The 68,277-nt window shown below is 56.9% G+C and overlaps 2 protein-coding genes and 1 long non-coding RNA gene across 9 annotated transcripts; 1 reads left to right on the top strand and 2 right to left on the bottom strand.

The window, feature by feature from the left end:
• The first annotated feature begins 10,747 nt into the window (after positions 1-10,747).
• Positions 10,748-47,893, top strand: TMPRSS6 (transmembrane serine protease 6). Of its 2 annotated transcripts, XM_027107540.1 has the most exons (18): positions 10,748-10,812; positions 16,069-16,265; positions 21,348-21,481; positions 22,706-22,773; positions 23,318-23,502; positions 23,766-23,807; positions 26,781-26,985; positions 29,816-29,952; positions 31,287-31,399; positions 31,702-31,811; positions 40,097-40,242; positions 40,615-40,713; positions 41,678-41,791; positions 43,075-43,191; positions 43,519-43,687; positions 45,047-45,318; positions 46,998-47,134; positions 47,627-47,893. In XM_027107540.1, exons 2-18 carry the CDS (start codon positions 16,070-16,072, stop codon positions 47,783-47,785), a joined length of 2,403 nt encoding a protein of 800 aa, XP_026963341.1. In that variant the 5' UTR covers positions 10,748-10,812; position 16,069; the 3' UTR covers positions 47,786-47,893. The 2 variants fall into 2 exon arrangements, with proteins under 2 accessions (XP_026963341.1, XP_026963340.1); XM_027107539.1 differs by lacking the exon at positions 47,627-47,893 and having other exon boundaries at positions 46,998-47,466.
• On the bottom strand, positions 46,179-47,089 carry LOC113620992 (uncharacterized). Its single transcript, XR_003432996.1, has 2 exons — positions 46,973-47,089; positions 46,179-46,633 (listed from the first exon to the last, which is right to left on the bottom strand). It is a non-coding gene; the product is annotated as an uncharacterized LOC113620992 (long non-coding RNA).
• A 2,101-nt stretch (positions 47,894-49,994) lies between the features above and the next one.
• On the bottom strand, positions 49,995-61,831 carry KCTD17 (potassium channel tetramerization domain containing 17). 6 transcript variants are annotated; one of them, XM_027107547.1, is made up of 9 exons: positions 61,627-61,831; positions 60,331-60,439; positions 57,924-58,015; positions 56,856-56,951; positions 54,978-55,103; positions 53,528-53,618; positions 53,267-53,341; positions 52,834-52,924; positions 49,995-51,922 (listed from the first exon to the last, which is right to left on the bottom strand). In XM_027107547.1, the coding sequence occupies exons 1-9, from the start codon at positions 61,819-61,821 to the stop codon at positions 51,853-51,855; spliced, it is 945 nt and encodes a 314-aa protein (XP_026963348.1). In that variant the 5' UTR covers positions 61,822-61,831; the 3' UTR covers positions 49,995-51,852. The 6 variants fall into 6 exon arrangements, with proteins under 6 accessions (XP_026963348.1, XP_026963345.1, XP_026963346.1 ...); XM_027107544.1 differs by lacking the exon at positions 49,995-51,922 and having other exon boundaries at positions 52,777-53,341; positions 53,528-53,660; XM_027107545.1 differs by lacking the exon at positions 49,995-51,922 and having other exon boundaries at positions 52,777-53,341.
• Between the last annotated feature and the right edge of the window lie 6,446 nt (positions 61,832-68,277).

Raw genomic sequence — 68,277 nt, 5'->3', positions numbered from 1 at the left:
ACAAAATTTTGTGCAGGGCTGTAGTAAGGGGCAGCCAGAGTTCAGCTTGTATTGGAAATAACTGTTTGAGGATGGTTCTTGGAAGAGAGAGAAATTGTTCTTACAGATCAGCAGCCACCGTTTGGCAGTTTGGATTTTATCAACAGGCAGTGGGGGAGGGACAGCTATGGGGACGAGGACCTGTGAGGGCCACAGTAGAATGTTCTCCATCCTTCAGTGTCTCTTCAAGAGGGGCGTTTGAGCACTTAGCAGGCATCAGGCTCTGCTCTAAATGCATTGTATTATCAACTCACTTGATCCTTACAACAATGCCACAAGGGAGGGACTCTTCTTACCCATTTTACAGATGAGAAGACCAAGGCACAGAGTGGGTAATGACTTGCCCGAGGCCACACAGATGGAACCCAGTGGAGCAAGGATTTGAACCCAGGCAGTCCTTAGCACTCACACGGGCAAGCTCTTCACTGCTGTAAAGTGTGGTCGTTCAAGGATCTCATACAATCTCTCAGAGACCTGGCAAGGCAGGAATGACCAAAATTCTGGGTTCTGCGTCACAGATCCGGACAGGCAGCCCTGAGAGGATGGCGCCCTCTACCAGGCCACACAGTAAGTGTGGGTGGAGGGATGACTAGAAACTTGGGGTCTCACCCCTACATCTTGCTGTCTCATGGCCACTGTCTTTGGGGTCAGGGAAGGGGGGGGGGTTGGGTTGTTGATTAAACTTGAGCTCAGCACTAGCAGCCTGGGGTTGGCCCCTGAGACAGCCCCGGGACATCCCCTTGGCTGGCTCTGAGACATTTTCCACCACCGCAGGTATGACACACATCCCATCGCAGCGCCCGGGAGGGAGGGTGTCGGACAAAGCTGTGAGAAAGCAAGGCCGGAAGTGCTGAGTGGGGGGACTGTTGCTTGTGGGGATAAAAGGTACCCAGTCTACAATTCCAGGAAGTCAGGATGCAGAGGGGAGGGAGGAGCTGGCGGGAGATGCATCATCTTCCATTGCTCTGTGCACCTGGCTACACGCCAAGCCCTGGCCACAGAGAGGAGGCTGGGTGCTATCTGGTCTGCAAAGAGTCCCCAGCCCTGTGGGGGAGGGCATGACCACGGAGGACACAGATAAGTCAACTGACAGTCACAGCCTCCTGCTGTGGAAGGCGGTCAGTCAGAGCCTCTATTGAAAATGCCCGACCTGGGAAGGCTCTGGAGGCTCCTAACGCAGGCATGGTGGGTGAAACGTCGTATGGGGCTTTAGCAAGAGGGGCTCCGCCGCATTCGGCTAGTTTCAGATACACACACAGTAGTAGTCTCTGCTTATCCGAGAGGAGCACAGTCCAGACCCCTAATGGATGCCTGCAACCGAGGGTAGTACTGAATCCCATACGTACTATGTTTTTCTCCTATACCTACATATCTAGGGTAGATTTTAATTTATAAATGAGGCACAGTAAGAGAATATCTGAACTGCCAGTGTCACTAGTCTTGAGTTTTGGGGCCATGACTAAGTAATATAAGGGCTACTTGACCACAGCTCTGAGATACCACGACAGGCCATCTGATAACCAAGGTGGCTATGAAGTGACTAACAGGCAGGATATGCTGGACAAAGGAATAATTCACAGCCTGGGTGGGGCAGAGCACGATTTGAAATTTAGGAATTATTTATTTCTGGTATTTCATGTTTTCGGACTGAGGTTGACCGCAGGTAACTGAAACCTCAGATAAGGGGGGATTTCTGAAGTTGGCCGAGGTTGGCTCTTGGAAGAGGGAGGAATTGTTCTGAGATTCATTCATTCACTCGCTGTGCGTTTACTGAGAGCTTATTATGTGCTGGGCATGGTGCCAGTTGCCAGGGATGCAGCAGTGGAAGAAACACCGTCCAGCCTGCCCTGAGGCCCCTGCAGCCCCTTTGGGACAACTGGGGTCGTGGTTAAAGCACTAACTCTAGACCTAGTGGCCTGGATTAAATCCTGTTTCTGCCACCTACCAGCTGTGACCTTGGACAAGTGCCTAAACTTCTCTGTGCCTCAGTTTTCTCATCTGTAAAAAGGGAGGAGTACCAGGACTGTTGTGAGGATTAAAGAAGTGAGTGGCTATAAAGTACTTAGAAGAGATGAGCTGGCTTCAGGGCAGATGGGACAGGGACAGGGCTGTGACCAGGGGAAACCCAAGGGCCGCAGGTGTGAAGGCAGCTGGCTTGCTGGGCAGCCTCTCAGATGTTCTCTGCTGCCTTGGTGATGCTGTTTGGGGCGGGGCTGAGCTGGATGCCACTGCAGTGTCTATCTCCCCCCAAGCACCTGCGTAGGTCTCAGGGGATAATGGTTTAAAGTGTGACCCTCCCTATGGGTACTCAAATGCCCAAGGGGATGAATCTCTGACAGGGGGATTCCAGGAAGTGTGAGAAAGGCGGAAAGAAAGCTACTGTGTCTTCCGCCTGCCTCTCAAATCCATTCGCGTGAGCTGCCACCAGTCTAGACCAGGGCCAAGGGCACTCAGGCTGTCCCACTTGTTCCAACTCTGAGCCACTTGTCCCCTTTGAGGCTCAGTCTCTTCGTCTGTAAATTGGGGTGGAAGGTGTGGGCGAGGGGAAGCTGTCTTACCTTGAAGCTTCCTTCTGGCTGAACCAGTCTGTTCTGTGGCCTCCGGAAGGATTGGGATGGGGTCCCCACTCACTCGGCTAAGATGACCCAGAAAATCTGCCATTGCAATTTTCCTCCCCGATCCCCACCTAAATTTTAAATGCCTGGGGGAGTTACTAATTAGATAAACCTCATGTGACATGATTGGTAGCCCACTCTGCAGCAGGCAACCCATGCCTCATTCATTCTGATAAACTCATTGAGCTCCTCCTGTGTGCACGGCATTGTTCAAAGTAGACATTTGGATTGGAGGGAGTGGGATTGCTCGGGTCAGGGCTTGGTGTTGGTCAACCCCAGTGTTTGAGAGGGTGCCCCTGGCAAAGGGTCCAGTGACTCTTGTAAAAGTAGGTGCAGGAGAGCGCCCGATGCAACAGTCAGAGCAACCAGCCAGGAGCTAAGTCAGCGAGCGAAGTCTGTTGCTTGTCATTTATGCAAATATGAAACTAACAATGAAACCCATTACCGCTAGGATCCCAACTCAGATGCTGACGCTGATGTGAGAAGGAGAGAGGGGCAGACAATAGCAACAGTATAGAAGATGATGCCAGCAAAGTGCGGTGAACACTTAGTAGGTACAGGCACTGTTCTAAGATCCCCACGTAAGTTATCTCTTTCAATTTTCACGCCACTTATGGTTATTGTCTCATTTTATGTATGAGGAAGCAGAGGCACAAGAAGGTCCAATAACTTGTAACTCAAGGTCATGTGTCTTATAATAAGAGTCAGAGTCAGGACTTGAACCCAGGCTGCTGACCTCAGTACCTGTGTTTTTAACCCATACAGTGGAGACAGTTGAGAGTGGTGGGGTCTGTGTCATACTGAAATCGCTCAGGGCAGCCACCGCTGATGGCTGCCATGTTGGGAGGTCGACCAGATCTTCGAAACACTTAAGGGAAGCTGGAAATTCAGCTTTTTATGTGTAGTGTCCTGATTTTTAAATATCGGTAACTAACTTTAAAAGAAAATTTGCAACACAAGCAGGCTAAGCAAAATGTGTCTGCGTAGGAGGAAGAAAGGAAAGCCATCCTCTGGAATTCATTGCAAAAGGTCTCTTCCCCCTGACCTCGACTGCGCTGGGTGCCCCATCCTCCCGCCCCTGTGCTCTGAGCCGCTCTGTGAGCCTTTGCCGGCCCTGACCCTCAAAGTCCCATCCATCACGCATCCCAACACCTGCCACAGGATGTTCATTGAGTGAACGTGTAGAGTGTGAAGGGGTGAGGGGAGGGAGGCAAGAAGAAAGGTAGGGAGGGAGGGGCAGTTACATAGAGGTTCCAAGAACTTGGACTTGCATAGAAATCAGAAACCAACGTGGATGGCTAAAGGGACAGAGCCCACAGGCATTAGGACCTCACACAGCCCCACCAGCACGAACAGCTGCCCTGATGACACGGAGCGTCAGGAGAAGAGAGGCACCACCCAAGGCTGGAGCCAGTGCTGGGGCTGCCTCTGAAGGGCAGCAGGAAAGGGGCTCCTTGGAGAGCAAGGTCCGGACCCTCAAACTCAACTGCTTGTAGGGAGGAGCTCCGGCTGCAACAACATTTGAGGCAAAAAAAAAAAAAAAAAAAAAAATATATATATATATATATATATATATATATATATATATACACACACACACACACAGAAAAATATATACATAGAAATATATAGAGAATATATATATATTATATATATATAATTGGAATTCTGTGTGCCTTGGAACTTTTTGTTAATTCTCCACCTAAGGACATGCATGTTCAGTAATGATACAGCCCTTCGACTTTATTTTTAAACATTTAGTTTTGGACAGAATGCAGGAAGGAGCACAGGACTGGGAACCTGGTGATTTGGGTTCCAGCCCCACCCCTGCCGCAGCCTTGCCACATGACCTTGGGTAATTCCCCACACCCCCCTGCCTGGAACCCCTCCCGCAGGGACCCCACGGTGGAGGAGGCCAGGCTGAATGACACATGAAGAGTTTCCATTCTGGGTCCCCAGAGGCCTGGCTTGAGGCAGCGCCTCTCAAACCTCAAACCCCTGATCAGAAGCCACCTCCCTGACTGCCCGCTGGGAAAGCAGCGAGAGGGCAGGCCAGGGGCCTGTGAGTTCTCCCCCAGCAGACACAGGCCAGAGGCCAGGGCCCAGGAGGGCTGGGAGGGCCAGGAGGGGAGGGGTGGCAAGGAGGGAGGGACACACACCCAGAGGGGATGACGTCAGAGGGTTCTGAAGGCGGGGGGTCCTGGCTGTGTGACCAAGAGCAAATGACAATCGCTTTCTGAGCCCTACTTTCTCACCCGTAAAATGGGGTAAATGGGACCATTTTTCTTATTAGGGGACGAGGCCAGCCCTGTGTCTGGTTAGCAGTAGCACAAAGTCACAGAGTCTTAGCCTCTGTAAGGGTCCCGGAGGCCCTTAGGACCTTGACTCCTTCTGCAGGTGAGGGAACTCAGGCCACCGAGGCGGGGACTCCTGATCTCCCATTGGAATCGATGGCAGCCCGTCCTGATGGATTTTCCTTTCTCGAAGCACTAAGGAGCTGCCTCTGAAGGGCAGCTAAGTCTACCGAGGACCCTGTCCTCCGTCTGCTGCTGTGATGACAGAGTGTCTGCCGTGTGTCCCACTGTCTGCGTCCCCCGGGCTGGGCTGCATCCCTCAAGGGCAGACACCGAGACTTGCTTGGTTCCATGGCCTTGGGGTCCACACAGGCCGGCACCGCGTAGGTGCTTGACACCTGTTTAAAGAAGGAGGAAGCGAGTGGACAGAAGTGACAGAGTGTCCCTGGAGGGACCTGCCAGGGCGGCCTCTGAAGGCTTGGTGAAGGCAATGGGAAAGGTGGGTGCAGCTCATGGGGTTTCCTTTCCTCCCAGCCACATGGAGTCTCCAGAGGTCGCACCTGTGTCTGTGTAGGAGAAGGGCGAGGAGGGTAGGAGCTCAGGTGTAGAGAGAGAATAGGCTTCGGAAGTGACTTGAGGACTCAGGTGACTCGGACCTTTGGAACAGCAGCCCACAGCATTGTCACTAAGCAGCTGGCCCCCACCCTCTCATCCTGTCTGTAACAGGCTGAACTGTGTCCCCCAAAAGATATGTGGGAACCCCAAGCCCCAGTAGCTCTGGATGTGACCTTATTTGGATATAAGCCTCTTTGTGACTAGATGAGGTCACTAGCATGTGCCCTGATCCAATATGACCGGTGTTCTTGCAGGAAGAGAAGAGACACTGAGAAAGACACACAGGGAGAAACCCATGCAGTAAAGGTGGCGAGGTTGAAGTTACGTGGCCACAACCCAAAGCAACAGCAAGGAGGCCAGCAGCCACCACAGCCGGAAGAGGCAGGAAGGGTCCTGCCTTAGAGCCTTGGGAGAGAGAGTGTTCCTGCCAGCACCTTGATGGACTTGTAGCCTCCAGCACCGTGAGAGAATGAATTTCTGTTGTTTTCAGCCACCCCGTTGGTGGTACCGTGTTAGGACAGTCCTAGGAAACAACTACTCCGCCTCGGGGCCTAGAAGAGCTTCGTTTTCCCAGACACTGTCTAGACGGCGTCTGGCAGGGGCACCCCGAGCCCGCCCCTCACCCCTCACCGCAGCCCCAGGGCTGTGAGCCCTGTGCTTCCTCAGAGGGTGTCAGAGGAGTCTCAGCTGGCTGAGAACCTTCTCCAGGGCTGGACCAGAAGGGGAGCTCTCCCGCTGTCCCCCAGCCTGATCCCCCTGGAACAGTACCCTCACCCCTGTGCTGGATTGAGCAGTGTCCCCAGAACCCACGTCCACTGGGAACCCGTGAACATGACCTTGTTTGGACACACGGTCTTTGCAGATGTAAGCCAGTGAAGATGCGGTCATCCTGCATTAGAGGGGGCCCTAAATCCTCTATGACTGGAGTCCATATCTGAAGAGGGAAATTTGGACCCAGAGACACAGACACACAGGAAAGCGGCCACATGACAATAAAGGCAGAGATTGGAAGGATGCTTTTCCAAACCAAGAAACGCCAAGGATTGCTGGCAAAAACCAGAAGCTAGGAAGAGGCAAGGGAGGATTCTTTCTTCCTTCGGAGAGAGAATGGACAGACATTTGACTTTGGCCTCCCCTCCTGAATTGTGAGAGAAGAGATTCCTTTTGTTTTAGACCACCCAGTTTATGGTCATTTGTTACGGCAGCCTAGGAAACCGATACACTTCCCATCAAAAAGACTGGCTCCACCCGCCCTGGGCGGTGCATCCTGGGGCAAGCCAACCTCTCCTCTCAGAACTTTGGTCTCTTCTTCTGCTGAGTGGAGACGCACAGTCCCACTCCCAAGCCTGAACCTGAGGCATCACTGTGAAGGGCCCAACTGGGGGCCCAGAGCTCAAAATACTGTTATCAATGGAGTAGACAGGAACTGTTATTTGTTCACTCAACAAATGTTTGTTTGTCCTGTGTGCTAGGCAGTGTTCTAGGCTGGGATCCAGCAGGGGACCAGACAGACAAACTCTTTGTCTTCACGGGCCTCACAGTCTAGGGGTGGAGAGAGCAGGGGGAGATCATTTCAGAGACACGCTGTGACACGAGCTGCATCTGGGCTGTTGGAGTTCTCTCTGCAGGGCTTTCCTGAGTTCAGACAAGGTCCGCTTCCCCAGCCTCCTCCACCATGACTGAGCTCAAGACAGCGCTAAAAATTCAGATATTTGTTTCTCCAGCCTCTTTGGTGGCCAGCTGTGAGCACTGGGTGTGTTCACACAGCACAGAGTTGCCGTGGTATTTGCCCAGCTCCTTGTGTTAGTTTGCCTGGGCTGTGTAACAAAATATCCAAACCAGGCAGCTTTTTTGGCCTCGTGACATGCGGGATCTTAGTTCCCCAACCAGGTATCGAACCCATGCCCCCTGCAATGGAAGCACGGAATCCTAACCACTGGACCGCCAGGAAGTTCCCAAAACTGAGCAGCTTAAACACTGGCAATGTAAAGTCTCACGGTTCTGGAGATGAGAAGTCCAAGTTCAGGGCAGCTCGCAGGGTTGGTTCTTTCTGGGGGCTGTGAGGAAGAATCCATTCCACGGCTCTTCCCTACTTTCTTCTAGTTTGCTAGCGATCTTTGGCTCGCCTTGGCCAGTAGAAACATCATCCTGATCTCTGCCCTCATGTTCACGTGGAATTCTCTGTGTGTGTGTGTCTGTCTCCAAATTTCCCCTTTTCGTAAGGGCATGAATCATATTGCATTAGGGACCCACCCTTCTCCAGTGTGACCTCATCTTAACTAATTACATCTGTGACAACCCTATTTGCAAATAAGGTCATACCCAGAGGTACTGGGGCTTCCATATATGAATTGGTGGGGGGAGGTCCACACATCACAAGCATCTTCTCTGGACTACCAGGAAGGCAGGCAACGCCCATCCCTCTGGGAGGCACCCATCATGCTGGGAGGCACCCAGGGCTGAGGTCAGGGTAGTGGCTTGCCACCCCCTGGCCTCCCTCTTGGAGTGTCAACTCATCTTCAGAATGTCTTATGAAGGGGGATGCTAATGTCCAGCTGTCTTCTTTTCCAACCGAGGACTTTTGCATAACGTCCAGCTCTGTTGAGCAGATGTCAGACGTGTCTCATTCATGTCCCTGTCCCCAGTACCCAGCATAGCCTGACACTTTGTAAGTGCTTAATACATTTGCGTGATTAGTAAACCAGGAGTCGTGAGTTCACATTTCACCAGGGCCTCCTCAGTTTCTGCAAATTGGGGCTAAAAATGGTATCGACAGAAGGATGGTTGGGAGAAGTAAATGATACAATGCAAGAAGTGCTGGGCACAGTGCCTGGCCCACAGTGAGCCCTCGTCACAGCGTCAGCCAGGACCTGGAGGGTGAGGGAGGGTGTAGCCGCCTGCCCCTGCCCCTGACTCTACCCTAAACCTGGACTGAAAGAAAGGCAGCTAAGGTCTTTTAAGGGCCTCCCGCATGCCACGCACAGCGTTTGTCATTCACACCCAGTTCCATCTTGATGCCTTCCACAGCCCAGCTTTATCATCCCCGTTCCACAGGTGACAAGACGGCAGCTTGGGGAGGTGATGTGTCTTGCCAGGTCACAGCAGGTGGAAGAACTGAGATTCGGGCCAGGTCCTCTGCTCCCCAGCCCCCAGCTGGACCCTTGTCGCCCGAGTGTGGTGCACATGCTTAAGCCTGTCTCTCTCCCTGGCCTGCTGGGTCAGCCCGCTGTGCCCCGTGGCCTCCAAGCCTCACCGGCCAGGCCTCCAGGTGGTTCCTCTGTCCCTGCAGACCAAGAAGACCCAGTGTTAGTGTGAAATGCAGATTCCTAGGGAGAAGAAAGGCCTTCATCCCCTGTTTGTGACCGTGTCCCGCTGCCTCAGGGACAAGAGTCTCCAGGCCATATGGTTGCCCCATTGACAGAGGGCAGCCTGTCTCATTGGCAGTCTCCACCCACGGCTCTCTGAGCAACTGGGGAGTTGGCACCCTTGCCCCTGCTTTCAGATGCCTCCCTTAACCCTTTGCTGCCCCCCCGCCCACGGCAGCCCTCCCCGCCGGGCTGTGGCCAATCGATGGCTTGGCGGCAGGTAAGTACAGAGGACGTGATTGCACAAGACCTTCTGCTTTTCAAAGACTGTCCAGCTACCCGCCTGCCTGGGCCGGGGGCCTGGGCCGCTTTGGAGGGGGACAGAGGCAAGGCTTGTGGGTGTCTCTACCTGCCCCCCAGTGCTCCTTGCTCCCATCCTAAGCACCCGTCCCTTGGAACGTTTGCAGGGGGGCGGGGCCAGGGCCTGAGAGGAGGGGAGACTGGAGGGAGTAGGGAAAATTGTCCAGGGCGGGGGCAAGGCTGGGGTCCGTGATCTCAGGTCAGGGTTAGGCCCTGGGCAGGGCTGAGGGGTAGGAGAAGAGAGGGAAGGTGTTCCCCCCCCAGAGTCTCTAAGGTGTTCCCCACCCAGTCCCTCAGTGTGCCCCCTGCCTGAGCCTGAGCCCAGCCATTCCCCTGCCTGGAGGTGGCCATCAGTCTGTACACACTCAGAAAACCCTGGTTCTCAACACGTGCTTTGGAGCACGGTCACGTCTAAACCCACCATCTCTGCTGCAGCTCCGTTCAATACCACACTTGTGATCCCAGTGTTCTGTTTTGGTCAAATGTGATATTTTTAAAAACTTTATTGAAGTATCCAATGTTCTTGTAGTCACATTAAAAAACGTAAAAATAAGCCGATGAAATGAATTTCAATAATATATTTTATTAACCCTATACAGCTAACGTGTTATCATTTCAACGCATGATCAACATAGAAAATGCTCCTTGAGCTCATATTACATTCTTTGCACTCAGTCTTCGAAACCTGGTATATATCTTGCCCGTGTGGCACGTCTCTGTTCAGACTGGCCGCATCCCAGGGGCTCAAGAGCTGCATGTGGCCAGAGGCCACCAAAATGGACAGCACAGCTCTCCAGAATCAGGTAGAAATTCAACTAATTTCCAGCTAAACAGAAAATAGCACCAACGCCACCCCAACTCCATTTTTCTCCCCTCCCGTCCCCAGAGCACAGGAGCCCAGCCTCCTTGTCTCTCTCAGAGCCGCTGGCTCCTCTGGTCTCACCTGTCCAGGTAAGGAGACCCGCGTGAGCCCCTGCCCACCCTGCACGGGCCCCCGCACAGCCCCCAGTCCTTGGTCACCCCACCTCATGCTCTAGGGGACCAGGAGCTGTAACCAGGCAGGAATGTCACCAGGCAACAGGCCTCGGGGGAGAGCTCAGATCTCCTGCACCTGCCCGCCAGCCTCCAGGGTGCCCACGGGGCGGGGCGAGGCGGGGCGGGGCACTGCCTGCCTCCTGCCTCCGGCCTGTTGGCCTGTTTACGTGCTCAGTCACAGTGCTGTCCCCAGCCCAACAGGAGGCCCGTGGAGCCTGGGGCCACAGGCCACAGGGGACAAGGGCCAGACACCGCGGCCATGGCTGTGGGCCATTGATCCAGCCCAGGCTGGCTGGGTAGGGGGTGGGGAGACCTTGGTCTGGACAAACAGAGGCTCTGAGGTCTGCGTGCAGCAGGCCCGGCACCCACCTGCCACTCCCAAAGGTAAGCGGGGACCTCCAGGCCAGGGGACCAGGATCTATGAATGACCCGGTGACAGCGTCCACCCGGAGAGCCAGGCCTGGCTCCCTGGGGCTTAAGCCAACTGCCCTGCTCCGAGGCCTGGTCTGCTGGGCCTCACGGGCCAGAGAGTGACCCAGCGAGCAGAAGGCGAGGGGTCCACAGAGCTGGGGTCGGAGGCCAGGTGTATGGACAGGCACGGGGCAGTGGAGGGGCTGCAGGTTCCGGGGGCTGGGACGCCTGGGGCTCAGCTGGAGCTGGTGGACTCTGGGGCAGGGACGGGGCAGGGGAGAGGCCTGGTCTGCCAGTCTGAGCACCCCACCCTGATTCTGGACTGGACAAGCTGCCCCCTTCGTACGCAGGTACCCCACCTGGGCTTTCCGGTATGGGAGACAGGCCCAGAGCCCCCCGACACTGCACTATACAGGGGGCAGGCTCAGAGTTGAATGTGGCCGTGTGTGCGTGTGCGTGTGTGCGTGTGTGCGTGTGTGTGTGTGCGTGTGTGTGCAGGCGTGCATCTAGCAGTTTGTATGTCACAGATAGCTGCGCGTGTACTTCAGCGTGTTTTCATCTGTGTACATCTGTGTGTGAGTTTATGAGTTTGTGTATGGAAGGGACTTTCACCCATTCCCCCCACGCCTGGGGACTCAGAGTCAAAGCAGCTCATGGTAGGGGTTGACTCTAGGCCCGAATGGCCTCCCTGGTAGGTCCTAGATAAGAATCCCAGCTCTACCTCACTCTGCTCTGCCTTACCCTGGCTGAGTGACCTCGAGTACGTCCTTTTCTCTCTCTGTACCTCAGTTTCCCCAGCCATTAAGTAGAGACAGCAAGGCTGCTGGAGGTTGAAATGGAATTCAGCTGTGGCGACAGCCAGCACAGGCTGGCACGCGGGAGGAGGAACGGCTCTGCCCCAGTGAGCTCAGCCTCCTGTAGGCAGACCGAGGACCCGCCAATGGTCAGAAGGGCAGGAGGGGCTGAGGAGCAGGTGCCAGGCTGGGGTCCAGGTTCTTGGATCAGGCGAGAAGCCTCAGGCCCCTGTGGAAATTGGGGGTACACCCAGTCCCTCCCTCCAGGCACTCACCTTCAGGGGGACACAGGGGACAGAAAGAATACCCCCAAGATGAGCTGTGCATTGATGGGGGTGGCCCCGGATGCTTCAGAGGAGCAGCCAGAGGCACTCTGGGAGGGCTGCCAGGAGGAGGTGAGAGCTGAGCTGAGGTGTGAAGGGGCCAGGTCAGGAGGTGGGCAGCCGAGGCAAAAGGAAGAAAGCAGGTGGAAAGCAAGAACTTTCAGGGTTCAAGAAACAATCGTGTGATGCTCTTCACCCAGCGCAGGCTAAGAACCCTAGATCTGTTAAAGGTTTCTACCATCTTCATTTTTAGAATCGATCGCCGAGAAGTCCCATGTCGCTGGGGTGCAGCAAGGGAAGAGCGGGAAAGGGGAGAAGGAGGCAGAAGAAGTTGGCCAGGCCACACGTGCACCCAGCACCCTGGCCCAGCAGGAAGGAAGCGCTCTCTGCTCTCAGTGCAGGGCACGCAGGGCACACAGAGTAAAGCCCCTTCTCTGGTGCAGCTTCCAGCCTGGGAGGACACAGACCAAGGACCCAGAAGCATATCCTGCCACGTTAGTCTTGAAAAGAGTGATAAAGAAAAATGTAGCAGAGAGAGGGCAGTGGTCAGGGCAGTTCTCACTGAAGAGGTAACATTTGAGCAAAGACTTGAAGGAGGTAAAGGAGCAGGTCATGAGGCAAGACTGAAGGAAAAGCATTTCTGGCAGAGGGAACAGCAAGTGCCAAGGCCCTGAGGCGACCTGTACTCCATCTGTTGAAGGTCAGGAGCTGGGCGTGGCTACCGTAGAAGGAGGGAGAGGACAGAAAGGCGCACAAGCGCCACATCACGGAGTCCCTGGTGGGCTGTGACGAGGGCTTTGGGCTCTGTTCTGGGCGGGGCTTGTGAGCAGGGCGCGTGGTGAAGACCCCTCTGGTGGTCATGTGGGAATTGGCTAGTGAGGGTGGCCGGACCACTGGCTAGTGTAGCAGTCACGGTGACCTGGACGATGGTGGGAGCCACTGAGGTGTCAAGAAGAGGTTGGGTTCTGGGGTTAGTTGGAAGGTAGAGGCACAGACTTTTCTGGTGACTAGATCCTCAAAACAATGGGGGAACCATTATATAATAAGAATAAAAGACAGGAGCTTGGGGTCATCTTCACAACTGTCAGTTGTCACAACTGTCCACTTCCTGCTGGGCTGTCAGCCCCAAGAGGGTGGGAATGAGGTCTCTTATATTCACCAGTGTGACCCCCGTGCCCAGCACAGAGCCTGGCCCCAAGCAGATGCTCAATAAACATGGAGGGGTCTGGTGACGGAATCTAGGGCCCCAGAGACCAGCACCGTCTTCCATGCCTTGCCCCTAAGGCAGTCAGATGTAGGAGAGAGCACTGCACCGGGAGTCTGGAGCCCTGGGGGCTCTACTCACCCATTCTTTCTTTTTTATTTTTTCTAATTGTATTTTTTTCAATTTTAATTCAGCTTTTAACGGTTGCTTTCTACTCATCCACCCTTTCCCGGAGGATTTGTTCAGGTGGCAGGCCCTGTGCTGGGTTCCATGGGGATCCAGAGGTGAATGAGACACAGGCCCGCCTTTTTTGTGGGGGAGAGAAACGAAGCCAAAAGCCAGTCAGATTGTTGATCTGACCAAGGGCTGCCTAGGGGAGGAGGTGGCTTACTCTCCAGGGCCCAGAGCCCATCGCTGGGCAGGTGGCCTTGGAGCTGGCCTTTAAGGGTCCCACCATCCTTTAGGCAGAGGGCGTGTCTGTACAAAGGAGCATCTTGTGGACCTGCAGGGTGACGTGCATGACGGAAGGTAGGGCTCCAGGGACGAGGGCAGCAGCCTGGCCACGGAGGGTCTTGGGTGCCACGGTGAGGGGTTTGGAGGTGGCTGGGAACCTTGAGGGGAATCTGAGCAGGTGAAGGGCTGGAGGTGGGCAGGGAGAGCTCTCTCCTGACAATGTGGAGGAGGGGCTGGAGGAGGAGCTGGGAGGCAGGAAAGCAGTTGGGAGGCTGCCCCAGGAGTCCAGGTGGGAGGCAATGGGAACCCCAGGTGTATGCCCCCCCCCCACCAATTTGGGCTGTGTCTAATTTTGGGTTTTCTCAAAATGGGATCTTCTGTGATACTCAAAGTTCTCCCAGACGGATGTGAGAGCCATTTATGAGGGAGGCAAAATCCATGGGGTGAAAGCCTGGCTTGGGGAATGGGGAGAGGAAGGGTGAGGCGTACTGAGCATCCTACCTGGGGCTGCTCCCCTAAGGGCCTCCTCTAATGGACATATGACCTTCTCTGAGCCTCAGTTTCCCCTCGTACCCTGTGAGGCAGTAGAGCAGAGTGGTCAAGGTGTTATTCTGGAGACAAACCGCTTGCGTTTGCAGCCTGGCTCTGCCGCTAACCAACTGTGGGATCTCGGCCAAGTTGCTCAATCTCTCTGTGCCTCAACTTTCTCATCTGTAAAATGGGGATAATGAGAGAACCTATCACCGCCCCCCGCCCCAGGTCTGTGGAAGGCTTACGTGAGACAGTGCGTATAAAGCACGGGAAACAATTCAAATAAATGTCAGCTGTGATCACCTCTGTGCTCCCCGGGTCCCCAATATCTCCTTGGTGATCCAGACTCGGAGTAAAATGGGGATGTGCCTCTCTGGCAGCGGGAGTGGACCTGGGGCTGAGAGAGGGCAGAAGCCGGCCCGTCACTGGGCTCTCCCGGCTCTAGCCACCCACTCAGCTCACGGGGGACAGCCAGTTTCACCAGGGGTGCCCTGGACACTCCGGGCAGTGGGCGGGACTGGAGGGGCTGCCCCACCCAACGCAGGACCTTTCCCATCCGTGGCCCTGGCCCCGTGAAAGCCAGCAGGGCCTGATACAGATGTCCAGATGTCCTCTGGTTGGGGTGGGGGGGAGTCCTATGCCCAGGTGAGAACCACCTGCGGTCACCTCCCTTCCTTGCATCCATGGGGACCACTCAGGAGACCCCTGTGGCTGGAGCCAGAGATCCTTGACTGAGAACCTTTGAGCATCACAAAAGATCCCTGTTTTCAGAATCCCTCTGTGTGAAAATCCAAGACCCAAAGCAAAGGACACTCTGCCCACCCACCCACGCACACCTGGGGACGTATTTTAAAGCCGCAGTGGCCTTTTGGGATGTGGTAAGAGGAGGCTCATTTCCTACTTGCTCTGCTGGTGGGTGGGCAAGTGAAGGACCTTCTCTGGACTGTGGGAAAACCTGCCAGAGAAGGCAAATAGCACTCAGAAGTTTGCCTGGGGGTCTAGAGACACAGCCACAGGTCTGGGGCACTGACCAGGGTGGCATTCAGGTATTATTTCATCCTGATTTGTTAATTAAAAGCTCATTTACAGGAAGTAGCCCAGAGTAGTGGAAAGAGTGGGGAGTCAGACACCTGGGCTCGACCCCCACTTACCTGCTGTGTGATCTTTGGTGAGTGGCTTAGCCTCTCTGGGCTTCAGTTTTTCCATCTGCAAAATGGGCTGGTTGTCAATGCCAGACATTCAAATCATATTGGGAAAATGAGGCTAGGAAACCCCTGGACTGAGTTATTGCTAAAACATTCTGGGTCTTAGTTTCTTCATCTGTCCTATGGGTGCAGAACCTTGAAAGGCTTTTGGAGGTTAAGCAAGATAATATATGTAAAGTGTCTACACAGAGTGGGCTGAGGAAGAGCATGGGGACCATGGTCCCCACATCCTGGTGACCAGAGGATTAAATGGGGTGATATCCGTAAAATGTCTTGCACAAACACTAAATGAATATTAGTTTTTGTCTCCTTCTCCTTCCTCTGCCCCTAAGAGACTTTGGGGCAGTGGGGAGAAAAGAGGGGCGGCGCTCCTTGGAAGGCAGTCCCTGGCTCGGCACAGAGCCGGCTCAGGGCTTCTGGGGGAGGGTGAAGTGAATGGATTGAATCGATGTTGTGGAAGCTTTGCTTTTGAGAAACAGGAGGAAGGAAAAAACATCCCCCGAATGGGAGGGAAGCTGAGGGCAAGAGGAGCTGGTTTACAGAAACTTGTACTCCGTGTATGCACGCCAGTTCCATCTGCGGGTACCTTGGGGGGTGGGGTTCAGGCAGTGAAACCTCCATCTCTCCTCTGACCGCAGATGCAAAGGTAGGGATTCTGGAGCCAGACCAGGTCCAGCTGGTCACCTGGGCGAGTTGCTCTGAGACGTGCTTCGCTCCTCTGTGAGCTGGCTCAGTGCTCACTTTCAATTACTGCTAGCTGGCGTTGTTCTCCTCCTCCCCCAAAAGGCAGGGGTGCCGTCTTACTTCTGTGCAAGGTTGGTGTTCAGTAAAGACTCCCTTGCAAATGCCAGGCTTTTTCCAACCCTGGTCTGTTTCCTTGCCAGGATGCCCATGGCCGAGGCCCCCCAAGCGGCTGGCGGGCAGGGCGATGGAGGTGATGGAGAAGAGGCAGAGCCGGAGGGGATGTTTAAGGCCCCCGAGGACTCCAAGAGAAAAGTCGGCGACTACCTCCGCCTGGCTCCCCTCTGGCTGGCCCTGGTTGTGTTGGCTTCAGTGGGGGTCCTGCTCTGGTATCTCCTAGGTAACTGCGGGGCCCTTGGGAGAGGTACCTGGGGAGGACTTGGGGTGGTCGAGGGGGCACAGCAGGACAGATCAGGATTCCAGGCTCAGCAATGCCTAGAAACCACTGTGCGACCTTGGACATGCACTTCTCTCTGAGTCTCCGTTCCTGTCCCATGAGATGGGAGTGCAAGTTCCTTGCTGGGGCCTAGTGGCCACAGTTCCCAGCAGCTGCGGAAGGAGTGCTCTCCCAGTACCCAGTTCTTGTAAAGTGACAAGCTGAAGGGGTGTAAACATTGTCTCCTCTTGCCTGCAGCCCTCCTGGGTTGCCCCTGGGGCTTGGAGCCACCAGGCTCAGCTGGAGGAGGCCCAGCGGTGCTGGTGGTGCCTGGCACCAATGAGTACATCTGCTCACTGGAGCCCGATCTGGGAGCTCTTCTAGGGTGGAGACCATAGCTCTATCATCTCGGGGTCTCCAGGGCCCAGCATGAGTGGGAACGAAGGGGAGGGGGGCACAGAACTCAGGTGTCCAGGGGGGTGTCCATGCACGTAGATGGCTTTATACCCCAGCATGGGCACATGTGGAATTCAACCCAGAGGGAATGTGGGTGCGGGTGGAGGGGAGGGCAAGAATGCCCAGAGCAGGTAGCTCAGGCATCTCCCATGTCCTGAATTTTGGCCCCTCCCTCTCTGGTATCACAGCCCTCAGTCAGTCCCCTGGAACCCCAGGAGCAACTGGCCCATGCTCTGGGTCCATTCGTCCATCCTATTCATTCATTCAGTACTGAGGACCTCCTATATGCCAGCTCTGTGCCAGGCTGTAGAGATAGTTCTGTTCTCACCATAATGCTTGGCATGTGCTAGGACAGAGACAGCAGAGGGTGCCCCGGTGGAACCCTAGCAGGGACAGCCCACCTTGCCCAAGTGATCAGAGACCTCCCATTAAGCACTCTGCAAAAGTTAGATCATTTTCTTACTGACTGCATCTCCTGGTGGAATTTCAGGTCCACTGAAAGGAATGGGGACCCACTTTGGAGCAGCCACTGGGGAGCTCAGCCTCGGCCCAGCTCTAGAGGGGGGCGAGGTGGGGGGTATTCTGGAACCCCCGGGTTGAAGCTGTTAGGAAGCCTGGGTCTGATGAGGACCCACCTGCCGTGATGCCGGATGGATGTGGTTCTCTTCAGAGCCGAGCAACGCAGGCCGGGAGTGGAAGCCGTGTGCATTTCACCACCGGCAGGAAGCCGGCGCCCCAGATAACACAGGGCTGCCGAGGCCTCCTTAGGCTGCAGGATAATTAGTCTTAAGGGGAAACCATAGAGAGTCAGGCTGGAGGGCCAGGAACTCACCTGCCAATTGTCTTTCTTCTCAGAGTCTGATTTCTCCTGATTACACTCCTAGAGTGAATCACCCCGCTGGGGGTGGGTGCTCCGTGGGGCTGAGGACCCAGGGGGTGAGTGCCCCAAAGCCTCCACTGGGGGAAGCCAACCCCTTCCCCAGAGGGATGAGGACAGAGGAGGCACTTTTGGAGATATGTGAACGATTCCTCCCGCGCTGGGCCAGGCTGTGCTCTGGGTACCGGGCACTGGACGAGGAGATGAGTCAGAGACACGCGGTGTCTGGGCTGGAAGGGGAGCTGTACGAGAGGCCTATTGCACTGGAACAGGATAAGCCTGAAGGAGCGAATGACTGGTTAAGTGGCAGCCTGACCCAGAAAGTGGCCCAGGAGAGGAGAGGGTGGGGACCGGCTTCCCAAGGCCGGTGGGCCCTGGGCTGGTCAACTTGGAGCCCAGTAGCGGGGCCCTTCATGCCGCCCAGCTGTATTTCCCTGGTCTTCTCCTTCTCCTGCTCTCCTGGGCCACAGTTTTATGCTTTATTCTCAAACCTCCCTCACCCCCCACCCACTTTGCCCCCGGCTTCAATGAGAAAACGGAACCACTCCGAAGGGAAGCCCCATAGATGCCCTCCCAGCTGTACCCACGTGCTCTGTGCTCTGCCCATCCCCACGTGTGAACCAGCCCTGCCCCATCTAGTCAGCTGTCCTCCTGGCCCAGGTCCCACTCCCTTTGTCCTCGTGGTGGCCAGGCTCCAGCCATGTCCCCTCTCTCCTCCGGTGGCACCATCCATCACCGTACAGGGCTTCTCATTGCTCCTGTACCGAATCCCTCTCGTGCCTGCACACACACACACACACACACACACACACACACACACACACAGCGCCATTTCTCTGCTCCCCTTTGCAGCAAATCCCTGTCGTTTGAAAACGCTTCGGCCCCCTGTTCCACGCCTCTTTCGGGCGCCCTTTCTGATCTGACTCCCTGCCCCTCACCCCCGAAACTCCAACAGTGCTTGTCAGGGTCACCAGTCCTCACGCTGCAGAATCCGGCGGTCAGTCCTCGTTCCATTTGTTCCATTGGCAGCACGTGACCGGGCGCCTCCCTGCCTCCTCCTTGACACGTTATCCTTACTTGGCTTCCAGGGCGCCCACACTTTCTTTTCCCTCAGCTCATGGTGACTTCTCCTCCTCCTCCTCTCTGCTCCCCCGCCACCCCGACATTCCCTTATGCCCTGAAGATTCCCAAATTTTCATTTCCAGTCTGGGCCTCTCCCTTGAGCGCCGCTGTATCACCGGGGCCTGCCCCTCCTCCAGGATGTCTAAGTGCATCTCAGACCCCACTGACAGTTAACTCCCTTGTGAATTGTCCGTCTACCTTTTGAGTATATTTTGAAGGGGCTTTCATATATATATATATATATTTTTTGCGGTACGCAGGCCTCTCACTGTTGTGGCCTCTCCCGTTGCGGAGCACAGGCTCCGGACGCGCAGGCTCAGCGGCCATGGCTCATGGGCCCAGCTGCTCTGCGGCACGTGGGATCTTCCCGGACCGGGGCACAAACCCGCGTCCCCTGCATCGGCAGGCGGACTCCCAACCACTGCGCCACCAGGGAAGCCCCGGGGCTTTCATTTTTAATTGATGTTTACCAGTTGTTTATATAAAATGATATTGAACTATTGATTTTCCATGTTTCAGAGGCAATGTGTGTTTATATATGAGATTTTTGGAAGTTCGAGATGTTGAGAAAATGGTATATAACTTTAGGGTATCATCAATAGTGACCTAAAAGGGCTTCCCTGGTGGCGCAGTGGTTGAGAGTCCGCCCGCCGATGCAGGGGACGCAGGTTCGTGCCCCGGTCCAGGAAGATCCCACGTGCTGCGGAGCGGCTGGGCCCGTGAGCCATGGTCACTGGGCCTGCACGTCTGGAGCCTGTGCTCCGCAACGGGAGAGGCCACAGCAGTGAGAGGCCCACATACTGCAAAAAAAATAAATAAATAAAATAAATAACTAAATAAAAATAGTGACCTAAGAAAATCCTTTAAAATTGAAAAAAAAAATGGAGAGAACATCCCAGGTGGTGGCCATTCCATCCTTCCCGTTGCTCCCCTAAATGCTCTCTTTCTTTTACTCCCCAGCCCCAATTTGCCACCAGCAAACCTGGTCCTCTCTAACCCCAAAACATACCCTGACTCCAATCACTTCTCTCCCTCTTCGCTGCGCAGCCTGGTCCAGTCTCCCCTGGACCACTCTCACTTGACGGCTGCAGGAGCCTCCTGTAGTTCTCTCTGCTTCTGCCTTTGCCTCCTTAGAGCCTGTTCTCAACACAAAGGCAGAGGGATATTTTTACAAAGCAAATCAGATCATCTAACTGCTCTGCTTAGAGCCTCCCAGGGCTCCTGTCGCACTCAGAGCAAAAATCAAAGTCCTTCCAGGGTTGCAAGGCCCTACATGACCTCCCCCTCCCCCATGTCATCTCCTCCTGCTCTCCCCTAGCTCACTCCTTGCTGTTCCTCAAACATCCAGACAAGCTCCTGCCTCAGGGCCTTTGCACTTGCCAGTCTGCTGCCTGAAATGCTCGTCCCATAGATTAACATCCACATGGCTGATACCATCTCCCTCTTCTCTGGCCTCCAAGTTGCAGCCCACACCAGCCCTTGATTTCCACGCCACTTATACCTCTAACGTGTTATGTCCTACGTTTGTTGTTTATTGTCTGTCTTTCTTGTTAGACTACAAGCTCTGAAGGACAGGTTTGTTTTTTCTTGATTATTTTGTTCATTGTTATACTGGTATATTCCCAAGTGCTCTAGGCCAGTCCCTAAACATAGCAGGTTCTCAATAAATATTTATTGAATGAATGAATAAATGACTGAATAGGGGTATAAACCCTGGGCTGTGAATCTATTGTCTTCACATCAGCCAAAACAATCTTTGCAAAACGGAAATCTGATGACGTCATCCCTGATTTTAAACCTTGCGTGGTTTCCCTTGCTCATTAGGGAAAGACCAAAATCTTGCCCTGCTGATGTCTCAATCTCTTATTATACCTCCCCCCATCTGACTGCTCCAGCCAAACAGACTTTTGGCCCTGCTCCTCGCCATGATCCCTCTGTCGCAGGGCCTTTGCACGTGCTCTTCCTGCTGCCCTGAAGGTACTTCCCTCTTTCCCCTCTTCCCAGTTTACTCTCCACTCCTCCCATCTCAGATGGAGGGTCACCCTGGCCCAGGTTTTCTTTGTCATGTCCCCCCCTCAATAGCAACTTGTGCTTCTTCAAGACGCTGCTGGCACATGAATCCCACAGGTTGTACGGTTACTGGGGGAACGTCTGCCTTACCCACTACCGTCAGCTCCACACAGGGAGACCCATCTGTCTTGGTTTATCAGTGTACCCCACATGGTAGGTGCCACCTGGACAACCCGCTGGACAACACAGAGGTGCTGAACCAAGAACTTGACCTGCTGGGCCCATGTGGGTTTCTCAGCATCTGTGTCCTGGACCGATCACTGTGTCAGCTTCTGCCTGGGAGCCTCTGGGACACCATTCATCAGTTGGCCTCTCTCCTCCCTGGTGTTGTGGGACCAGTTTGTCACTACGCAAACTCTGAATGACAGTGACAAAGAGGATGATGATGGTGGTGGTGCCTTGGAGGCCCAAGATGCTGGAGGCTGAGCTGGGGGTTCAGGGTGGCAGAAGAAGGTGTGGGGGACACAGGAGCCGTCCCCATCTGTTCCCTTGGTTAACTTTGCTGGTTTCTTCCTGGGCAGGGCACAAGGCAGAGATGACGGTCAGCCAGGTATACTCAGGCAGCCTCCGCGTGCTCAATCGCCACTTCTCCCAGGACCTTGCCCGCCGGGAGTCCAGTGCCTTCCGCAGTGAAACTACCAAAGCTCAGATGATGGTAGGAAGGATTGCGGGGATGGGAGGGAAGGATGGTGGGGACAAGAAGGGAGAGGGGAGGGGCCTGATCACGTCAAGCCAGTGGGTTAGTCCATCCAGCACACTCACTGGGATCAGAGCCCTGTTCCAGGCACAATGGAAACGAGGTGGTGTAGGGTGGTGGGGAAGGTAGTGGGCTCTGGGGTCAAATGCACTTGGACTAAATCCTGATTGTGCCACTTAGTAGAAGCATGACCTTAGGAAATTAGGGCAGTGCAGGGATGCTGCCCGGACCCAGCCACACACCCTCTCTTGCCGGGCAATGGCTTACTTCACTGGGGATGGTCTCCCATGGCCAGCACCTGCCACTCTTAGGTCGCAGGACAGCACCCTGAAGGGCGGGCCGGAAGTGCTGAGGAGTTACGCCCAGCAGCAACCCTCAGACGTGAGAGATGGAGAAGGTGGATAAATACCCCGGCTCCCTTGGCCCTTGGTGGGAGCGGTTCTGAAGATGCCCCCGCAGCCTCTCAGAGGTCCCTGTCGGCTGGCACCTCAGTTGCCACAGCTCTGGCCGGCACCTTCACAGCCGTGAACGGCTGCCTCCCTGCCCATCTGTCTTCCCCACTGGTGTTCCTTGGAATCACCTCCAAATAAACCGCCTGCCTCAGGACCCGCTTCTGGGAGACCCGCCCAAGGCTCTCTTTCCTTCCGTGTAAAGTGGAGTGATAACAACAGTGCCTGTCTGTAGGGTTGTCGTGGGGTTGAAATGAGAGAGGAGAGTGTGGACATTACCTCTACGCCGTTCAGAGTGCTTTAAGAACCCACAGTCCTGCATTCCACCCTGCCGGTGGCACTGCCACTGAACACGTGCAGAGACCAGGCAGCTTAGCTCGCGTGGCTGGTGGCTGGGGCTGAGGAGGGACTCGAGAGCCTAGTGGGGCTTCTCAGAGTCGAGGAGTGACTTCTGATGAGGGGGAGAGGCCACTGGTGGTCTGACTGAGGTCAGAGCTGGTAGACGTGGAGGTGTCAGGGGCAGTGCCCGCGTGTTGGGGGAGGGGTAAAAAGATGGAATGAGGTTTGTTTCCCGGCATGGCCACTGCCCACCATGTGACCACGGGCAAGCCTCTCTACCCCGTAGGCTCCTCTGTCACGCAGGGCTGCTGGGAGGGGCAAAGGGCATCCCAGGGCAGGAGGGGGTTTCTACAGAGGGTCACCAGGGGGCTCTGCTTTTTTCCCCTCCTTTTAGCTCAAGGAGCTCATTGCCAGCACCTGCCTGGGTACTTACTACAACTCTAGCTCCGTCTACTCCTTTGGGTGAGTCTCCCGGGCCCCACGACCGGCCCCTGCTAGAACTTTAGACTCAAAGAATGAAAGACACTGTAGGCTTCTGAGGCAATGGCTTCATGTTTTAAAATGGGGAAACTGAGGCACGGAGAGGAAACTTGGCTTCCTGCATGTGACCTCCCTTCACCCAGCTTGGCTTTCTCATCTGGAGAATAGGCACAATACTGTGGTAGGGATTACCCTAGACAGTGGCCGTGGTGCCCTTAGCAACGGCCTGACGGGTATCAGGTGAGGACATGGAGGAGCGGTAGGCAGCTGTCCCATTCACTTATGACTGGGTCCGTGGCACACAACCTAACCTCTCGTGCCTCAGTTTTCTCATCTGTGAAATGGGGCTGTTGAGAGCCCCTTCCTCAGAGGTTGTTAGGAGACTTCCAAGTGATAGTGGAGAGCAGAGACTGACAAGTAGTAAGCGCTCAATGCGCATGAGCCGCAGTTGGTGTCCTCCCCCAGCTCTGGGCGGGGCCCGAAGTCCAGGCTCCGCCCCCAGCCCCTCTCACTGCTGCCACATCAGGGAGGGACCGCTCACCTGCTTCTTCTGGTTCATCCTCCAAATCCCCGAGCACCGCCGGCCGATGCTGAGCCCCGAGGTGGTGCGAGCCCTGCTGGTGGAGGAGCTGCTGTCCACGGCCAACAGCTCGGCCCCTGCTCCCTACAGGGCCGAGTATGAGGTGGACCCCGAGGGCCTGGTGATCCTGGGTCAGTACTGGGGACGGGGAACGTGGGACGGTCTGGCAAGGCCTGGGAAGGCTGCTGCCAGGGCTGGGATGCTCTTGGGGATGGGCCCCCCACTGAGTGGCCAGGAGCCAGGACTGAGGGGCTGGGGCATGGGGGAGGGTGGGCAGTCAGGGTCAATGTCAGACAGGCTGGCTCTGATAGTCTCTTCTATTTTTATTTTGTATTTCATTTTATTTATTTATTTTTGATCTCTGTTTATTTGTTTGTTCGTTTCCTTTTAACAGAAGCCAGTGTGAAAGACATAGTTGCACTGAATTCCACGCTGGGTACGCGACTTTGGTTTTTCCTCCCCACTTTCCTTTTGAGTTGGTGTTTTCCTCTGAGTCGGTGTTGAGTTGGTTTGGTTGAGTGTCAGGGGTCCACATGGCTTCTATGGGTGCAGGAGGCATGGTCTGGGGTTACCCAGGGGGCACCACGGTGGCCTCAGTGATGGGTCCTGAGCGAGACTGGGGGCTTGTGGGGGGAGGGGAGGAGGTGTTGTGCACATGTGAACACATATGTGTGTGTCTTGTACAAAAGTATGTGTGTGTTGCGTGTGTGGGGGGCGAGCGAGTAGCAGATTTATTTGCACATCAATGTGACCCTACTTTTCGATCATGGAATTCCATTTGCCCACAATCTACCATTTCCACTGATGGTAGAAAATAATCTTGCCAATTCGAGGTATAGCAATCACTTTGGCTTTAAAACTTTAAAACTTTAAAACTATTTCTGTCACATTCAAGGATACTCCCTCCAACTTTTCCTTCCCTTTCTCAGCCAGCCAGGCTAATCTGCCCTCTCCTCCCACCCCACCCCCATGCCCTATTGCTAGAGTCACCTTGCTTTTCTCCAAGGGGCTCCAGTCTTCCCACTGAACCCTGGGAAGCAAAGCACCAGCAGGGCCACCATGCTGCACAACGCCAGGGAACGCTGCCCACGTTATGGTCTGTGTGACTGGAGACTCCTGCACTTGTGCAGTGTATCACCTAGGCTACCGTACCCTGTGGCTCCGAGCATGAGTTCCAAAATTCCCAGATTCTTCCTAGACTACCTGGGGAGGCAGAGTTGACATCCTGGTTATACCTTTTCTGACCTTCCTCTCCTCCCATGTGGCTGGTCACATGCTTATTTCCTTGGTGAATGGAGGTGATGGAGTCAAAGGACAATTTTCAAATACGAAAATCATGATTCTCATACAAAGATATGAGCACATATCAAAGATTTATTTAATTCACTGATGAAGGGACCAGTAGGATGTTCCCTCCTTGTGTCCAAAGGAGAGCACAAGAAACACATCTTGTGCTTATCTATCATCTGTCTATCATCTAACACTGCATTGGTGCACATGTTGCTCTGACCCTTGGTCTGGAATGGGCCTTTCCATTGCCCTTGGCTGTGCCGGGTGTCCACGTGTCCCCAAGTTTCTGGCAGTTGCTTTATCATGATCCTTATTTAGTTCAGTGCATGTCCAGAGCCCCTGCCCTCCTGGAGCGCAATGCCTAATGGGGCGAGGATGACAATTCAAGTCCTCTAAACGGGCTTTTGGGGCAGTTTGTCCATGCCAGGCCCCATGCCTGCTCTGAAGACACCAGCTGACCGTGTCCTCACCCCTGCCCTCGGAAGAGCTCTGAGCCCCATGAGGGAGACACACACATAAACAGAATCTCACATCACCTAGTGCCAGGGCTAGGACAGAGGTCCTGGAGGCAGTGCAGAAAGGGAATCGTTCTGCCCTGGGGACAGAGGTGGACCCTGGGGGCTGTGAGCCAAAGCAGAGGAAGAGATGTGCTTCTAGAGGGAGGAAGGAGTTGCTCCTGACCGGGGGGTCCTGGAAGGCTTCATGGAGGAGGGGGCAACAGACTCAGGATTGGGGGGTAGGTTGGAATCTGTCAGGTCCAGCGGGGAAGGGGCCAGGTGAGGAGAACACAGAAGGCAGTTTCATTTACTTTCGCCCGGGCTCCCCAAAGATGTTTCTGATTATCAACAGAGACCAGCACATCCCTCTCCACTTAATTTGCTTCACAAAAAAAGTAATTATTAAAATGGCAAAAGCAAAGCATCACCTTGGAGCAAGATTTAAAGAATATAAACGCCTAGGAACAGCCAGGCACCTTTCTCCAGGGGTCCTGACCCTTCCCCTTGCAGATGTCAGAGCTCTCTCCCTGGGGAGGTCGGCTCCCCAGCTGGAGTCAGGATGGCCAGGGAAGAGGGAGTTGAACAAGAGACAGCAGTATCAGAGCAAAGCCTGTTCACTCACCTCCATTCCCTTCCTGGTCCTCAGAACCACACAGAGAAGGAGGTGGGGCAGGGGTTAGTACTTTGTCCATTTGACGGAACTCAGCGTGGCTGAGTGACTGGCCCAGAGTCACGCAGCTGGTAAGAGGTGGTGCCGGGACGACCACGCAGCGTCTGGACTCCCCGCATACCAGGCTGCCTCCCACATCCGGGGCTCACTCCCGAATCCTTACTGCTTCCTGGCAGAGCAGCCATCCTCCCTGCTTCACAGGCCTATGATGACATTTAAACGACATACTTATGGCAGCATACTAGCTTGAGCTCACTTCCTCTACCCGGGCTGCCTCCCAGCCCCACTGGAACACACTCCCTTCTCTCCACCTGAAACGAAGCCCCCAGCCCGCTCCCCTTATTGCTTGGTCATCCCACTGGTCTCCCGGCCTCCTCAGCTTTGCTCCCAGTAGCCAGAGGAGTCTGTGATCCAAGCCCGACCGTGTCCCAGCCCTGCCTAACCTTCCATGGCTCCCACGGCCGCAGGAGGAAAAGGCTTCTCTCCTGGGCGTGATCTGGGTCCTGCCTCCCTCCTTCCACTTGCCCTCCTGACTCAAAGTCCCCTGTCCGCCCTGGCCTGCGGCCCTTTCCTCACTCTGTGACCTCCCAGGACTTCCCTGGGAGCCCTCACTTCTGAGCTATTCCGCCCAGTGCCTGCATCTTTCCCTGCTGCTCTCCTTGCTCCCGCCAAGTGACGGGCCCTTTCTCTGGCGCTCGCCTGGCATGGAGAGCTCAGCGAGTGCTAAGGGAACGAATGAATGAACCAATGAATGAGTGCATGGTTGAGGAGGCTGGGGATGGAGCAGTAGGGAAACAGAAAGCTGGGATATAGCATATCTGGGCTGACCCCCATCCAGCTACTCTCCCCGCCCCACCCCTGCTTGGGTGAGGACCTGACAGGGCTGGGCCCACCGCGGGTCTCTCCTCCCAGCTAACAGGGCTCAGGGGGCCTGTCCCTCTCCCCACTCCAGGCTGCTACCGCTACAGCTACGTGGGCCAGGGCCAGGTCCTCCGGCTGAAGGGGCCCGACCCCCTGGCCTCCAGCTGCCTGTGGCACCTGCAGGGCCCCGAGGATCTCATGCTCAAACTCCGGCTCGAGTGGATGCTGGCTGACTGCCGGGACCGGCTGGCCATGTATGATGTGGCTGGGCCCCTCGAGAGGAGACTGATCACCTCGTGAGTCCCTGGGAGGGCAGTGGGGGGCAGGTTGGGAAGGGGGTGACGGTGTGGGGTCAAAGCCACACCCAGTGTTCTGAGGCAAGGGGCTGTGTGACCCCAGGCCCTGGTATTTGGTATCCGGGAGACAGTGAGGCCAGCCCAGAGGGAGATGGTGAGAGGAGACTGGAAAAGGCTATGTGCTGTGAGCAATCCCCTTCCCCTCCCCCAGCCTCAGTTTCCCCATTTGTAACAAAACGGGTGTACTAGATGACCCCTAAGGTCAGCTCTAGGAGGCGACGTGATCTTGTTAGAATGCTCCAGAGTCTGGCAGCCCCAGACTTCCAACCATACTCTACCGCTTTCTAGCAGCGTGCTCTAAGCCAAGTTACTTTGCCTCTCTGCACCTCAGTTTCCTCACCTGTAAAATGGGTGCACAGCCATGCCTACCTTGCAGGGTTATTGCGAAGATTTAAATCAGACCTGCTGGGCCAGGCTCCTCACACACAGTAATGCTGTCCATTATTACTATACATTAAATGTATCCATTAAACATCCAGTAGCTACCCATTACTCCTATCATTATATATAGTCGAGTTGGGGCTGAGTCACGAAGGGCATGGAATGCCAGGAGCTATCTGAACCTTAATACTTGCTAAGTGAGGAACTAACAGAAAGTTCTTGAGCAGAGGAGAAGGGCTTTAGGATATGACATGGAATGCAGAAGGCGGGCAGGTGGTGGGCTGTGGGGAGACCATGAAGGGGCTGGAAATGGCCTTGGCCTCCAGGAGCCTGATCACCCCCCCACTGGATGGGAGAGGGGAGTAGGTCTGTAGGAGGTCAGGGGACACCCTGGGGCACCAGGCTGCTGCCTCCTCTGTCTTTCTCAGGCACCCAGCTTCCAGCTTTCGGGATGGGGGTGGGACCTGCATGTTCAAGATCAAGGGCAGTCCTGAAGGGCGAGCTGGGTGAAGGTTCTCCCCGGCCCCCTCCCCTGGGGCCTCTCTGACTCTCCAGGGTCTGAGGCTGTGCTCTCATCTGCAGCCCTCCCCCCGCCCCCCCACCGCCCTGCCACGTGCTGACCGCCATCTGGCGTGTGCGTGGGCTGGGTTCCTGGAGGGCCCTGGGGAGCCCAGAGAAGCCAGACACAGCTCATTTCCAGGAATGATGAGGGTGGGAACGCTTCAGCGCTTTCCCTGGGGCTTCTCCAAGTGCCCCCCGCAGCCTGCTGCTGCAGAGGGGACCTGACTGCCGGCTCAGCTCTGTCCCTACTCACTGTGGCACCAGGTGGCTCACTCCGTCTCAGACCCTTGGAGAAGGTGTAAAATGACAGGTCAGACAAGACTGGAGAGGTCCTCAGACTTGCACCCCAGACCATGAAGGGGGGACTTTGGTGGTAATGGGAAGACGCGGGGGCGGGGTTGGAGGGCGGGGGGAGCTGGTGGGACCTCCACCAACTTTCACCTCGTTTTAGTTACAACAAGGGCTCAGCTGCTAAGTAAATAAAAGAAATCCCTAATATTAAAAGCAACTAATAAAGGCGACCTCAGGTCCCTCTTAATCCGTATATCTTACCTCCCACCTCCTGGAGGAGGGGAGCAGTGGAGCTGGGGAGGGCCTGGTACCGCAGGGTGGACCCCTCCCCCCGCCCCCCACAGTGAGATCAAGCCAGCTGTGGTCAGAGCAGGAGGACGAGGAAGTGGGGACCAGTGCCTGGGCAGGCAGAGGCCAGGGGAAATGCCCCTTCCCAGGACCCTGGGGCACCAGGACCCTCCTGGGGAAATTCCTGGGATTGCTCAGTCTTCCCTCCAGTGGCCAGGGTTTCCAGGGCTGCTGTGGGTGGTGTTTTTGAGGCTGTGCTTGGATTTCTCGCGCTTCCCTGGGTGCCTGCAGCCCCCCACGTGGCCACCCACTCCCATCTGTCAAGGCCAGAGCTCCAGGGCTGGCGCCGGCCAGGCAGTACCCCGCAGCTGGATGCTGGTGTGCCCCCTCCGGGGAAAGCAGGGTTATTAGCTTTCTGGGAATTGGTCCACCGATTAGCAAGGGCTCCAGAGAATTATGTCGGAGGCAAGGGGAAGTTCGGCAGATGTTGGCAAAGAGTGAGGGATAGGGAAGCCGGAAGCACCCCACCTGAGATGGGCCGACCATGGGCATGGACACAGCAGGGGCGCCAGGCGCCGTCACAGGCAGTGCCTAGCGTGGGTCTGTCTCTGCTGTGGACCCAGGGTGGGGCCTTGGCACGTTCGTGAGCCTGGGTTTCCCCACCTGGAAACCAAGCGGTTGACCTTGACAATCTCTGAAAAGCCTTTTCAGGGCTGACATTCCTCTAAGAGTCTAGAATTCTAAGATACTGCTATTTCCTCTGTGCCTCCCCCATGGCAGGCTCTGGGTAGAATCCTGAGGTGCCCAAGGGATCACCAGACCACACACCTGTCTTCTCTCTATTCCAGCCCAGAACAGGGCCAGGGGTCAGGTGTGGCCAGCCAGCGTGTATAGTGCCAGTCTGGTCTGCCTACTGGGCACTCAGGGGTCACAGGGATTCTGAGGGTGTGGAGGGGTGCTATGGGCCTGGAATGAGCCCTCACAGTCGAATTGTAAGCTCCAGAAGTCTGGGTAACCTTTTGGCTTCTCTCCCCTGAGGAGCTGGCCTGACCCTTACAGGGCCTCCAGTCAGCCCCCTGGGCCAGAGACGGTCAGACACCTGCCTGAGGACACACAGCAGACTAGCCGAAGACCCAGATGTATAGGCTGCCAATCCCTCCTCCTCTGCTCCTCCCGGAAACCCGCTGCCCCCCCTGATGCCCGTCTCAGACCCTGCCTCCCCCGTCGCCACCTTTTTCTGTCCCACCAGGGTCTATGGCTGCAGTCGCCAGGAGCCCGTGGTGGAGGTCCTGGCATCGGGTGCCGTCATGGCGGTGGTCTGGAAGAAGGGCCTGCACAGCTACTATGACCCCTTCGTGCTCTCCGTGCAGCCCGTGGCCTTCCAGGGTGAGGGGTCAGGGGTTCCTAGGGGATGGGAGGGGCACAGTGGCAGAAGCCAGGGGTGCTCCTCGGGCTTGCCTTCACCTTCTTTGCTCTGGTTGGGGATGGGATGGGGGAGGGAAGGTTCTGGAAGCGCCTCTGCTCTCCAACCTCACCCCCACCCCTGGACCCCCTTTATCTCTCTCTATTCTCGCTCCATTTCCCCCACCTTCTCCCTCACCCCCTCCCCTGCCCCTCTCTCCCACCCTCCCTCATCTCCCCCTCATTCTCTCTCCTGCCCTCTTTCTGACTCTTTCTTTCCTGAGTTTACTGTCTGTCTGCCCTCCTCTCTCTGTCCTCCCCTTCCCCCTCTTCCCTCTGCACCCACCCTGGCTGAGCCTGGAGCGTGGGGTCCACCAGACAACCCTCTCACACCAAAGGCCAACCACACAGTCGTCCCTGGAGATGGCTCAGGGGAGGGCGATTCCCAGCATTCCTTGGGAAAGGGTCCCCCAGGCTGCCCCACTGAGACTTCCCCACTCTCCTCCTGCTTCCGGATTCCCCCTCCTCCACCCCCTTTCTCAGGAAGAGCACGTCCCACCCTTCACACCCGATGGCTGGCTGTCCTGGGCTGTCCTGGGCTCAGTGGAAGGGAGGGTTGCAAACAGGAACTACACAAAGAGCCTCTCCCCGCCTCTGCCGTCAGTCTGCCTCTTCCCACCGGCTTTCCCCTCCGTCCCCTGGTGTCCACCCCACTGGTCTCCTGCTGGTGGCCCAGGTCCACAGGTGACCCCTGGGAGTCCCTGGAGCTAAAGAGGTACCAGAGCTGCCCGTTCTCATGGGCGTCTCTGACATAGCTCTACGGGGAGGGAATGGGGGCTTTAGGGCCCCTGACTTCCATGGAAGGTGTTGTGCTAGCTGGGAACACACCTGCTGCCCATGCCTCGCCCTCTCACTGTGTGACGTCAGCCAAGTGGCTCCTCTTCCGCAAACCTCATCTTTGAAAAGGGGATCGATTCTCCCTCCCCAACCCCCGTAACTGTGAGGCTGGCGCAGCAGTGAGCACATTCAGTAAACCGTGAAGGGTTGCACAGCTGATGTCAGTAGCGAACATTTATTGAGCACTTACTACATACCACGTCTGTTCAATCCACTCAACTACCCTATGAGGTATGTACTGTTATTGTCCCTGTTTCACAGATGAGGAAACTGAGGCCCAAGGTCACACATTCACACTCAGTCATCAGGCTGTACTCTTTAGTGGCAGTAGGGGGCATGGGTTTCAGCTGCCCCCCACCTGCTGGCAGGTGCAGCGGGGTGGGTCCAAGGCACCCTGTGTAACTTCTGTTCTCCGGGCCAAGCCTGTGAGGTGAATCTGACCCTGGAAGGCCGGCTGGAGCTGCAGGGTGTCCTCAGCACGCCATACTTCCCCAGCTACTACTCACCCAGCACCCACTGCTCCTGGCACCTCACGGTGAGCCCACCTACCCTCTGCCCAGAGCACCCTATAGACCTCCGGGGATCCCAGCTGGGAGGGGAGCCTATCCTGCCTCTGCTGAAGCACCCACAGGCTGAGCTCTGGGTACCAATCCTTCCAGGGCGGGTGGGATGGTTCTGTTGCCATGGCGACGCCTGTTTGCTGAGTGACTGACAGACCTCAGCCCCAGTTGGCACTCTGTGTTGGCAGGCCCCTTCCCCGCTTTGTTGTCCTGGGAGGTGGGACCACCGCCTGGCCGTAGCCCATGGGCCGCCTGGTGACTGGCTCCTCTGTCCCAGGTGCCATCCCTGGACTACGGCTTGGCCCTCTGGTTTGATGCTTACACTCTGCGGAGGCAGAAATACGACATGCCATGCACCCAAGGCCAGTGGACCATCCAGAACCGGAGGTACCCGCCCGGAACCCCCTTCCTGTCCCTGCAGGTAACCCCCCTCGGGAGCCCAAGTCTGGGACCTCAGAGGGGCATCAGGCTTGTTGCCTCACCCTTGACCCAGTCCCTGTCTCGGCCCCCAGCCCGGGCCTCAGCCTCCCCTCCTGCCACCCAGAAGTCTCAGACACACATTTGTCATCAGCCGCCTTGGATGTTGGTCCTAGTTAGACTGAAATGGTTTCATTTCCTTGGGTGCTGTCACCCCAAATCCTTAAGTGAGATGACGCAGAGCCACAGGACTCAGCAGTGCTAGGGTGCCTTTCCCTAAACCCGACAAGTGCAAATGCAGACACCTCTTGCTTATCCCGCTCCCTGCTGTTGGCCACATTCAAGCGGCTTCCCGGCTGTGAAGCTGCAGAGCCAGCGCCCATGCCGCTCTTGCTAACCCGACCGCTTCCCAGGGCCACCCTGAGTCACCCGTGCCCCCTGTGGGGCGCCAGCCCTTGCTCTCTGTCCTGCCCTTTGCCCCCCGGTGACAAAGTTCCTGAGGAAGAATTGAGTCCCTTGGGGAGGTGGGCAGGACGCAGCGTGGCCAGGCCATCCTCTGGTCGACGTGCTGCAGTTTGATCAGTCGGATGAAGGCTGGGAAATGCCTACTATGGCTGGCACCCTGTGGGCCACTGTTGGTCCTGACGTCTGCAAGGGAAGCAGGGAACGGAGGCAGTGCAGACGCGCTTTCCCTGGTCTGGGGAGTGAAGGAGAGAACTAGGGCATTCAAGGAGGGGGTATTTACAAGGGGAGGGGCTCTGTGTCTAAATGCTGTGCGGGAGCGTCCCTCAGAGGCAGAGAGGATGGGTCAGGCACAGGGGATAACGGGGGCAGGGAGGGAAAGCAGAAGGACACCCTCCCATGGCTCCATTTTTGCAGCGGGGGCAGAGGCTTGGGGAGAGAGAAGGGATCTCAAAGTAGCCTTGCAGATCTGGGGAGACCCCTCCCCACCTGCGGTACAGAGATACTGAAGAGAAGATTCTACATCTAGTAGCAGATTGGGCCTCTGCTCGCCTTCCAACCCTGAGGTCCTAGGGGTCTAATGGAGGCTGGGATCCTAATATGCAAGGTTCTTGATTTCTCGGTTTCAAAGATTTTGAGTATCCAAGATTCCAGCACACTAAAATTGGAAAGTTCTAGGACTCTGGAATTCTTGGATTCTGGGGTTGGTGTCCACGTTCACCAATGCTTGTATATATTTTTTATATATATATAAATTTATTTATTTATTTTTGGCTGCGTTGGGTCTTTGTTGCTGCACGCGGGCTTTTCTGTAGTTGCAGCGAGCGGGAGCTTCTCTTCGTTGCGGTGCGCAGGCGTCTCATTGGGCGGCTTCTCTTGTTGCGGAGCATGGACTCTAGGCGCGTGAACTTCAGTAGTTGTGGCACTCGGGCTCAGTAGTTGTGGCACATGGGCTTAGTTGCTCCGTGGCATGTGGGATCTTCCCGGAGCAGGGCTCGAACCCGTGTCCCCTGCCTTGGCAGGCGGATTCTTAACCACAGCGCCACCAGGGAAGTCCAACGCTTGTATTTTGCTTATCGGTTGATCCTTTTGAAAAGCGTCAGCCAGACGAAAGGGGGCGGGGATTGATGATGCTCGTTCACTCGTCATCATCCTTTCCAGGGAGTTTGCAATTTATCAGGGACCATGATTAAAAGGAAAAAGAAGACATGCCGAGGGTGTGAGTTCAGGCCTGTGCTGTTTGGGGGTGATGTCAGGTGGTGTGACTCTGGCCCGGTGCTTTTTGGAGAGCAGAAGGCATCTTGTCCCACGGGTCCCAGCATGCGGGTGGCATTTCTGGGCTTGGCGCCCTTGATCCTCTGTGGTGCTCCCTCAGGGCCCCTCCCCACCTGCCTGGGGGCTTCCCAGACTGAGGATGGCTGGGCTCAGCCCCCAGCGTCAGGAGCCCAGAGTGACCCTGAGAGTGGTCCTCGATTCACGGTTCTCCACATGGTGATAGCGTTTTTTCCCGCCACCCTCTCAACCCCATAGCTGAATCTGATATCTCGGCGAGGGGCTAGGAAGGGGTGAGAAGGGCCTGGGTCTGATGATCCCGCACTTAGCCCCCAGCGCCATGGCTATTCCATTAGCCGGGAGCTGGGCCCTGGCACCAGGCGCCCCATTCCACCTGCTTGGTGCTCAGCACAGGGCATCAGTTCATGGCCCGACAGCCTGTGATGTCAGAGGCATCATCGTTCCATTTCCCAGAGAAGGGAATCGAGGCTCAGTGGGATTAAGTAGTACCCAGATGGGTCCGCAGTCAGGGCCTCTCTCCCATGCCCACCACTAGCCATGAACAGCAGGACACACGGTGGTCCACAACGTGCTCCCCCTGCAGGGCCTTCTTCCTGCCTCCCTGACGCAGCCAGGAGGGTCAGGCAAAGGTGTGGGCACTGGGTGCTGGGACTTCATGAGCTACCCTTGGGTTTCAAGTGTGGACCACAGATGGGGAGAGTCTTCATCAGAAGGAATGATAGTGCAATGGTGAAATTTCAGGCACTGTGACAGAGTCTATCGGGGTTGGAGGAGTCTCACCTTCCCCACTGTCTCAAAGCACCGTTGAGCTATAGAAAGTGGGCTGGGCTGACCATCGAGCCCTACCCTCACCCATTGTACAGGTGGGAAAACTGAGGTCTAGGGAGGACTAAAGACTTGGCTTCTTGTTCTTGTCTTTTTGCATTTTTGAAGTGGTGGCAAGGGACCAGGGTGCAGCTGGGTTGTGGGTGGGGTGGGAGGGTGAGGTTTGACAAGGTCCAGCACTCCCACCCCCTCCTCTCTCTTCCCAAGTCTCACCCCCCCCTGCTGGGGGGTTGAAGATGTGCTTGGGGGCGTCTGGTTACCTGGTTTCTGCATGTAACTCTGGGTACACCCCCTTCCTCATCTGTAAAACAAGGGGGTTAGGCCTGCCCAGGGTCCAGGGCCCCAACTTTTTATTATTTACCCATCAGAAAGATGTCTTCCAATAAGTTGTGTTTATTAGCTCCTAATGAAATGTCATTCCAAGTTGGGCTGGAGAGGTGGAAAGAGCTTAGCTGTTGAAATGAGACACAGCAGTGTTCAAACCCTGGCTCCTCTCCTTCCATTCAGCAAGGACTCACCCCTCCCAGCCTCAGGTAACTCATCTGAAAAGTGGGCATGCAGCAGGTCCCCATCCAGGGAGGAGTAAGTGAGATCGTGGGTGGAGGACGCCGGCTCCTGCAGGCCGGGATGGGCAGGAGCTCCAGAAGGCGCTGGCCATGAGTTCGTAACTGGCTCTGGGCTCTGCACCAGGCAGGCCCAGAGCTCAGGTGCCGTTTCCATCACCCTCAGCAACCTGGTGAGGAAGCAGGCCCCGCACTGCCTCCTTCATAGACCAATGAGGGACTGAGGCACAGAGAGGCAAAGACATTCACACAAAGTCACCCAGCTCGTAACTAGAGAAACCAGAGTTGAGCTAGGCAGCATGATCCAGAGCGTGTGTGGCGGCGTGCGGGCCTGTGTGCACACATCCATGCACGTACGCGTGCTCATCTGTGCGCTCACACTCGAGCAGAATCTTCCTGCAGAGCCTCCGAGCAGCTGTGCCAGCTGTTCCCTCCCTTGGCCGAGCCGTCCCGACTAACGCACTGGCATCCTGCTGAGGGGACGGACAGCTTCTGGGGCTCTCCTCTCGTCCGCTCCGAGAGCAGCCTGGGAAGTCCCATCCCTGACTTCTCAGACCTTCGTTAAGGGTCCGGGGTCCCGCGGTGGAGACTCGTGGCCCCCTGCCCCCAGGCTCCTGCCCGTGTCTGAGGGTGGAAGGGAAGGCAGAGGTGTACCTCCAGACTGTAAGCACCGGACAAACCATTTCCTCTAGTTCTGATCTTTTTTGATAACCAGCAGCCTATGTAGTTGCTGGGAAATTCTTTGAATAAGCATTTGTTGGAAAATCTGCTTGTGTGGGTGGCAAAGACACAAGAGGTCTGGGGAAGGGTGTAGATTTCCAGGCACAGGATTTGTAGGGAGGGGGAGGCACAGTCCTGGGGCCCAGAATGGCCATTGACGAGGAGCGACAGAGGGTGGGTGTGGGGAGAGGGTGTCTCACCCCTCAGGTGCCAGCACAGTGATGAGGAGAGGCTGGTGCGGGTTCCCCCACGGGCGGGGCGTCCTTGGGCACTGTCACCTCACTCCCCTGAGCCCTTTCTGCCTTCCCCCTACCTCCCTATTTTCTACCCAGTTTCTCCCCAGCAGAGGCCTCATGCCCTTTGAGTGGCCTGGGGGCAGGGCAGGGAGCTGACCTCGTGAAATCCGGCAACCATTTCCACTTCACCGACGGGGACAGGCAGAGCCCCTGGCTCCTCAGGTCTGCTGGAGCCCCTCAGGCCCGGCCTGGCTATGGGGCGGCCCTTCTGCTCCTTTGATCCCCTGGGCGGCCACAGAGGCTCCTCGGGCACTGCCGGGTGCTGGCGATGAGGAAGAAGGAGCTCCAGCTGCTGCCCTTGGTGAGCTCACAGCCCGACGATAGCAGCTGGTTTTCAAAGAAATCATTTCTCACGCATGCCATAAAACACCCTACAAGGGAGCTGTCACCCCATCTTACAGACTTGAAAATGGGAGCTTGCTGAGGTTGAGGCAGATGCCCAAGGTCGCACAGCTGGTTCACGTGGCAGAGCCCAGCCTCAGCTCTGCAGCTGCAGGTCCACCACTCTGGCCACCAAGTGAGACTGCTGTCCTCCCTTTTCTTAGTGCTTGTCTTTGCTGACTGTCTTTCCCGTTTAACCTGTCTTTAGGGAAGGGAATGCATGTATGTGTGTATCCATCCATCTATCCTTCCATCCATCCTTCCATCCTTCCTTCCTTCCATCCATCCATCCATCCATCCACCAATTCTTTCTTCCTTCCATCCATTTACCCATCCATCAATACACCAACCCACCCTTCCTTCCTTCTGTCCATCCATCCATCCATCTACCATCCAATCTTTCTTGAACTCCTCCCTGTGTAGAGTTGCTGACATGCAAGGTTGACCGGATCCCTGCTTACTGTCTAGGTGAGGCAAGAAGGAAAATTCTCCAAATCCAGAAAAGTGAGAAAGCGCAAGGCAGCCCCGGTGCAAAAATGTGCTTTCAGACCCCCAGCACTTTGTAGCTGAGATGAGACGTGGACTCCACAGCTTTCAGACTTCTGGTGCTCCTTGGACAGGGTTTGGGGGGAGGGGGCAGCATTTGGTGGATGGGGAGGGATTGGAGAGCCAGAGGACGCAAACCCTCACGCAGAAGGCACTGCGGCAAGAACCAGAAATGATGATGTGCAAAGGGGCTGGGCCAGTGCGTGCGTAGTTCCTTGAGGCAGGCTGCGTGGGGGAGAGGGAGGGAGGGAGGAACCTGGTTAGCTGGGCCGCACGTGCCCCGCCTAATCCGGGCAGCCTCTGATCACTTCCAGCCAGTGTTTCTAGGGCTTATTTTTCAGAAGCAAGAATCTAAGATGTTATGTGAAATTAGCTGGCAACTACATTTGAAAAGAAGTTTTTAATACTGCACAGGCTAAACAGATTGTCCTTAGGCTGAGTGATTCAGCCTGAGCTGCCGGATTACAGCCTCTTTTCTGGCTCCTGCTAATGAAGAGCCTCGCCCCAGAAATTCTGCCACCTCCTGTCTGCCCCAGGCCTCCAGGCTGAGGACTGAATGCTGCCCAGGCTGAGCAGGTGCCTGAGTACCAGGCTGAGCCGCAGGCCGATCCTGGAATCCTCTCTTGGATGCCGGTAGAGAAATGTCCTATTGGCAGATGCTGGTGTCTTAGAGCCTCTGGCCAAGTCTTGAGGTGACCCTGCAGCCCTCAAATTCTTATAAACTGAAACATTCCACTGCCCTCCAACCCGGCTCTGGTTCCCTCCAACCCGGCTCTGGTTCCTTCCCTGTCTCTCCACAGTCTCCCGTGACTGTCTGGGGACAGTGCCCCAGGCCCCTGAACCTTAAGCACGTTCAGGAACGCACCTGATTCCTCATTTCCCCCTGCCCGGTATTTCCCAGCCCCCAGATCCCCTGTCCACTCTCCAGGGCAATTCTCTGGGGATAGTAATCCATGATAGCATTTGTTGATCTACTTTAAAAACAAACCACAACACCCCCTTGCTTCCTTAGTTTTAAAAGGATAAGGACGAGGCTTGTGCAGGAGCGCCCCCTGGTGGCACCTCATCCCGCTCTGGTCCCCCTGGCTGCAGAGCAGTGGTTCTCAAAATTTTCCATCTCAGAACCCCTCTGTACTCTTTAATTATGGAGCACCCCAGAGAGTTTTATGCCTTGTATAAAAACTATATTTTTAACCTATATTTACAGTATTAGAAATGAAAACCGAGAACATTTAAAAATATTGATCAGTTCATTTAAAATAATAAGAAACCCATTATATTTTAACATAAAGGACATATTTTATGAAAAATTAATTATATTTCCCAAACTAAAAACATTTGGTGAGGAATAATCTCACCGTTTTACATTTTTGCAACTTTCTTTAATAATTGGATTAGTAGACCACAAATGAATCCCCACACCTGCTTCCGCATTCAATGGGCTACACATCACATAGGCTCTGGAAAATTCCACTTTACCTTGTGTGAGAAGAGAGTGAAAAAGGCAAATGATACCTGAGAATTATTATAAAAATAATTTTTACTCTGGACCCCAAGTGGTCCCCAGACCATAGTTTGAGAACTGTTTATTGGTATGGGGGCAAGAATATCACTGCAGGCAAACAGTATATGGGGAAACTAAACCTTAGGCCAGGTCTGAGGGGAGTCATGGGGAACGTGAGGGCTCAGCCCCTAGAGCTCATGTGGCAGTGACGGTCAGGGTGCACCTCCGCACAGTGCAGGCTGGGTGGGGCCTCCTGGGTCCTGAGGAAGCTGGCTTCTCGTCCACCTCAGCACTTCCCTTCCTGAGCCTTATCTGGAGAGCGGGATGAGAACAATCCCTCCTCACAGGGTGGAGTTGCTGTGAGAACCGCAAAATCCCCATGCAACGGGGCCTCCAACTATTACTGAACTATTAAATGCTTGCCGTGTTCTGGAAGTTCTGAGGAAGCCTCTGGCTTCTGGCTCTGTGGGCTGCTGCATCTGCTGTGGGATGTTCCCATCATGCTTTGGGGCACTCCCACTTGCTCTCTTGACTTCCTCCTACCTTCTCTGCTGGGGGCATTTTCACCTCTGTCTGCAGACCTTTCCACCCGTGTTCTGGGTGTTTCCCTCACCTGTAAAGGCATTCCTGTTTGCTCTGTGAGGATACTCCCTTCCCTGTGGGAGGCATTCCTAGGGGCTGATGGGGCCAACCCATCTGTTCTGTTGAGGGTGTCCCGCCTGGGAAGGCAGGGAACCCCAGGCTGCTCTCTGAGGAGGGTCCCGCTGCTTGGGGGGCGTGGCTGCGCCTGCTCCATGAAAGCATGGCCTCTTGCTGTGTAAGGCCAGGTGTGACCAGGCACCGTGTGGGATGAGCGCTGTGCCCCTCACCCTGGAGTTGGGAGGATTCTTACCTGCTCTCTGCGGGGAATTCCACCTGCTCTGTGGGAACGAGAGCATGATCGATGGGGACGGGGGTGTCCGACAGGGATGGGAGTGTGCTCCCACAGCTGGGGGGTGGTCCCACCCGAGTGTGGCCACTCACGGAGAAGGTGCCGCCCATCAGCATGGCACTGCTGATCCTGGGAGCGGGACTGGTGCCTCCCTCATGCCCAGAGGGTCACAGGGAAGCCACCAGGGCTGTGGAGGCTTCTCAGTGGGAGGGAAAGGCCTGAATGGGGAGCGAGGCTGCCTTCTCACTCCACACCGAGCACGGGAGGAACATCCCTTCCAGTCTATGGAGAGCAGACCAGTCAAGGACTATTGCTCCCACTGACACATTAGAGACTTTTGTCAGATGTCAGGTCAACAGACATGATAATTTCCCTTGTTTTACAAGGGAGGAAAGTGAGGCTCAGAGAAGGACTCTGACTTGCTAGACTCTTACAGCTCCTAGGTGACTGGAACTAGAGTCCAGACGTTAACTTTTATCCTGCAGGCAATGGGGAGCCATTGAAGGTTTTTGAGCAGGGGAGTGACATAGCCAGGCTGCTTTCTAGATGACTCTGGGGGTGAGTGGCCACCCAAGGGAGAAATCAAGACAGAGGAGGTGGGGGTGGGCTGGGGATGTGGCTCCCCCTTCCTTTCCGACCGCCCTGTCCTTGCCCTGTCTGTACACGGGGACCCAGGCTGTTCCTTACCTAGGACCAGACCGTGTGGCCCTGAGCCTGTCTCTGGTCACCCCCAGGCTGTGTGGCCTGCGCACCCTGCAGCCCTACGCCGAGAGGATCCCTGTGGTGGCCACCGCTGGCATCACCATCAACTTCACGTCCCAGATCTCCCTCACCGGGCCCGGCGTGCAGGTGCACTACAGCTTGTACAACCAGTCAGATCGTGAGTGTGGGCAGGCTGGGGATTGGGGCGGGACCCCCTAAGCCCCCGCGGCTTCTCTCTGCCTCTGAGCTGTCCCTGGAAGCACCAAGAGGCTGGTCAAAAGGAGTGTGTGTGTGTGTGTGTGTGTGTGTGTGTGTGTGGATAAACATATGCAGCTTTGTGTGTGCTCACGTGTGCAAGGCAGTCATACGTGTTCACGAGGTACATACACTCATACCTACCCGTGTGTGTGCTGTGTGCATGTGCCCGGACATGTATGTCCACATGGACCGTGTACACAGGCCTGTGGGTACACCTGTGAGCACGCGGGTGCCTCGTGTCTGCACGTGTTTTCATGCTGATGCGTGTCCTAATGGCTCCTTCCCTGTCCAGCCTGCCCTGGAGAGTTCCTCTGCTCTGTGAATGGACTCTGTGTGCCTGCCTGTGACGGGGTCAAAGACTGCCCCAACGGCCTGGATGAGAGAAACTGTGGTGAGCTGCCCGCCCACCCCGTCGCTCCTCTCTCCTCACCTCTGTGCTGGGCTGAGCCCACCCTTTCGAAACCCGCCCCCCACAGGCAGCTCCCATTAGCAGCATCCAGGAATGGATGCTGGGCTCCCTCGCTGTGCTGACATGGAACGGTGGAAGCACAGAGTGAGGGCCACCCAGTGGGGCAGTGACAGGGACAAGCTGGGACCCAGGTGTCCTGACTCCCAGCTCAGGGCTTCTCCCCACCAGGCCATCACCCCCAGCCTTCTGCCAGGACAGCCGTCCAAGAAGGAACAGAGCAGATGAGGGAGGGTAGGACCAGAAGGGGGAAGGCTATCAAGAAGAGCCCAGCAGACCCAGGTTGGCCAAGGAGAGGATCCTTCATCTGCCTCCTCTGAGTGGGGTCCTCCACTGCAGGGGTTCAGACTGGAGCTGCCAACTCTTCCCGAGGTGTGCTCACCACTGCCCAGCCCTGGCAGAAGGGGCTCAGGGTCCTGATGGCCCCCGAGCCAGGGCTCCCTCGGATCAATACCTCTGCCTCTGAATCCTGGCTTCTGGCTCCCAGAGTCACCATCAGTACAGCCTGTTCCAGTCTGATCTCCCCAGACCACCTGCATCCCATCAAAGTTTTACATATGTGGGGAGAGAAGCAGGAGGGAAGGGAGGTGTGCCTGCCTCTGCGCTGATCCTCTGATCCTGCTCATGAAGGTGCCTCCTATTTGGAACCAGAACATCTGGCGTCAAGTTCTGGCTCAGCCAGGTGACCTTGGAAAAGTCACTTCATTTCTGTTTCCACCGATGAAATGGAGCATCTCACAGGGTTGCTGTGACACTCAGGCGTAAAGTAGCTGAGAAAGAAATTTGCGATCATGACACGCGATACGATGCACAGTCACAGGCAGCGCAAAGTCCCAGCCTGGTGCCTCTGGCTTCCTCCCACCTGTCCCCTCCCTGTGTCCTCATACAGTTTGCAGAGCCACGTACCAGTGCCAAGAGGACAGCACATGCATCTCACTGTCCAGGGTCTGTGACCAGCAGCCTGACTGTCTCAATGGGAGTGATGAAGAGCTGTGCCAGGAAGGTAGGGTGGGGTACGACCCGGTATCTAGAGGGAAACCGAAGAATGCGCTCAGCCAGATAGCCCAGCCCTTCTGCATGCTTCTCCTCAAAGCTTTCTGCCCTCTTGTCCAAATGCTTCCCAACCCATTTATAAGTATGCCTATATGTCCGTCCGTCCGTCCATCCATCCATCCATCCATCCATCTTCTGGTCTCCCCAACCATCTTGTCTGTCCATTGATTCATACATCCACTCACTCACTCATCCATCGGCCTGTCCAACCACCTATCTCCCTATCCACTAAGCCATCAATCTACTCACTTACTGGTTTACCCAACTGCCTCTCTGTATGTCCATTGTTCCATCGTCCAGCCATGCATCCACGGATCTCTCTAACTACATGTTTGTCCATTAGTCCTTACATCCACTCATTTATCCACCCAAATAGCTGCTTGTCAGTCTTCTTACCAGACCATCAAGTCACCCATTTGTCGGTCTGCCCAATCTCCTGAGTCTCCAGTGTTTTATCCATTCGTCCATCCATCCATCCATCTGCCCAGCCAACCTTCACTCACAGACGACCCAGTGATACGCGAGGCAGAGTTGAAAAATGGGAATAAAAGACACCAGAGTGGTCCCTGCCCTCTGGGGATTATCTGATAGTAGAAAAAAAAAAAAAAAATGATGGGTGACTCTCTTTGGCCCAGACCTTCTGGACATCATGTGCAGTAGCCTATGAAGACTGGAGAATGAGATCAGGCTGAGAAAGCTTCCTGGAAGAGGCAGGCTTTGAACTGGGCCTTGAAGGGAGGTGAAATTTAAGTAGCGAAGGAAAGGAGAGCAGGCGAAAACTGTAGAGGAGGAAGCTGTTCACGGAGAAGGCAGTGAGGTGCAGCTGTGTGCCTGGGTGGGGCAGGGCCCCGAGGGCTGCCAGGCTGGGAGGGGAGCTCACTGATGGGAGAGGCAGAGCCGCGCTCTTGGGAGCCTCACTGGGCTGCAAGTGGAGGCACGGGTCTGCCTTCAGGTACCATACCTGGAGGGAGGCGTAATCTTACGGTCAGGAGCCCAGGTCTGAGAGGGGAGACACTGCCTTCTCTTAACAGATCAGCGTGTGGGGTGCGGAGGGGACGTGGCCTTTAGGGGACCTTAAAGGAGCCTCAGGGAACCCTTTAGTGGGGTCAAGAGACCCCTCCCCGGTCGCCTCCTGGCCTCTTCCAGGCTCTGTCTTCCCTGGCCTTGTTTTGGAGGTTCCTTTGGGCTCAGGGACCCGCCCTCTAAGCCCTGCCCCCACCCCCTCTATTCCAGGGGTGCCTTGCGGGACCTTCACTTTCCAGTGTGAGGACCGCAGTTGTGTGAAGAAGCCCAACCCACAGTGCGACGGGAACCCCGACTGCAAGGACGGCTCGGACGAGCAGCACTGTGGTGAGCCCTGGGGGCTCCGACAGGCTGGGCTGGGCGGCGTGCCCCTCCACCTGCTGGGCCGTCCAGCGTGGGAGCGAGGGAGGTACCCCCCTGCAGAGCTGGAGGGAGAGCTCATCAGTCCGTCCATCTGTCTCTTTCTACCCCGCCTCTGCCCCCTGGTGTGGGTCCTGCCCACCTCTCCCTCCCTCGCCCCTTCGTTCTCTTTCCCTGTCCCCTTCGTGTCGCTCCTCTGCTCGCCCTTCCTCCCTCCCCCTTCTCTTTTTCTCTGTGCCTGTTTCTCTGCGGCCGCTCGCCCTCTGTCCATCCCTGCCCCTCCTCCACCCCTAGACTGTGGCCTCCAGGGCCCCTCGGGCCGCATCGTGGGCGGGGTCGAGTCCTCGGAGGGTGAGTGGCCCTGGCAGGCCAGCCTCCAGGTTCGGGGCCGACACATCTGCGGGGGGGCCCTCATCACTGACCGCTGGGTCATCACCGCTGCCCACTGCTTCCAGGAGGACAGGTGAGGGGGACGGCACGGGGACGTGGGCCGCGAAAGGTGGGGTAGGGAAGGCTGTGACGGGGTACGGTGTGTCTGAAACCTAAGCAGACAGAGGGGAGGGCGGTGGGAAGCCCCTCAGACTGGCTGCTCCGCCCCTTGGGTTCAGCCCTGGCTCCACCGCGAGCACGCTCTGTGCCCCTGGTGAGGCTGCTTGACCTCTCTGTGCTCTACTTTTGGTATCTTGCTTTCAGCTGGGTCAGTGATTCATTTATTTACTCATTCATCCATTCAACGATATTCGTTGTGCTCCTACTGTGTGCCAGGGGCTGTGCTAGACACTGGGGGACAGCAGAAAACAGAACTGCCTGACCTGGTCATAGGCCATAAACCCCCTCCTCCAGGCATGCCTGTCTGTGACCTGGGGCGGGAGAGGTGGGGCAGAGAAGCCCACAAGAAGGGACATCTCACCCTGCCCTACAGACATCTTCCTCATCTCCGTGGTGGGCTGACAGCACCCACTCTCCACCCCTAGCCTGATGTCTGGTGTCCCAGACCCGGCCCCCAGCACGGCCAGTTCTGGACTCTGTCCCCACACCTTCTCCTCTGTCCTGGGTCTACAGTCCTTGCCAAAGGCCTGGAGCCACCGGGGCACCCCCTCCCCTCACACTCAGCGAGGCAGCAAGCCCTCTCAGTGGTCCGGAGAACCTTCAGCCACTGCCTGTCCACGCTGCCACCATCACCCCTGGGTCACCCCGGCAGCCCAGAGCCCAGTTCCCTTTTGCATCCTCTGCCCAGGTGCCCGGGTGCCCTTCTGGGTGCGGTCTGACTACCCAGCTTCTTTCACTTCATCCCTGGCTCCCCACTGCCCACAAGGTAGAGAAAGACCTGGATGCTGACCCGGCCTCCAGGGGTCTGCACAGCCCAGTCTCTGCCAATTCCCCCACACTCAACTCCCTCCCCCTCCTCCTGAGGACCAGCAAGTTTCAGGGCGTTCCCAGCTGCCCCATCTATAAAGTGCACAGAAAAAAGGAGAGAATGATCTGCCAGCGCCTGTCACTGTGCTAATTTTTGTTACATACAAAGTCTTATTGAATCCCCTCAGGAACATATGAGTAGATGATGCTGTTCCCATTTTGCAGATGGGGTGACTGAGGCCTAGACAGGTGCACACTCACCTCGGGAGGGATGACGCTGGAGCTGGAACCCAGGCAGGAGGGCTCCAGGGCCAACACTGAACACCACACCACCAGCCGCCTGGCCTTCCAGAGCAGGGCGGGGATGGGTTGGAGGCTGGTGTCCTGGGGGAAAGCTGGCTACCCTAGGGATCTGGGATGGGATCGGGGAGGCGGCCGCTGAGCAAGTCCCCGTCTCTGCCCTCAGCATGGCGTCCCCGGCGCTGTGGACCGTGTTCCTGGGCAAAGTGTGGCAGAGCGCTCGCTGGCCGGGTGAGGTGTCCTTCAAGGTGAGCCGTCTGCTCCTGCACCCGTACCATGAGGAGGACAGCCACGACTATGACGTGGCCCTGCTGCAGCTCGACCACCCCGTGGTGCGCTCGGCCTCCGTGCAACCCGTCTGCCTGCCCGCGCGCTCCCACTTCTTCGAGCCGGGCCTGCACTGCTGGATCACGGGCTGGGGTGCCCTGCGTGAGGGTGGTGAGCTGGACTGCGGGCAGGGGAGATGGGATGGGTCCCCCTCATGCAGCTTCTGAGCCTGGAGGTGAACTGGCAGGGGGCCCTGGGGCTCCCCTCCGGAGGCCCGCTAGTCCTGGGATTAAATTGGGCTGGATTTCATGGAAAAAAACCTTTAACTATGGCCGTGGGCCTCTCCCCTTCCCTTCCTGCCAGAAGGGCATTTAAGGAGAACCAAGGTCATGGAAGGATATCCTAGGGGATAAGTGTGGAGTGATGGGGCAGGCCAGGGACCCCACAGCCCATGGGCAAGCTCCAACCCTCTGCTCCTTGGACAGCGGGGGGTGGGGGGGTATGTGTCTGTGTTGGGGGGAGGCTCTTAATTATTAACACTTACCGCATGGAGGTTAGATTTTAGGGGAACATGATTTCATTTAATCCATCCAATAATCCTAGCTATTGGTTATCACGGACCCCATCTTAAGGATGGGGAAACGGAGGCTCAGAGACATTTAGCTGTGACTCAAAGTCACACAGCCAGAGAGGGTTGGAGCAGAGACTAGAACCCAGGACTATCTGACCCCAGAGCCCCTGCTGTTTGGATGCTGCCTCTCAGAAACATGAGTTTCTCCCCTTCCCTCCTACACTGACCGGAGCTGGCCATCCCTAAAGGCCAGCTCTCAGTTCTGTACATAACTACAGCCACGCCCTGCACCCTTCGCGGTGGTGCCTTTAAAAATGTGTACTGTGCTTTACAATCTGGAGGTGGGCAGGACTGAGGGATAATTTAAAGACGGAGAAACTGAGGCTCAGGTGAAAAGTGACATGTCCAAGAGGATGATAGAGAATAGTGTAAAACAAGGATTGGTCCACTTCCTCATTCATTCATTCAATGACACATTTATGAGCACCTGCTATATGCCAGGCATCGAGTTGGACAAAGGGAATATAAAGATAAACAGGAAACATGCTTTGGGGAGCTGACACGGATGGGGAGGTACGGGGGGCAGTGGCAGCCCGGAGGAAGGGTGGGCTGAGCTCAGGCTTGGAGGACAGGTCAGCAGTGTCCCAGCGAAGGGGAAAGGCATTTCTGATAAGAGCACAGGTGGCAACCCAGGGAGCCCTGAGGACACCCAGCACCAGAGGGGAGCCGGTGGATCTGGGTGCGGATCCGGAGCCAGGAGTCCTCCTCCTGACCTGCTCGAAGCATCAGGGCTTTGAGAAAAAGCACAGATGTCTGGGCCCAGCCCAGCCGAACAGACCGGATCTCCGGGTGGAACTAGGCACAGTGTTGATTGAAGCTCCTCGGGAGAAGTGCTGGCTGGACAGTGGGGAGACGCTGAGGAGTTTTAGGGGGGAGTGAAGGGGTGAGATGTGTGTTCTGGAAAAATCTCCCAGGGCTGTCAGAGAGCGGAGGGGAGGCAGCCAAGAAGCCTCAAGCAGGAGGGGTGGCGGCGGGAGGACCTAAGGAGGACCCTAGTCCAGATAGGCCCTGGGCAGGGTCGGGGTGGGGTCTGTCACCATGAGCTTCTCGGAGAAGGAGCCAGACAGAGTGATGGAGACGTGGAGGGCGGGGATGGGAGGGGGGGCAGAGCAGGAGTGAGGAAGGGGGCTCCTGAGATGCAAGAGGAGGAGCCACGGGAAGAGTGGGGGCCCCTGGCATCTCAGATCTTCTCACCTCTGCCCCCGACACCGCCGGGCAGGCCCCACCAGCAACGGTCTGCAGAAGGTGGACGTGCAGCTGATCCCGCAGGACTTGTGCAGCGAGGCCTACCGCTACCAGGTGACCCCCCGCATGCTGTGCGCCGGCTACCGCAGGGGCAAGAAGGATGCCTGCCAGGTGACTCCTGCGGGGTGGGCCAGATCGGGGAGAGAGGGCGCTGCTCACGTCACCCGGGGCCTGCTGCAGCCTCACGGCAAGGTGGGCTTGGCTGTCCCCACTTTATGGATGAGGAAACTGAGGCTCGGGAGGTTGCGAGACTTGCTCCAGGTTGCAGGCCCCAGATCAGAAGAGACCCCAGGGGGGCAGGGCTGAGGCCCAAGCCCAGCTCTGCTCCTTGCCCTCCGCGAGGCGCTTTGCCCAAGTGAGGCAGCAGAGAGGACTAGAGCCCACAGAAGGCAGGCGGGGCTGGGCAGGGCGCGGGGACACACATCCACGCTTCCGCGAAAGCCAGGCCCTGCTGGAGGCCAGGCTGGGCTGGTTTGGGCCGCCTCCATCTATCAGAGGCTTCCAAAGGGGACGTGTCACTCAGAACACCCCCAGCAGTCGGGACCCTTGCCTGGAAGGGGATGTCTCTACCCTGACGTGGCCCTGTCTCTTCCCCTCTTACAGGGTGACTCGGGCGGCCCGCTGGTGTGCAAGGAGCCCAGTGGCCGCTGGTTCCTGGCAGGGCTGGTTAGCTGGGGTCTGGGCTGTGGCCGGCCCAACTACTTCGGCGTCTACACCCGCATCACAGGTGTGATTGGCTGGATCCAGCAGGTGCTGACTTGAGAAGCTGCCCCCGCAGCGCAAGGGCCCCCACCTACTGGACTGAGAGAGCCCCGGGCGCCCACCAGGCAGGGGAGCAAGTATTCTGCCGGTGGCAGGGCCCCGTGGGGACGGGAGGTGGTGTCTCTCCTCTCCCGCAACCTGTTGCCTGACATCTGCCCCAGTGAGGACACAAGGAGGGAGAGGGGCCATCAGCTGGTGGTCAAGACTTCCCCTGAGGGCCTGGGATGGTCATCAGGCCCGGCTGGGGGGGTTCACATCCAGTCTGTCCCCTCCTGATTCTCTCTCCTCCTTCCCCTTCCTCTGCTGCTGACTTTGGTGGGCAAGGGTCGAGCAGCAGTCATGTGGCTGCCGGGCCCCCCGCCTGCCCCCGCCCCAGTGCAGAGGCTGCTGGGCCAGCATCCTCTCCAGACAGCAGATTCCAGCCTTTGAAGCCCTTGGCCTAACTTGAGGGGTGGGGGAGGAAGGTGCCCCCGCAGGAAGGGCCCTCAGAACCCTGGAGACAGCCAAGTGGGCCAGCCGCCACTGCAGGCCAAAGGGTGGGGAGCCCCAGGTCCAGGGTCCTCCCACGCCTACCTGTTCCTCGGGCCTTCACTGCCCACTCTCACCTGGAGGTGAGCTCAGCTGCCCTGTGGAATAAAGCTGTGTGACCCGAGGTCCTGTTCTGGGGATTGAATGGGGCCCCGGGCACCAATCTCATGCCTTTAACTGAGCAGCCCCTGTTATCTGCTCAGCCTGTTGGCTAAGCGTCCAGAAGACCAAGGGGTGGGGGCGGTCAGTGGGGGCAGCGGCGGCCTCCAGGGCAGCTGCCTAGGTCCTGGGAGCAACCCCAGGAAGGCAATGCTTTGGTGCCCCTCAGGTCAGAGTGAGGGCTGGGACAAGTGATGCACTCCTTCTGGAAGCCTGGAAGGAAGCTGAGGGGCAGAGAGTGTCATGATCGCACCAGGGAGGGGTCAGGAGTGGAGCCTGGAGCGGAAGCCCCATCTCCTGATTCCCAGGCTACCGCTTCCCCTCTGGCACGGCACTGCCTCTGCATTCTGAGTCATTTATTCAGCGAGCAGCTCCAGGCTCCTACCACGTGCCGAGGGCCGCAGTGGGGTCACAGAGCTGCACAGAACTTGGCTCCTCATCTCGGGAGGGGTGGGGATGCTGATCCAGGGTGAAGGGGCTTTGGGGTAGACTGCAACTCGGGAAGGCTGCCTGGAGGAGACTTGGGGTTCAAAGGTGGCCAAGGTGGGGAAGAGCATTCCAGGCAGGGGAACAGCATGTGCAAAGGCAGCAGTCCCCAAAGTCAGTGGCCTGTTAGGGAACAGTAAGTTGTTTTTAGTTGGAACAGAGGTTGGCAGGGGTGGTGGTAGGGTGGGCGGTAGGGCTAAAAAGGAATGCATGGGGAGGGGCAAACTGAGATTAGATGGCAAAGCACTTGGAGTGGAGCTATGAATTGACCCTGGGCGCTCTGGGAAGCCGTGGAAGGCTCTAGAGCAGGGAAGTGACTGACACAGGATGGATTCCCATTTTAGAACAACCACCGGCACCAGCCTGGAGGAAGTGGGAGGCAGGGAGGCTGGTAAGGAGGCCACTGTGGAATTCCAGGGAGAAGAGGATGGGTCCTGGATGGAGCAGGGCAAGGAGGATGGACATAGGGTTGAAGGACCCTTACTGTCCTCCAGGTGCCTCAGTGGATGGGGTGACATGAGGGAGGAGTCACCCAGGACCACTCCCACCCAGGGCACCTGGGGAGGGAAAAGCTCTGGGAAGGTGTCATGAACCTGGGATGCTTCTGGGAGGGAGATGTCCAGGAGGCAGGCGGAGCTTGAGAGAGGTTTGGAGGAGGGATTTTAGAGCTGCCCTGCAAGGATGGTGGTCCAGGGAAGACGGAGGAGGTGGGGGAGACACAGACTGCAGACGTGCGGGTCCGGAGTAGGAGGCTGAGGGGAACTGAGGGGGGTGGGGGGGACACAGACTGCAGACGTGCGGGTCCGGAGTAGGAGGCTGAGGGGAACTGAGGGGGGTGGGGTCTTAGCAGCCAGGGCTGTGGCCTGAGTGGGAGTGGTCAGGGAGGCCTACAGGGCCGGGCCCTGGTGGAGGGGAGGAAGGTGGGTGTCAAGGGCGGACAAGTCTTTCTTGGAGCCTAGCTGGGAGGAGAAGGAAGCGGGGAGCCTTGGAGGGGGCCTAGTGTCGAGAGGGTTTTCAAAGGTAGACAGGGAACGGCCATGGCATCCATGTGTGGAGAGCCCTCCACCCGCTGGGTCCTGCCTGTGGAGATGATAGAGCAGCCGCTATGGGGGGACACCTTTGGGGTGGGGGCAGGACTACCCCGGGTGGCCCTCAGGGATCTCAGAGGGGGAGAACACTGCTGGAGGGTGCTTTGCTAAAGTGCAAATTCATGGCCATAGTAGGAATTAGCGGGTAGGGGGTAATCTGTCCTTTTAACAAGGCTCCTGGTAACTCTTTTGCAAGCAAAGCTGGACACAAAAAGCGAGGTCAACTTCAGAGAGCCGCGTGGCCCCAGGGCGAGTGGTGAGGTCCCCCCGGGAGGCTTCGGTCAAGGGGAGCACTGCTTTGCAGAGATGTCCCCTGGCAGCGCTCAACTGCTGGGGGGCGGGGCTGGGGAGCCAGGAAGACACTCAGTAGGACCTGGGAGGTGAAGGAACTGGCCAGGTGGGGTGGGGGTCCCGTCAGACTCTGAGAGAAGATGGAGGGGAGACTGGGGGTTGTATTTCCTAGGACTTGGGGCAGAGGGTGGAGGTGACCAGAAGCTATCACAGCAGGAAGCAGAGGGGACGTCCTGCTAGGTTAGGAAGGAGCTGAGGTGGTAGGGTGAAGCCAGAAAGGAGAGCACCTTACCTGAATGGCGAGGTGAGACTGGGAATTGGGACGTAGGGAGCCAGGCTTGGGAGGACCTGGTATTCTGATTCCCAGAGGCCCAATTCCCTAGCCCTCAGCACCCCAGCTAACCTAGGTCTGCCTGGAGGCTGGAAGAGACCTGCGTGACTCCAGGGGGCGGGGCCTTAGAAGTCACCTGGTCCACCCCGTCACTTTACTGTTGAGGAAACTGAGGCCCAGAGAGGGGAAGGTACTTTCCAAAGTTCACCCAGCCAGGCAGAGCTGGTACCCTCGGTGTCCGGCCACGGGACAGAGGATGCAACCGTGATGTGCACCCCCCCAGCACACACGGGAGAGTGACAACAGGGCGGGGTCCCTGGGCTTTATGAAAAAGCCCCATTACCTTTGGGCTGTCTACACCACCTGTCCCCAAACGTGGCCCAGAGAAAGAGAGGGAGACAGCCGGGCTGGCTGTTTCTTCAGGTTTTATTACACGGTGGTGTTGGACACCGCTGGGAAGCAAGTATCCAGCTGGGGAGGCCGTAAATGCAGGAGGGGCCCCTTGCTCAGCGCCTGCCACCCCAGACTCTCCCTTTCCCTTGTCACCAGCTCCTGAGTGGCCCCGCTGCCCCTGCTGAACCAATGCCTCCCTTCCTCCTGGCCAGGGCACTGTGCGGCCGGCAGTACAGACAGCAGGGGCGCGGGGAGCAGGCAAGGTGAAGGCCGAGTCACCCACCCCCTCCTTCAACAGCGCTAACGCCACGCCCTTCATCGCCCACCAATCCCTCAATCTCCATCCTGGGCCGGGCAGGTCCGAGTCTGCGCCTTGTGCCCCCCCCCCGAGGGCTTTCGGGGACCTTTGCTCCTCTCGTTAAAATCACAGCAAACCTGAGGTAGGTAGGGCAGGACGTGAACCCACGTGACAGACAGGGAGACCAAAGGAGGTGATGGGACTGGGCTGCGGGGGGAGCGCATCTGCCATGCAGCGGAGGGACCTGAGGGAGGGGACGTAGGGGCCTGGGAGACACAGCTGGACAGTGCCACACTTTGACCACCCGCAGGCGGCTCCGCCCAGGGGTCCCAGGGCCCACATCAGGCCTTGCGAGGTCCCAGTGGGCCCCCACCCGGCCCCCGGAGGCAGGGGTGAATCATAGCCCCGCAGGTGTAGACAGAGGTGACAGCGGGGAGAGCTCTTCCTCCGCCTCGGGCTGGGGGCCCACCCCGTGGTACAAAAATAAAGGATTTCAGAACGGAACCCCAAGTCCCTGGAGGCGATCCAGGGCCTCACATCCGGGTGCCTCTGGCTTGTAACAGCTAGAAAATAAGAGGGGGCAGGGAGACGGGGTGGGGAGTGGTCAAAACACCGGGAGGAGGATGAGAGGGTGAGGCCGGTGAGGAAGGGGTAGTGCAGGGCCAGGAGCAGGGTGGAGAGGAGATTGGAATGGAGGGAGGGAGGGGTGGGGAGAGAGGGAGAGAGAAAGAGTCAGGTGAGTCACGAGGTCCTTTCTGGGAGGAAGGAGGGGGGCTGAGGCCCAGAAAAAGTGTATTCAGAGCTGAGCAGGAGGGGAAGCGGGGAGAGGACCCAGCTCGCCCATTCGGGGGCCCCATGCCCCACCTTGGGCCGGGGGTTGGCTGCCTAGGAGGCCACATCCTGCCAAGGCTCTGGCCAGGGGGTCGAGGCCCAGAGGCTGGTCACCACTGTCTCAGGCAGAAGGTCACAGAGAGCAGCTGTCCGTCCCCATGTTTGAGGCAACTGTGGCCCAGAGAGGGACAGTGACTTGCCCAAGGTCAGAGAGCAGGCAGATAAGACTGAGTGGGGGCTTGTGGGCACCTGGCCAGGGCTATTTCTGCCACAGCCCAATCCTCAGCCAGCTCCGGCTGCCTCCTCCTAGGCCGAGGGAATCCAAGTGTGGCCTGTCCTTCCCACCCCCGCAGCAACAGGGAACCCAGTGCCTCGAGGCTGTGATGCAGGGATGAGGTCAGGGCACCTGGCTTCCGTTTCCCTTCCCTCCTTCCCAGTGTGGCTCTGATGCTGCTGGGCAGGTGGGAAAGAATTTCCTCCCCCTTTTGTCTCATCTCAGAGCCTCATCCCCAAGGCCAAGATAGGCTGAGAGACTTGGGGGAGGGGAGAAAATCAGCCGGAAGTTCGGCTCAAGTCCAAAAATACAAGAGATGAGCACCCTCCTGGCTTCCGCCCCTGCCTCCAGCTCTGCCAAGCTACAAACCAGGCGTGGCAGCTCTGGGGGCGGGCGAGGGGCCCAGGAGAAGCCCTCACCGCAAGCGCAGCCTCAGGTCTGAGGGGGCGCAGACGGGAACCTGCAAGGAGGAAACGTGAGGAGGTGAGGCGCTGCAGCAGGGTGGCCCGGCCTCAGATGTGCCCGGCGGGGTCGGCGGGCACCAAGGAGGTGCAGCTGTGCCCCTCTGCCCCGGGCCCGGAGGCGGGAGGTGGCAGAAGGGGTGCGGGAGGCGGCAGGCGGGATGCTCTGGGATGCGGTGCCAGGGCACCTGGGTGGAGGGCACAGGAGGCTGGGACCACAGCAGCCCCGGGATGGAGGTGTGAGCAGGCAGAGAGAAAACCCGGACAGGGGCAGAGAGGGAAGAGGCAGGGTGCAGATGAGATCCAGGAGGAAGAAGAGGTGGATGAAGATGAGGCAGGACCTCCGGCGGGAAGCGGAGGAGGAGGAGGCGGTGGTGAGAGGGAGGAAAGGTTAGCGGGATCCTGAGATGACTGGGCTGCAAAGAGAAAGTGAGAGAAGGGATGGTTATGCAGGTGAGGCGCCAGGCACGCGGCTGAGCTAACCCTGGAGGGCCCGCCCCCCGGCCGTCCCAGGACCCCAGGCTCCGCAGCGGGCTCCGGCAGGGAGCCGGCGGGAGGCACGGCCTTTATTAGCGATCGTTCTCCTCGGGGGTTGGCTGCACCTTTCTGCTGCGTATCTGCCTCCACCTCCACCTGCACCTGTGCCACCTCCACCTCCTGCCGCTGCCGCTCCTCCAGCTGCTCCTCCGCGCGCTGTGGACCAGCCGGCAGACCCAGGGAAGAAAGAGCGCAGAGCTAACGAGGGGGCCGGGCCCGCTGGCGGCTGTCCCCGCAGGCCCCCATCTCAGCGTGAAGGGGACGGGCGGGGGGCACCTCCCGGGGAGGGGAGTGCTACAGCCACAGAAGCCGGGGCATCTTGTCGGATCCCCGGGATAGCCTGCGAGGGGCCTGGGGGAACCAGCAGAGGGTGGGGTCCTGCTGAGGATGCTCACGGGTGGGCCTGGCTGCTGGGACGTGGAGCAAGGCTGGGGGAGGGGTGTCAGAGGAAGGGGGTGGGTGTGTGGCCAGGGCAGCCTTGAGGGCTGCCTGGGAAGGCCTCGTTTTAGGAGGACCGACCCAGAGCAGAACTGAGGCCAGGGGAGGCCCAGGCAGATCCGAGATGTCGGCACCAGGCTCTCGCACCCCAGGTCCTGAGGTCTCTCCCAGAGACGCAGGAGCCGCCAGCTCACCTTGCACCCTTGCAAGGCCACGCCGGCCGCTGGCCCCCATGGGGCTGGGGTGGGCAGGGGAAGTCACAGCCCAGGGAGGCAGACGGCCAGACGGGAAGCGGAGTTCCTAAGTCTCCGGCACATAGGGACAGGCTCCTAGAAGGAACGGTCTCCCTTCTTCCCAGCCTGCCTAGCTGCCTGCCCCACTGGTCCTACCAAAGGCCCCTCAGGCTTCCGACCAGCTCTGCGTCCAGGGTGGCAGGACCTCCGATGAGCCCCCTCCCCCCCAGCCAGCTGATGCTGCCTCACAGGCCAGGGTGGAAACACAGGGCCGGACCCCAAGGGCTCCAGACCCCTCTGACGCTGAGTCCTAGGAGGGAGCCTGCGGGAGGGGCAGGATTAACGGTTCGGCTTCCCTGCCCCAGCCCAGGCCCCGGGGAAATAAATGGGCCCTTTGGATCCCAGAAGTTGCAAGCTGGGGGTCCACCCCTCTCACTCCTCTGAGAACACAACCAAGGTGCCCAGAGGGGGCGGGACTTGTCCAAGGTCACGCAGAGCGCTCACACCACGCCCAGACCCCTAGTCCAGTGCACTCCCCCTTGTGCTACGCTGCCCCGTGGCCACCATGCGACCACCATCCAAGTGGCATCTAAGTCCACCCTCGCCGTGCCCTGGGGATAATCTCATCTCGTCGTCCCCCAAGTCTGGGCCTGGGTAACTGGCGTGAGCAGGCAGGACGGTGGGTGGCATGGGATGGATGGCATCGGCTGTGAGCAGGGGGTCAGGCGTGTGCAGCGGGAGGGAAAAAGAAGCTCGGATGGCTACGTGGAGGGCGGCGAGGGGAGGGAGGAAAGGCAGGGAGGCCGAGGTTGGGGCAGGGCAGGGGCTGGGGCAGAGGGCTCACCTTGGTTTTGCGGCTGGACTCGGAGCTCAGTCCGTGCGGGGAGCTATAGAGCTCCTTGGACACCACGCACAGGAACTCTGCCTGGTCCTCGCTGCCGTAGTTGTAGGAGGAGCCGATGCTCACGAGCTGGAGGGGCGGAGCATGGGGAGAAAACGACAGGATGGGGTTGAGGGGACGGGGTGGGCGGACACCAGCACTTGTCAACTGTGCCCTGACCTTGCTGTCCCATTCAGGCCCATCCCTGGGTTTCCGGAGGACGCCTCTGGCGCAAAGTCAGAGTCCTCTCCCCCTCCGCCCCTGCCTAGGGCTCTGGGCTATTCCAGGCCAGGCCCCCCGACGTGGCTTGGCTGGACCTGGTCCTTAGAGGAGGAGGGTTAGCACCGCTGTTCCTCTCCCATATCTAGCAGGCAACGTCCTAAAAGCAGGCAGAGGCCTGTAACGGGCAGGCTGTCTCCCTCTGTCCCAGATGTGGCTGAGGCAGCCCCAGAACCAGGCTGCAGGATGGGGTTGGCATGACCTGGTGGAGCTCCATAGAATATTCTGTTCACTGTTGGAAGCAGAGGTAGAACAGGTCGCCCGTTCCTTACGCCAGCGGTCCCTGATATGCCCGCTCAGCCTTTGAGAGCCCATGCAGTTGCCAACGACTCCCTTAGGCTTTCAAGAGTGGCCCCGCCTTTGTTCTGGGGTCCCTAAAATAACCACACCTGCAGGGCCCCTTCCGACTGATAAAGGTCCTGCACATGGTGGGTCTCGTTCGGCCCCCAGGAACCCTCATTCTGCAGACAGAGAGGAAAAATCAGCCCCTTCGGCAGACGAGGTTTGGAGAGGTGGTGAAGTCCCACAGCCAGGAAGAATCTGAATGTGAATGGGTTCAAATTCACGATTTGAATCTGGGACCCCGAGTCCTCTCAGGGGTCCTATAGACTTAAATGCTTCTATTAATTCACAGGATGCTAGCTGGCTCCAATGTTTAGAGGACTACTCTGGGCTAGGGACTTTATCCATGGTCTTTCTAATCTACACAACATTCCTGCAAAGGAAGCACTACTGGTCCATGTCACAGATTAGGAAACTGAGGCCCAGAGAGATACGCCTTGCTCAAGTTCACACAGCATGTCAGTGGCGAGGTCTAGATATGAATCCAGGCTTCCGGCTCCTGGACTGGACTAGTTCCTCCATCCTGCCCGGCCATCCTGGAAAGCCTGGCCTTCTTCAACCTCCAGGTGCAAGGGACCTTGTAAGGATAAAGGGTAACCCAACCCTTCCCCTTCTCTAAGGGCAAATTTGACCTTGGGTTAACTTGTTGGCTCTGATCCTCTGGAAACCTCAGAGAGGTGTGATGTCAGCTGCATTACTAGGGCAACACCGTTTATGATAAAAATCTCTCCTGCTGGTAAACTGCATAGGTACTGGGAGGAAGTACAGGTCACCATAAATACCTCATGGGAAGCCGTTGCTCTGGGCTGCCCTGAATGTGGCAATGCTTGGAACTGGGCATGTCCCTTGCGGGGACCTGGAATCTATGCCTGTGGAATTGTTACACAAGGTGTGGCCTCAAGGGGACCTCCGCTCTCCTATGTGGATCTTGTCTTCTCGCACCAGAGCTGTCGCTTGGGGGCCAGAGACTCACACACTACAGTGTAGACCACTACCTGGTTGCTGGGAGGACTCCCATTAAAGATGATTCCCAGGAGCTGCCCTGTGGCCACCGGGGCTTCCCTCCCCTCTCCTTCCTGGTCAGTCTGCTGCCAAGTGTGGCCTTTCTGAATCTTGTTTAGTCTGTCTTAAGACCCCGGGTGGGGGCTGCAGTGGGCACCCCAAGGCTGGGGCTGTGGGAAGGGAGGGGCCTGCTTTGCCTGGGGGTGTGGCCCAGCCCACCTGCTCGAAGCGCCAGCCATCGGACATGGTGGAGACCATCTGCGTGAGCTCCTCCTCCTGGCACTGCAGCACGCGGTACACGTGCTTGGGTGGGACCTGCAGGCAGAGGGGGGACGTGGAGGGCACCTGTGGGAGTGCCAGGCACCCCGGGGGCGGGAAGAGCACCTGTCCTCCCCCCACCGTCTACCCCCAAGAAGGACAGAAGTGGGGGAGGGGAGATGGGAGCCATGTTCTGAGTACCTACTATGTGCCAGGCACTCGACGTGCATGTTCTCACTTAATCCCTCCAAAAACCCTAGGAGTTATGGGATGTTCATGGAAGTTCAGAGAGGGTCAGTTACTTGCCCAAGGTCACCCAGCTAAAGAGTACCAGAGCCAGAATTGGAACACAGGTGATGCAAGTGGGAAAGGAGGAGGGGCTTATGGGACATCCTGGGGCACTAATTGAGGCAGGTCCTCCAGGGGACGCGGGGCACCCTGTCTTCAATCTCCTGGGGCTGGGAGACGGTGCCTCACTACCCATTTCCCACCCTCCACGTCTCCCCCAAGGTGGGCAGAGAATCTCTCCAGCTCCTCCTACAGCCTGGCCACTTAGGCCTAGGGTCCAAGCTCAGAAACTCCAGCTCCAGAAGCTTGTGCCGTGACCTCCAGGGGACCATCTGAGCCCATGAAGTGGACGATGTAATAATCCCACATTGCCTCCCACAGGGCCCCCTGTACCTCCACAGTGACCCCATTTTGCCTGGGAGGAAGGGAAGGGTGGGCAGTTCTCAGCACCTCTATATTCCACAAGAGGAAATCAAGGTCAAGAGAGGGGTGTGATTGGCTCAAGGTCACACAGCAAACAGAGCCGAGGCAGGGAAAGAACCCCGAGTCCGTCTCCCAGTCTGGGGCTTTGCTGAACAGTCTGGGAGCTGGACAACCACTCCTCCCCTTATAGGAGAGCTTGGCCTCCCCCAGGAAAACTGGCTCTGCCTCTCCCAACCTTCCTCCTGACCCCCCTCCCCCATCCCCGCCACCCCCTGCCCTGGCCAGGGATGCCGCCCCGCTGCCCTGCAGCCCCCCGACCTGTGTGACGGTATAATCCTTCTCCTCCATCCGGTCTTTGATGATCCGGATCAGCGGGCCGATGTTGTAGAACTCCGCTTCCTCCAGGACCCCTGGCACAGACAGAGCAGCACCCCACCCCCGTCACTCCCACTGCCCCCGTGCCCCGTTCTCACCTTGTCCCCTCCCCCTCCACCCCCTGCTCCAGTCACACAAGGGTGATGAGCCTCTGAGTTGGGGTCAGGCAAGAGGGAACACTTCCTTCCTTGGGTCCCACACTCCCTGTAGTAGGGGTGAGAGGCTGCCATTCAGGGGCACTATATCCCTGCTGTGCTGAGCACAGGACCCAGGGGTGGCTGCCAGCCCGCTAGTCTGGGGCTGTCCAGAGGCAGTGGGCCCGCTGGGACTGGACCCTATGCCACAGCGAGAAGGGGCTTGGGTGGCTCCCGATTACATGTTCCCATTTATGAAGCACACGCTAAGTGCCAGGCACCGTGCCAGGCATGTCACACACTTCACTGCAGTTAATTCTCTGCACAAGAAGTAGGTACTTTCATCACCCCCACTGAACAAACAGGGAAACTGAGGACCAGGCAAAGCAGCAGCTGTGCAGGGCCACACGCCTGGCACTCGGCAGAGCTGGGATTCACACTCCAGTTCCTCTGCCTCCTAAACGCATAACCTTTGTGCACGTGCATCTCGCCAATCCCTACACTTCACAGTTTGCAAAGCCCCTCCCATGCTCACCACAAGCCCCAGGGTCATGGAGGAAGCAGGCGTTATTGTCCCCATACAGTTAAGGAGACTGAGAGTCTTAGAGACTGAGCAAGTGCCCTTTCCAGTGAAGGGGACAACCCTCGGCCTTAGGACTCCCCTAAGCTCCTGCGGGGCAGAGACACTTCCTGTCCTTTCCATGACTGGACTCTGGGCTCCCCGGGGACAGGGCCCATGTCTGATGTCCCCGGCGCCCACACCCACCTAATACAGAGGACACAGTGAGCGAGTGCTACTGCCAGGATGCCCCCCGTGGAGCCCTGCAGATGACAGACAACGAACTCTGCATCACGGGTCCTCAGTGCCAGGCACTGTGCTAAGTGACGCACTTGCATTAGCTCCTTTTATCCTCACAGCAGCTCAGCAAGGTGGGTGCTATTGTCACCCCATTCCGCAGATGCAGGCATGGAGGCACAGAGGGATAAGTGACTTTCCAGGTGTCACACAACTAGTCAGTTTCCCCCTGGATCCCCTGGCCCCTTGGATCGGGGCTCTAGCCCTGTCTAAAGGTGCTGGGAGTGCCAGGGCTTGACAAACCCAGAACCTGTAAACAGGTGTTGGCCGTGACGCTGGAGTGTTTACCTGCCCTCCCCATGGGACCCACTCCTGGGCCCAGGCCACGCCCATGGTACCTGCTGCCCCAGGGGCTGCCGGGAAAGCTGTGGGGCTCCGCAGAGCCGATGCCTACAGCGGGCTCTGATTTTGAAGCTGTGGCCTTCTGGGGAGCCACCTGGCTTCTAGATCACTGTGTCCCACAGGGGTCAGGAGGGAAGACCGTGGGCCCGAGTGAGGAGGGAGGGGCTGTGCTAGACACCTCCAGGGTACAAGCCCCGGGACTCATGACATCTGGTTTTCCCAGAACATGTCCCTAATGTAGATCACCGCCCCTCCTTCATATACACAAGTGGAGACTCAGAAAGGAGAAGTGACATGTCCAAGCTGGCCTGGCTGGGTCAGGTGACCCAGAGCCACACCCTGCGCCCTACGGAAAAGGGCTTGGCACCCCTTGCTCCTGGCAGGGGCTCTGCCAACAAGCCTTTCTCCCAGGCAGGCATCCGGTCTTTCTCCCCACTGTCTGTTGGGCCCAGAAGTGGGCATCTACGGGGCCTCAGCCAGCCAGGCCTGGGAGGGACCAAAGCCCTGCTGGAGAGCAGGCTCCGCCCACCCCTGCTTCACCCACCACTGTGCTGCAGGGGCTGCCAGATCTGGGCAAGGAGTCACCCACTCGACACACCTGCGGACCCACGTGAGCCCTCACCACGCATCTGAGATACCCCATCACCCAGACAAAGAGAGCCACACCTCTCCCCATGGCCATCTCCACCCACAACTGGCTTCCCAGAAGGCCAGGGGAAAGGGCATCCCTGCCCAGCCTCACTGGCTCCCTCTATCCTCTGCTTCCGTGTTTCTGTCACCTCCCCAGCAGCACCCAGTGGAAGCTTGGGCCAGTCACCTTGGCACAGTCCCTAGGCTCAGCCTGGACACAGGCTTTGGGAGTCAGTCCTGTCAGGAATGAGAAGAAGCAGGAAACATGGAAGAAAGCAGATGTCCCCTGAGGACAGCCGAAATGGCTCTGCGCCTCCACAGGAGGCCCCGGCAGACTGCAGAGGGCAGGGCTAGGGTATGGGCCCCGGCCTCCCCGGGACCAACTCACCCTCCTCAGCCATGTCCTTGTCCAGCACCAGCTTGCCATGCCGGAGGAAGTTGAGGATGGGCCCGAAGTACGTGGGGTCACGGTCGATGAGGTAGGCCCCGGTCTCATCCTACAAAGGTGAGGGGCACAGGCAGTGAGAGAAGAGTGAGCCCCGCTCCCCTGCCTGACCTCTCACTTCAGTCCCAGTGAAGGATCAGAGGGAGGGCGGGAGGGGGCGGAGTGTCTGCTCTTCCCCAGAACAGAGTGTCCTGATGGAGTAAAAAGGCTTTGGGGTCAGATGCACCTAGGTTCAAATCCTGCCCCGGCCTTTTCCTGACTGTGTGACCTTGGGCCAGTGATGTGGCCTCTCGGAGCCACCCTCTTCTTTGCCATAACTGGAGAGCATGTGAGCATCCCGTGAGGTCTGAGTGGCACCTGACCCAGCGCAGGGCTCAGGGATTGTCCCTCTTGGAGGTTATTCCCTGAAGCCAGCCCTACACTGTCTCCACCAGATCCCCTGGCATTCTGGGGATGTTTACAAGTTTCCAAAAGAGCCACTGTCTCATTGGATACCCTCAGCCTGCAGGGAGGCAGAGCAGGCATCAATACAACTCTACAGAGAGGAAACGGAGACATCACCAGGTGAGGGGACTTGCCCAAGGTCACAGCATCAGAGGGTCAGGAAACAGGAGAGAGGGGGCCTTAGAGGTCATCGCCAGGCCAGCCCTCTGGGGTTACAGACAGAAGGCTGAGCAGGATAGGGTTTGACCCAAGGTCATGCAGGAGGTTTGCAGCAGAGTCGAGATGGGAACCCAGAAATGGTGCCCCAGGCCAGCGCTCCTACCTGATGAAGCCCAGCTGAGAAGGCACCCCGGGATTTCTCCACCCAGCTCCCTGTACTCCAAGGCTACCCATACCCCAAAGGGCGGGGAGGCGGGGAAAAGCAGACTCAGTAACTCCTTCCGTGGTGCAGGAGTCCAGTTTGGGCAGAAGAGAATGCCCTAGGTGTCTGTCTCTTCCCACCGCCCCAAAGGAGGGGGAGAGTCCCCATCCATCAGCCTCCTGGGTTGGGAGCCCAGATCAGCGCTCAAAAACTCCAAATGGGCGCAGCCCGGCGTTGTCCTGTTGCCACGGCAATGGGCACATCCCTCACTCTCCAATTCATTTCCTTCTCCCCTCCTCCGGCCAGTTCTTCCCGCCTCCAGCTCTTCGGAAATAAACCCAGCCGGGTTTCCAGCCCCGCGGGCGGGCCAGACTGGACAACCAGATTCCGGCGACCTAAGGATCCCCGACCGCCGCCCACCCCGCGGGCCTCACCCGGTCAGACTGCAGCTCTTCCCCCTGGCACAGGCGGCTGAGGAAGGACTTCTGCTCGCGGCACAGCGTTTGCCGGGTGGTCAGGAACACAGTGCCCCCCACGTTGAGCCTCACCCACTTGCTCCAGCCGCCCGCCCCCGCCGGCGGCGCTGCCTCGCGGGCCTCCATCCTCATCGCTCTTCCCAGCGTCTGCATCCTGCCTGCAAGGCGGCTGGACGCGGGCATGTACCGCGCGCCGGGCATGCCGGGAGTTGTAGTCCGCGCCGCCCCGCGGGAGTGTGTGGCCAGGGTTGAGGGTCAGCCGACGCCCTCTATCCCGCCTTCTCCAGCCCCGCCCTACTTTGCCCTTCCCGGGAGGCCTACGAACGGGAGTTCAGTAAAGTTCTTTGGCCAAGTTACTCTGTGTTTGGGAAGGTCAAGTTCGAGGTCACTGGGAAAATAGTGATACCCCAAATCAGCGGTCCTCCCATTTGATCGCCACATTGTTTTCCCTTTGTCCAGTTTGGGTTATCAAACAGCTGACAGGAAAAGGAACTTCTCCCTCCCCAAATCCCTATAGCATTTACCCGTATCTGTTTTCTAATATTCTTTCATTCTGCCTTTGGGGGTGGGGGGGTGAGGAGAGCTGGGTTCCTTCCCCACATAAATTCTTTGCGGACCCCACCGTCGGGCTTAACAGTTGGCCCAGCACCTTCTATATTCCAGATGCTTTATGCATCTATTATATTGGGTTGGCCAAACAGTTCGTTCGGGTTTTTCTGTAACATCTTACGGAAAACCCAAACGAACTGTTTGGCCAAGCCAATATTATTCATTGGTGCTCTTAGCAGCACTGTGAGGTCGCTGTTACTGTATCCACTTTACAGACGAGGACACAGAAGTGAAGTGACCTGCTGGACTCACACAGCTGGTGAGTGGCAGGCTGGCATGAACCCAGGTGGGTTCCAACTGCATTTCCACCACCAAGGCCCCTTTCCTGCTCCTTGGGAAAGATTTCTCGGGAGGAAGAGTTAGGAGCGTGCTGGATGAATGTTTGGAGAACTGGGTTTTCATCCTGGCTTTTGTAGGGTGAAGTGCTGGGAGAGGTCTCAGTTTACCCATCTGTAATTCAAGGGGGAAGAGGGATTGGTTCTGTGGGTGCCCTTCTGAGCCAGATAACTCAGGGGTGGGACTGCTATCGTGGGCCCTGCAGGATGTGGGAAGGGAGCAGCTCCTCATGTGGTTTGGGACCAGGGAGGGACAAGGGCTGAAGGGAAGCTGTCCTCCTTAACCTCCTTTCCTTCTCACTGTTTCGGTCCTGGTCCTGGATTAAGGGGGGAGGGTCTGAGGCTCCCCTCAGTGGTCTCAGTGTCACACACTGGGCAGCCTGGCCCTGCATGGCAGTGGCGGGGTGGGGAGGGGGCGGGTTCTGTTACCCCTCGGGCTCTGCTTTCTCCGTAAACCTTTACCCTCGGCAGGGAATGGGTCACAGCTGCTAGACTTCTGCTCCTGGGGACTCGTGTTCTCTTAAACACAAATCCAAGTATGATCTTGAGCAATTTCCTCCCTGGACCTCGGCTTTCTCTTTTGCAAAGCGGGAATTAGAATAGCTACTGGAGAACATTGTTGTTAAGATTAAATTATGTCGGTAGAACACCTGGCATAGCCCATGGCTTTTAGTATACTGAATAAATGAATGAGTGAATGAATGAAATGGGTTATAGGATATGAACTGACCTTGGAAGGTCAGCAGGACTCCTGGCACTTGGTGAGTCCTCAAGCACTGTCGGCTGAAACCAAACCAGAGCAGGGAATATTTCTTTTCCACTTAAGGGGTGTAGGCAGGGAGCGATGTGGTCAGATATGTAACTTGGATCACTGTGGGGGCTGCAGAGGGGATGGTTCGAAGCCCCAAGAGACCAGCCAGGAGGCCACCTGGGTGAGAAGTGGGGAAGCCCCAACCAAGGCGCTGTCAACTGGGCCAGACAGGAGTGGGCGGCTTCCGTGGATACTTGGGAAGCGGAAGTGAAGGTTGAAGGGACTGGGAAGGAGGGAGGAGGAGGAAGGAGGAGGGGCCACACGGACAGCCCTGGCTTCTGGCTTGAACCAACAGTGTTTCCCTGAAGCAGGAGAGGCAGATACGGGGAGTGATCAGCATTGAGGAGGTTGGTTTGGAGCCTGTATTTGCAGTGCCTGTGGGCCAAGCAAAAATTGTCCTTGCAGGTGTGATACGCAGGAAAGCAGCATGGACTGGAGAGGACAGGTGGGGCTGGCCCCAGCCTAGGGTGGGGAGGAACCTAGGAAGGCCCTCTCGGGGGGTGGCTCCAATGGATGAAGAGGATGGGGCAAAGTCTGGAGAGCAAGGAACAAGAGCCATACCCCAGAGACCGAGAAGGGGCAGTTTGAATGAACAAGTTCATATGAGGAGTGAAAGTTGAGAAGGCGGAAGTGTAGCATCATGGAGCCGCGGGAACCCAGGGCTTGCCTGACCCAGCCTGTTGCTGCAGATGTGACAAAGCCGGGGCCGGGAGGCATAGAAAACTTGCACGGCATTACTCAGTGGATGTGGAGCAGACCCCAGGTTTCTCGGGCCAGCCCTCGCCCCCCTGGGGCTGCCTCTCCTGGCGAGGAGCATGGACCACGCAGTACACTTGGACAGCATGGAGCTTTTAAGCTAAAGAGTCATGTCATCCGTGTGGCACTTGGGGAAGTTTAATCTGGCGTTGGTGCACAGTCGGGTTGGGGCGAGAACCTGGGTCCAGGAGGGAGAAATGGGGGTGACCTGCCCAGAGCCCCCTCCTCCTCCCTGCTCATATCCTGTTTTCTTGTGTTTCCCCCACTGCGCAGTGATCCTTCTGAGGACAGACACCATCCCTGGGCTGCTGTATCCCAGGTGTCACTGGTCCTGGCTTAGGAGGGGCGAATGGAACAAAAACTCCCCAATGCTGGGAGTGCTTTTAGGACAGGGATTGGTCTTCTTCCTTCACACTGGCTTCCGCTGTATTTTATTTCACTGCTTCAGTGCTTCCTATGTGCCAGATGCTATTCTAAGCGCATCACCCCATGTAACAGGTGTGCTCAGGGAGACAGGTGATAGCAGGAGCTACCCTGTACTCATCTAACATGCCAGAGACCGTGTCCCAGGCATTCTGTAACAGCGACAGCAGCTGTCACCGATGGAGGGTTTACTCTGGACCAGGCCAAGCCAGTGCATAATTCTCACAACAGCCCCATGCAATTGATCCTGTTCCCACCTCCATCTTATGGAAGATGAGACTGAGGCTCCAACACCATGGGCCTCCCTGAGTGATGCTGGGAACGGCTACCAAGGGCAGAGCCGGCCCGCGAGCCTGTCTCATTGCCTCTGAAGTCCAAGACAACACGGAGTCTCGATGCACCCTTGCACAGGCGTTCTTAACCTCGCCAGGTACAGATGAGGAAACTGCACTCACATGGGTGGTCCAGCGCCGACCCGCTTAGCCGAGTGCCAGGGCTCATCACCGTCGTGGGCTGAGGTCCTGAAAGTGTCGGGGAGGCTAGGCCAGCACTTTTGGTCCCAGAGTGGAGGGGAAGGCTTTTGATGATCCAGTCTTACCCACTTCCTTCCTCAGAAACCCCCAGCTATCCCTAGACACCAGCATCCCCTCAGTAAGCATCTGAACTGTTCCCACCTGAAGAAACACCCTCCCTCCCACCAATCATCTTTCAGTGCCATGACTGTCTGTTGAGCACCGACTAGATGACAGACATCGAAACACAGAGATGAAGGCGCCAGAGGCGGTCCCTGCCCTAGACGGGGCTTCGGTTTGGGGGCGGTGAGTCTGAGAGGTTTTGACAAAACATGGAATCCCAGACGGTTCTGCTTGTAATCACAGACTGGTACTCTTCATAGTTTTATGCATGTATTCTCCATTTAGAGGATAAAACCAAACATCCACTTTCTCTGGAGATTGGTTACCCTGGAGGACAGCCGAACTTCAAATGCCGGCTGGTTGCACTGCCCCCTGCTGTCCCATTCTGGGAAGAGCAGCTCTCGGGTGTTTTTTAACATGGCTCTGAAGAGGGCTTCAAAGTGAGACGGGACAGAGAGGTGATTAAGGGGCACAAAGCTCCCAGGTAAGGATGCCAGCCCAGGCTTTGCAGCTTGCTAGCTGGGTGATCTTGGGAAAGTTACTTAACCTCTCTGAACCTCAGTTCCCCATATCTCAATTGGGAATAATAGTACCTGGCTCATGCAGTTGTTGTGAGGATTCAATCAGCTAACACGGGAAGCCACGTGAAGACCACTTAGCACACTGTCCGGGCAAAGCCTCAGTGCATCCTGGCTTTCGTGAAGCCAATCCTGCCACTCCGTCTATGGTCGTTTGGGCCAAAGATCAGAGACTGAGCCAAAGGATGTCCCTTAAGATCCATTTCCCATCGGCCAGGGATGAACCAACCCAACAAACACTTCCCTGCTGGGGTCGGAGGGAGAGGCAGAGAGAAAGGCCACCCCGAATGACCCAGCTTCCAGAGCGGAGCGGCTGCCATTTCCTCACGCTAAACCCCCAAGACCTAAACGGACCTGGGAAACTCTCTACTGCCAGATAGAGCTGAAGGAACAGAAAATGCATGCTGAAGTTCTCACCTGAGCACATCACTGTGTCCTATTTTGAACCTTCTCATCTTCTAATCAGCGTCCCCCACATCTGAGGGTTTTGTTCACATCTGCTGTCAGTTCCACGACTAAGATGTCATTCGTCCCTGCTGGGTTTTTTGGATTCGGTACTCCTCTTCCCCACGTTCAGAATGTCAGAACATTCTGATTAGTCTCAACTCTTCCTTTTTTGTGTGTGGCTTTTCTTTTACATCAAATCCACTCCTATCACTGCCTTGGCTGACAGTTCTGCCTCTTATCTGGGAGTGGAGGTGGTTGGTTCTGAGTCGGCACCTTTTCAGGTCACCTGAGCAGAAGAACAAGCGTATCCAGTGAAAGAGAGTGTGTCCTGACCAGCCAGAAGTACTCAAACATGCTTTCAGAGGCCCGTGGTCCGGAGTTTGCATCTCTGCTCCATGGTTCCCTGGCTGTGAGACCTCGCTAATTAGTTACGTAACCTCTTCAACTCTCACTTTACACCATTTGCAATATTTACATCATAACATTATTCATACTTCTTAGTGTTATTACGTGCAGTAAACGTTAGCTATTATGACTGAGCACCTACCATGTGCCACACCTGGGCTAGAAGTATTCCAGCCCAGATGGGTATTATTATACCCATTTGACAGAAGGGGCTCAGAGATAACTGGTCCACAAACTTGAATATCTATAAGATAACAAGTATGCTACAATGCATTTACCTGGAACTTCCTCTAATCTGTCAACAAATATTCACAGAGCCTGCCCCAAGCGCTCGATTTTAGCGTTTCCAAAATGAAGATGCGGACCCTACTCCCCTTGAAGAGCCCCTACTGTGGGCCTGTAATGTCTGCAGACTCCAGGGGGCGCCATTCGCATCGCGGAAGGGCAGCCAAGGGTCTGGAAGGAGGTGTGCCTTTCTCCAGTTTGCACAAAAGTGCAGCTGGGTTTGAACGTGCCGCTTTTCCCAGCCCGGGGCCCGGCTGGATGCCCTCAGCCTGCGCGCTGCTCTCTTCCACCAGCAGGCGGGGCCTCAGTGGGCTCCCGGCCGGTCTTGACCCTGCGGGACTGTGGCCGGCGATTCGGCTTCACCGGCAGGGGGCGCACCAGTCTGCCCGGGTCCTTGGGGGCCCTAGCACTGTTAGTATTATTCTGTATTTTGATGCTGAAAGTCTAAGAGTTGGTCAATAGGAACTCGTCTAAGCTGGCTCCTGTATCCTTTTTTAAAAACACTTTCTTAAAGTGCTTCACCTTTTTAAAAAATTGTGGTAAATACACTTAACATAAAACTGACCATTGAAGTGGTCCAGATTATGCCACTGTGGCAGAAAAATTATTTTGAGCTGAAGGCATTTGAGAGTAGGCTTTTTTCCTGAACTACTTTATCAGCCTAAAAGCAGAGACTCCCCAAAATCTCAAAAGAACTTGTTGTAAATCCCCTCTTCAGGAGCAACCAGGGAAAATTGACTCTTATCCTTGGAGACTGCAAGTCCAAACCACCCCTAAACAGACATTGTCTCAAAACTAAGGACCCATTTATCTTTCCTAAAAGTAATTTGTTTTCCCTTCCCTTTCCCTTACTAAAATAGTATTTAAGCCCCAAATTCCCTCCTTGAGTCATACTTCTTTGTGAACTCCCAGATGTACGTCTGTGATTAAAATCTGTCTTCTTTCAGGAATTCCCTGGTCCAGAGGTTAGGATTTGGCACTATCACTGCCAGGGCCTGGGTTCAATCCCTGGTCTGGGAAGTAAGATCCTGCAAACCACAAAGCAAAAAAAAAACCAAACAAACAAAAAGCAAAAAAACAACTAAAACTCTCTTCTCTTCTCTCTGTCTTGGCCCCTAAAACACAAACCTGAGAGGGTAGAGGACGAGTTTTTCCTTGGTACCATCTTCACCATTTTGAAGGGTATAGTTCAGTGGCATTAAGTATATCCACATTATAGCCATATCATCACCACCATCCCTTTTCATCTTGAAAAACTTAAATCTGTATCCATTAAACTAGTGGTTCCCAACCTTTTTGGCACCAGGGACTGGTTTCCGGAAGAC

The sequence above is a fragment of the Aethalodelphis obliquidens genome, unplaced genomic scaffold (assembly GCF_003676395.1).
Source record: "Aethalodelphis obliquidens isolate GAN/ISIS:26980383/991018 unplaced genomic scaffold, ASM367639v1 scaffold8, whole genome shotgun sequence".
Taxonomy (NCBI): domain Eukaryota; kingdom Metazoa; phylum Chordata; class Mammalia; order Artiodactyla; family Delphinidae; genus Aethalodelphis; species Aethalodelphis obliquidens.
This window is presented reverse-complemented; position numbering and strand designations above follow the sequence as displayed.

Coding starts and splice junctions, on each gene's coding strand:
- KCTD17 (XM_027107541.1), bottom strand. CDS start 61,821: ATGCAGACGCTGGGAAGAGCGATGAGGATGGAGGCCCGCGAGGCAGCG. Junction 55,104..56,855: donor ATGGCTGGCGCTTCGAGCAG/GTGGGCTGGGCC, acceptor CCGCCCCTCCAG/CTCGTGAGCATCGGCTCCTC. Junction 53,661..54,977: donor AGTCCAGCCGCAAAACCAAG/GTGAGCCCTCTG, acceptor CCCCCTCGTTAG/CTCTGCGCTCTTTCTTCCCT.
- TMPRSS6 (XM_027107539.1), top strand. CDS start 16,070: ATGCCCATGGCCGAGGCCCCCCAAGCGGCTGGCGGGCAGGGCGATGGA. Junction 41,792..43,074: donor TGAAGAGCTGTGCCAGGAAG/GTAGGGTGGGGT, acceptor CCTCTATTCCAG/GGGTGCCTTGCGGGACCTTC. Junction 45,319..46,997: donor GGGTGCCCTGCGTGAGGGTG/GTGAGCTGGACT, acceptor ACCGCCGGGCAG/GCCCCACCAGCAACGGTCTG.